Genomic DNA, 72,089 nt, shown 5'->3' on the forward strand with positions numbered 1-72,089 from the left:
TACATTTGTTGTGTACTGTTGACATGCACCAGACATACCATGTAGTACAGGTTTAGAATGCATTGTTATATGTTCACAGTATGTGTCTTGGTAACAACAGTAACAGCATGTTGGTAATTATGCCCTGCTTCCCTCCTTAAGGTCTTATTGCATGTGCCATTACATTACAGTGTTTGCAGTTAGAATGCATTGTTGTATGTTCACAGTATGTGTCCTGGTAACAACAGTAACAGCATGCTGGTAATGATGCCCTGCTTCCCTCCTTAAGGTCTAAATGCATGTGCCAATAAGTAGCAGTGTTTGCAGTTTCCCATGTGTAAATGTGGAGTACACACTAGCATGTATATCAATACCAGCATGCTCTATGTAGCCTCAACCTCACTGTTAGAAAGGCTACCATTCCATAGATGTCCACAAATCCACTGATCCAGAAGCATGTGAGCTGTTTAATAAGCTACAGTGGCTATAGATGTGACATCCATACCGGGTCACATCACATGTACAGTGACATGGTGCGGGGGGTTTACACAGCGGTCTGGCTGATGTCAAGGGTAGAGGCCAGTTGATAGCATGAGGCATCACTGTGTAGCAGTAATACACTGTCACATTACAGGATGAGAACACACACAGACATACACAGAAACCCACAGTAACATGTCCACATTCACGGGGTCAACGATACTATAAAGCACACTCGATAGTGTTGAGGTGAGGACCCCTGCCTATGTAGTAATCACCTTCACAGTACTGTGCACCCACATGACGCAACACAGAGAATGAACATGTACAGGTAGGCAGTAAGGCTTAGACCGACGGCATCAACAGGGTAGTAGATTGCATCACCATGAGGGGTTAGGAATCCTGTCTGTTCTGTATGGTAGCATACACCCTCACTCTATGCACCAGACAGCCATACATACATACAGACACACACACACACACACACACACACACACACACACACACACACACACACACACACACACACACACACACACACACACACACACTGTGGAGTCCACAAATGTCATTCACATACAGATAGCTGACATATGTGCGATACACACACTACCACTGCCTATGACTTGTGTTCTACACTGCAGTATGTACAGATCTCTACAACAGTGTACAGGGGTGTGTAACAATTGGGATGTATTCCCCACCATGCGTGGCATATATGGTCACAAAAGCAAACACACATGGCAGTACTGTGAATCATACACCTGCTATATGATGACAGACATGCAGCAGTATTGGCCGCATTATGTGTACCAACGCTACCTTCGGCAATTGTGCTGCTATATGCACATGGGAGGATGTAAGTGTTACAGGTGTCAAGTGATTTACAGTCAGTGACACCCTGACCACTGTGTAGGTTGTATGTCTTCACCTTCAAGTAACAGTAACATAGCGTACTGTTTGCACATGTTATGGTAGGATGGCTTGTGACATACCTGTGAGCTGTCTTCAGCAAACACCCATATGCAAAGGTGGACCACCACTTTATGTACACACATCCATCCATACCTGATGTACATCCTACCGTACTGTCAGTATTTCACCATATACAGGTGTCAATGATGGGGCTGCATTGCAACTGCATGTTGTAGTTAGACACAGATGAACTGCATACATCAGCTACTGCACATGCATGGTAGCTGAATGCACACCACTACATGTGCATGTGTGTTGGTCCTACATTCCTGTCATGTAGCCATGTTTGTATGCATTCCAATTGGTGGACATGTGTGATGACATACATGACACATGGACTGTTGTATGATATGATAGTTGTCATGGGTAACTAGTACAGAGGGAATGTTACCTCAGTCAACATTGCTACCTTATGTACTGTTAGCATTCAACAGTCATGGACCTACCTTCCATGTGCATGCGTGTGATTGCTGTAGCCACTTGTCTCCATGGAGGACAGCAAAAGCTATGCTATGTACATATGTGTTTTGTGTGTGTGTGTGTGTGTGTGTGTGTGTGTGTGTGTGTGTGTGTGTGTGTGTGTGTGGGCCATGTACATATCAATGGCAATTACATGCATGTCATAGCCAAACATGAGTGTTTTTTGGTGTACAGCAACAGTTATCTGTTACAGCTGTATAAGACCCAGGGCCCCTGTTATGTGTAGAGCCAACCTGGTTATGAACAGTGGTATCATTGCATTCCATAACACATGATGGAACCCTGTCAGTACATGTGTAGTCTGCACAATTGCTGTAGACCTATGTACAGTCCACTGGTCATGAGTAACATGGTGTTGTACTAATGTATGGATGTGTGTTGCTGGTCCAAGGACATGGTGATGTCTGAGGGATACATAGTAGAATGCGGCATTTACCACTGTGATCTGCACCTGAGACATATGTGATGACTCTTGAGTGTGTACTGGTCAGTACATGTGAGTGGCCTTCATGTACATGGGGACACTAACACCTGGAGCAGTCCGTCACGGTCTGATGGCCCACATGTCTGTATCTGAGGTATATGGTGGTAGTGCTACTGTGCACAACTGTGCCATATGCCAGGTGTTCCTCACTGCAGAGATGTCCGTATTCCCCATTGTTGGATCTGGATTGTCAGCTGTGATTACGAACGCTACACATCTAGCACTGACGACCAGTGTCAGATATATGTATTGCAGCGTTCGTGCTAACAATGTTCACTATCAACACACTGTGCCCTTCCGTGTTTAAAATCTGTGTGCATACAAGACAGCCCTTCACTACTTCTAGGTTTGTGAGCATGCCCAGTATGCCGTTGTGTAGATGGACACATAGTACATTCCAAACAGATGTGTGCTACTAAGTGTGTGAGCATGCCCAGTGACACCTTGTGTCGGTTATGTGCCTCTGTGTATGGGCATGACCATTGAAATCCTGTATAGCGATAGTGGTCATCCAGGCAACAGATGTTCATACCCCACATCAGGATGGATTCCTACATGGAACACACTGGTTGACTGTCTTGAAAGGTGTACTGTCTGTGGCGCATCTCGTATCTATGCAGTGTTGTAATAGTGCTCCATAGATAGGTAGTTGTCCCACTCACACCACTGCCATGTGTTTGTCTCCATCTGCCTTGGGACAGTAATATACTTTTAGACTGCTCACACTCCATACAATCCCTATCGGCATTTGTTTCATTCTTGATTATGTCATCCACCTAGTTGTATGCCTGTGGGAGTGCTGTGTTCCAGTAATCTCGGTAGCGCATTCTGTAACTGCATAATGATGTAGTGTGATAATCCCAGCCAAGTGTGTGTGTGTTTCCAGTGGCCTGGGGACAGAGTAATGCTTTTAGACTGCTCACTCTCCATACATTCCCTATCGGCATCTTTGCCTTTGCTGATGATGCCATCCACCTAGAAGTATGCCTCTGGGAGTGCTGTATTCTGGTAATCTTGGTAGCGTGTTCTGTAACTGTATAATGCTGTAGTGTGGTTAGGTGTATGTTCAAATCCCAGCCCTGCAAAGTGTGTGTGTCTGTGTGTTTCCAGCTGCCTGGGGACAGAGTAATGCTTTTACACTGCTCACTCTCTATACATTCCCTATCGGTGTCATTGCCTTTGCTGATGATGTCACCCACCTAAAAGTATGCCTCTGGGAGTGCTGTGCTGCAGTAATCTTGGTAGCGCGTTCTGTAACTTCATAATACTGTAGTGTGATAGAAAAGACAGGTAGGTGTTCAATTCCAAGTCATGACAGGTGTGTGTGTTTGGCAGATGTTTCCTATGTGTTGGTATCTGTGAGTGGCTAGCTCCAGGATGTGTTGAGTGTGTTTTGTTGCATTCCTGTATAGTGTACACAAATGTCATAATTGGTCAAGAGACTGGGCTATCAACACATACACATACATTTGCCAATAGGTCTGGTGGGTAAATGGCAGCAGCCCTACTCTTACCCTTACTACCATCTGACCTGTGTGATGCAACGTAACACACTTGCCTTGATAGTAACACCACTACATAATGCAGGTGGCACATGTGGTTTCCCTTTCATTCTTGTCTAATGCTTTGGTGTCATGTGGTCTGCTGTTGTGATGTAAATTCAATATCTACGTCTGTGTGTGTATATGTATGTGTGTGTGTGTGTGTGTGTGTGTGTGTGTGTGTGTGTGTGTGTGTGTGTGTGTGTGTGTGTATATATATATATATATATATAGATATCTATATCTATCTATATATATATATATATATATATATATATGTGTGGACATTAGCACTATTGAATGTCTGTGCTGGATGATCTGTACGTGATCACCTTAAATGTGCGTATATCTGCCATGGCTTAGGGGTAAAGCGCTTCGTCTGTGGTATACAGGGTCCTGGGTTCTAGTCATGTAGAGACCAATTATTTTGTTGATGGGAAGAACAAGGGACATCGAATACGGTGATAGTAAGTCACCTTTAGCCAGTTGTGTGCGGATCTGAGTGACAGTAAGCAGTGGTTATTAATTTGGAGGATCAGTATGGGTCATATGACTATGCATGAGAAGACAATACTATGCAAATGATTTTGACAATAGTGTATCCCATTTATCCCCAGGGTGTGATGCAGATCCCAAGAGTGTATGTGTGTAGATAGCAGCCATGTACAGGACAGGAGTATAGGTGAAGGCATGGGAGGGGTTTTATTCATACTGTACGTACATTGTAGCCCTATGCCTCGGGATTGCTCCTGCCTTAGCATGCCTAAGCTTGGGGTGTGTCTATACCTGCCTGGTGAAATTGGGAGGGACAACAGCAGTAGTGGAGTAGTCAAGGTGAACAGGCTGCACAGACAGGTGGTAATTAGCACAATCAGCAGATTACATGGCCAGGCCACCCATGAACACTACGGTAAAGTGACCAGGCACCATACACACAGGTTTCTCCCACACTCTACACCACTGGTGTATACATACAGGGACATTTCTCGACACAATCCAACCAAATCAGAAGGGCTACAGCAGGCAGCATGGACCAACATGTGCAAAAGGCTCAGGGTGGTGAGGATGTGAATGCTGCCGAACAATCCTTAGTGAGGTGACAGAACACTTTACAGACCCAGGATAACCTACCAGGGGCTACATGGGCTGGAGATAATGGAGCACTATGGGGTGGACAGACACCTCCTACAGCAGCTTGGTGAACTGCGCTGGCCACACCTGACACATCGAACAGGCTGAGGGAACCCCATCCCAGTAGATACCAAGGTGTGTGTTGGCCTAGGTATACTAGCCACAGGTACCTCCCAATGCACAATTGGGGATATCTTGGGGATTTCACAGGCATCTGTATCCAGAGTATTGCACCAGTTCACAGACGCGATGTCACCATGTGCCATTGAACATGTACATGTCCTCAACACACGTGCTTTGTTGGCCAGCAATATGCGTCTCTCCCACCAAATGGCTGACTACCCTGGGGTACTGGGTGCTATAGCCTGCACACATGTACAAATCAAAGCACCACCCAGTGAGTGGGGTAGGGCCTACAGTCACTGCAGTGGCATACCCTCCAACAGCTAGGCCGTATGCGATGGACAGGGCATTAAACTGAATGTGTGTGCTGTCTGCCCTGGAAGCTATGACAATTCCGATATGTGGCATCTGACACAGCTGTACCACACCTTTGGCAAGATGGACATCCCCTACAGTCACATAGTGGGGAATGCTGGCTAACCCCTGGAGTTGTGGCTGATGACACCCATCAGCAGTGCACACACACCTGAACAACTACACCATTCTGAGGCACACACACAAGCAAAACATATCATTGAGTGTGTGTTTGGGATGCTAAGGTCACAATTCCGATGTCTGGACACATCCGATGGAGCCTTGCAGTATTCACCAGCTACATGCACACAAATTGTTATGGTATGTGCTATGCTACACAATCTGATCCTGCGGTAACAGTTGCAGCAGGAACAGCATGGGGCAGGGCCACACAGCCCCCCACCAATGCCAAGGCCTGTACAGGCACAGTGTGACTTGGAGGAGGAACTACCTGAGCTGGACCCGGTTGGCGAAAGGAGGCATGCACAGTATGACCTGCCCTTGGCAAGGAGGCAACACATGGCATATGCACTGACACAGTAGGTACCCAGGGAATCTCACACTCTCTGACTCGCACAAACAGTACAAGGGATGCCAAACATGACACTACCTGTGCTCAGCCATGTACAGGAAGTGCACTGTGTACATCCGACATAGGCGACCCTCCAGCACCATCCTCAACTCTGGAACACCAGCAAGGTAAATCAATCAACCTACCAATTGGCAGTTGCATTAGAATGTGTATTTACCTGTAGCTATGGTATGGATGCGAGCATACAAGGGAATTTGGTGGCCGACTGTTAGGGCAGCAGACAGTGCACGTCCATAGTGGCACCATGACATCTGTAGCACAAACCAGGGTCATAATAGTAGCCAGTAATACATAGGGTGTCCTAACCCACTGCAGGTTATGGGCTGAACATCATGTCTGTCTATACAGCCCACACAAGTCTCATACAGCTGGACAGGTGTGGACCACTACAGAGAAATGCTATACAATGGCCTCTGGTGATGCACAATGGATGACCCCAACCCCCACAAACACACACACAGACTACAGCAGGCCAGGCAGTTGGATACAGGTTGTGAGGGCTAGGACATTTGAAACCACTATGCTGGTAATTCAAACTAGGATCCAATGTACACTGGTATGCCTCCAACCAGCAATTTAGGTGGGTACACACTGAATGGAGTACCTGGCATATCAGTACAGTAGTGGCAAATGTGTACAACTGTTAGCTGTGCCCCCCTTCCAACGTAAACATGTGAGAGTCAGGTGCACCACCCCCGGTGCTGTGTAGGACTGTGGATGCAGTTGAATGTCCCCCCACACTGTGCAGAAATGTAGCAACAGTCAATGCTACATGACTGTTAGTTACTCTGCAGATACAGCATGCCACCTGTCGGTGTACAACACAGGGATCGGCACCACAGTACTGACTATATGGACATGTGACACATGAGATCCAGTTGACCATAATGGGCATGCTCAAACACATGACGGTATGACGGTAATGTCAGTCGACAACATGCATAACAGTCATACTGGGCATGCTCACACACTGAAACACAGAACGGCCAGGTCTACAAACACCAGTGGTCCGGACATATCTGCCAGTACCTTGCTATACTGTTGGATGACTGTGCTGTATGGTATGTGTGTGGTACTGTCAATTGTCTGTATATATGCCATGGTGTACTGGCAATTCACATGAGCTGTGTGTGCAGAGTATTGCTACCAACACGTGCAAAGGACGGTTCCTTCTTTTCGTCCAGAACGATGCCTTTGGATACAGAGTGGGTAAGGCATATTCCAGTCGGTGGGAGCGTTTGTGCGCAGGTTTGCGCATTGTTAAGCACTGCTGATCTCTGGTTACAGCTCCTTATACTTGTTTAGACTCCACATTTCTTTAACAGTGCAATACTCGCATACTGGTAAACAAACACGCGTACACCCACTTGCTCACTCACTTGCACCGACATTAGTTCTTCCATTTGTCACTCACGCTGGGTGGGCATGATCCCTTGTGATGCCTATTACATCGGACTACATGATTACAGTATCGGGTATGGCTAAATATTAGGTGACGGCAGGCGTTCAACTGTATGGACTCGGCGGCCTGTCCATTGACATCATCATATGATATGCGTCTTCCTCATACAATCTGCTCCCATCTGGCTGATACATGGGAACCGATACTCTGCTATGCTGACATGTGAATGTGTTTTGGGAAACGGATCTCTCGGCCAGGTCATGCTACCGCATACCTATTGTAGGATTTCCACCTTTTAGATTGTACACACTCTAGGCGTGACACCTTCCCACTTTGCATGGGACAGTCCCTCATTAGGCATATGTGTCATGCGACAATACTGTAGCCATAGCTAATGTCCCAATTACAGGACAATATTATATTCTACACGTCTGTAATAGTTGCATGTAACTGTTATTGTTTACATGACACGTCTATATGTTATGTGAAGTAGCATAAGCAACCTGACTGCTGCTTGACTAGGCTTTGATTTGTGCGACTATGTATATGTCTGTACTATGCATGGCTGTAGGTATGTTTTGACCTGGTACATCTGACATTTCTACAAAGCAGCTCCCACTTTGGCCATTTGGAAAGGTGGCAGCCCTATAGGACCTATATGTAGAGCTGTTACATTTGGCAAGGCAACACATACCCACAGTTAGTAGCATACTGACTACTTCACCGGTTTGCATACGTTAAGGTCATTGTTGTTATTAGCATTATATGTAATGTATGTAGCATTATAGTTGCTACTACTGTTTCTTATAACATGTACCTGTTTCCGATACAACAATATCATTTTATGACACCACTGCACACAATATATGAACTCTTTTCCTGATATCACAGGCCATGTGCCGCAACATTCATTTTGCAGGACACAACTGCCCAGAGTAGAGTGTCCCTCACAAAGGCGGTCAACCCATGTGTTATCACACTTGCACAACCTACTGTTCCGTGTACAGCTACATCCTGCTCGCCTCAATGACCATAGGTTGCTTGTATAGTTAATTTTTGTTGTCCTGCAAGGGACCCCGTTATCCATGTTTAAAGTGTAGACCTTGCAGATCTCTCCCACTGGTACTTTCCTGCTGGTGGTTTGGAAAGCAGTGGTGTATTTACCTTTATTGCATGTCTGTATGTCTCACCGGCCTAGCTGAGTGGTGTGGGGGTAAACGTTTGTATATTGGACCTGCCAGTAACATATGCCCAGTTTGAACATATGTTACCCGTAATTGCTTGCTGTACAGTAAACTAGTTATGTACATGTGTATATCTGCAATGACATATATAATTTGTGTATATGTGTATATATCAATAAATGTATGTGTGTGTGTATAAATATATATATATATATATATATATATATATATATATATATATATATATATATATATTTGTATATGTGTGTATGTATGCATGTATGTATATGTGTATATATATATATAATATATATATATATATATATATATATATATTTGTATATATCAATAAATGTTGTATGTGTGTATATATATATATATATATATATATATATATATATATATATATATATATATATATATATTTGTATATGTGTGTGTATGTATGCATGTATGTATATGTGTGTATATATATATATATATATATATATATATATATATATATATATATATATATATATATATATATATATATATATATATATATGTATATACACATCTGTGTGTCCGTTGACCAATACATTTCCCGTAGAAACACACTTACACATGCGTATTGGGTTTTATCTCTTTTTCAACAGCATACTCTTGCCTTAGTCATTATGACACCAACACTTCACTCCGGTTAACTTGTAATCGGTATATAGCAGATTATACAGTGGACAGATGTCGCACTTTGTTCAAGTATGGAGTACCGCTGATAAGTGTGTTGTGATACAGTGTAATTTGACCTATTCCTCGTCTACACAGCCTAGTACACCTACTACTGTATTTGTGTCTGTGCACATTCATATTATTTATGTCAATAAATGGAGTGCATGTGTTACAGAGAATGTACGTCAACATATTGATGTCTGCATATTGTTGTGTCTTTCGGCTTTTCCCGGTTAGGGGTTGCCACTGCGGAACTCCGATCCGCTACTGATTGGCTGATAGACTTTTACATGCATAGTTGCCAGCCCTGAAGCACAACCTTCAACGACGGTACGCCCATTCACGCATGTCTCCACGCAGAAGACGCTCTAGCTGAGAATCGCTTCTACGTACTAGCTGACCTACACAGGCCGCTCCTTTGGAACTGGCGCAACCAACCCTGGCACACCTGTATCCATAATGGCATAGCCATAGTACCTCAAACACACCCGTGTTGAGTTTCCATGCGTAACAGCCATTATCAACATGATATTGCAGCCATGACACACCTTTACACAATGCCCTCTCCAGACCATTAGAGACCCTACACACATTTTGTACCTCCTCATGTATTATTTACACATACGTGCCTTTCCTGGTGTTATGGATTACGGCCATTTGCGTGTTACATGTGTAGGTGGTCACAACATGTAATACATTCCGTCTCTGTGTAATATTGATGTAGCAGTTCAACGATATTAAGCTCACTGTATGACCCTGCCTCTGGTGTGAATAGCGGTGCTCTGCTCACTCTTGGGCAGCTTTATCTGACATACACTGCAAGCACTGTATAATACCTTAGTTGCTCTAGATTCCCTTCACAACCCATGTGTATACTTTCTCCTTTTTTTGTTCATTCTATATATATATATATATATATATATATATATATATATATATATACATATTTAATTGTTATTTCTTTTCATGGATTTCTTTATTTTATATCTGTCGATATATATCTATACACACATCTATATAGCTATATGTACATATATAAGTTACATCTGAGCAAAACAACATACATTTCTTATGCTGGGAGCTGCTTACACATGCGCAGGCGCACTTGCATATCCTTATTTTGAGTTACATATGTTTACTGCCACGTCTTTGTGCTTAGGTGTGCCTTATTCATTATGACAGTTCCACTTTGATTGATGGAATACGGTTAACATCCCCTTGCAAAACACACGTTCACCTTTACGTGTTTAAATGTTGGCTTTACAGCACAGAGGCATTCATTACACAAGAAAGTGATATGTGCTACAGTCGTACTTGAACCAGGAATGCATTTACGTTAGGCGGATGCTCTAACCACTACACTATTGGTGTTCTGCTTCATTTATATTTATACCCATGGTTCATAGCTACCCTAACATACACCTCACCGCTTCACTTACACAGCAGGCATCCATTCTCCTGCTGGGAAAACCGCGGTACTACACATACGACATTCCCTATTCCCTACTGTTCTGGACCTGTGCTGCATGTCTACTCACTCCAAGGATATTCAGAACTCCAACACTTATAGTCCTGGCACATACATGTGTTTGATTGTCAGGGTGTTCATGTGCTGGTCCGGGTTTAGGCTTGTCCGACTGGTGACCAGCACTGCCTGTACCTGTTCAAATGTCAGACATAGCACATGGACAGAGTTGGTACCGATTGTAACATTCTACCTGTGTTTACAGACGCAGGGGTTTGGGCACCTCTGACCACATCATTAGGTTGGTACTACATAATATAGGGTGGAGGGTGGTTCCACTACATTATACAGGGTGGGGGGGGTGTTTCCACTGGTGTTTCCCTTCACATTTGACTATTTCATTCATTCATATATACGAAGAATATTATTCTAGACATCACTTATGAATTCACTACAGGTATGCAATAGTCCTGTCAACAAATAGGTTCATAGGTTCATAGGTTTATACTAGGCTATCTGCCCAAGGGCATTTATAAGCCTAGCCCATAGTTATGTGGCTTTCGCCACCCCTTTAGTTTGAATAAAACTATGCCTATTATTTTGCTGTGCCTCTGCCAAGCAGTGACACTGAAGTAATCCCTGGGGTATATCTGCGATCCCCCATCCATTGGTCAAGATTCCTCTTGAACAAGGCCAGTGAGGTGCTCTGCCTCACATGTACCGGGATTTTGTTCCACAGCATAGGGAGTCTCTGGGTGATGAATCTGTCCCTCCAGCACGTTCTATTAATAACCGTGTCAAGGTTTAAGTCTCCCGCCCTTGTGGTTCTGAGGGATCTAGATTTTTTGAGGTGAAGCATATTCATCAAATCTGGGTTTGACATGGCCTTATATGTCAGGCACAGGTCACCTCTGAGCAAGCGGTATGAGACTGAATAGAGCTGGAGTTCTTTCAGTCGGGCAGCATAAGACATATTTTTGAGACCCTTTATCCTTTTGGTGAGGAACTTTTGGGGCCTTTCCAGCTGCTGCAGGTGTCGGGTCAGATACATTCCGAATGGGGCATTGTACTCAATCATAGGTCTAATGAGTGATGAGTACAGGGGATGATGACCTCCCTTGATCTAGATGTGAATCCCTTCATGATCAGGTGGGCAATGTAGAAGGTTTTCCTAACTACTTTAGCAATATGAGTGTCAAACGAAAGGCTACTGTCAACCTGGGTCCCCAGATCCCTGATGACTTCTTCTGTGCTCAGTGGATTGCCACCTATATGGTAGCTAGGGGTAACCTTGTTTTTCCGAAGGGTATGACTATGCATTTCTTGGCGTTTAACTTTAGGCCATGGCTCTGGCACCAGTTATCCGTTTCTGTGAGGCCCTTCTGAAGGATATCTGTGTCAGATGTGTTTTCGACTATGGCCAGTTTGCAGTCATCTGCAAACTTTGTCAGCCATAACCCTCCTGTGTTTGCTTGTACTTCAGAAAAGTAGATGCCGAACAAGAGTGGACCCAGGACTGAGCCCTGTGGGACACCACTTGTGACAGGCTTTGAGTCTGACATGGCTCCAGCAACTCTGACCCTGTGGGTTCTGTCACTTAGCCAGTTTGCAACCCATCTTGTGATGTATGGGTTTACATTCAAGCTGATGAGTTTTTCGATGATACCTGAGTGGGGTATTGTGTTGAAGGCCTTTGCCAGGTCGAGGTAGGCTGTATGGACTGCCTTTCCCTCATCAATGGCCTTGGTGACTGTCTCGAAAAAGTCAACCAAGTTTAAAAGGCATGATCTGCCTTTGACAAAGCCAAACTGGGTTGGATCCAAAGTCTGCAAGTTCCCTATGTCTTTATTTATGAGTTCCATTATGATCCTCTCCATGGCTTTGGAGATAAGGCTTGTCAGGTTAATGGGATGGTAATTTCCAGGGTCGGTGGAGGCACCACCCTTGTGAAGTGGGACCACAGTCGCCGCGCGCCACTCCTTGGGTACGTATCCTGAGGTGAGGCTAAGATTAAACAGCTGTCCTAACTGCGGGTTTAATTCCTCATTGAGTTCATGGAGCACACAGCCGGGGACACCATCCGGTCCCATGGATGCTTATTTTTTTGGGTTGGAAAGAGCAGTTCTCACCTGGGCGTTGGAGATGTTTGGGGGGCTACAATCCTCTGGTATAGATATCTCTCCTTTTGGGGGGGATGGGGGGGAGAAGTTTGCACTGAACCTGTCAGCCAGTATGTTGGCAATGTGTGTAGGTTCAGTAATCTTCACATCATTTTGAACTAATTCTGAGCATATCTGGGAGTTTCCTCCTAGGTTTCTAACATAGCTAAAGAAGGCCTTATGATTGTCTTTTGAGTCCTTGGCGATTTTTCTCTCAAAATTTGCCTTGGATGATTTTATGAGAGCTCTTAGTTTTTTACTTATAATGATCAAAGGTGTCTTACCTTTCAAGGATTTTGCTCTATCTTGTAGTAGCTTCCTCCTTTTGTTGTAGAGCTTGTTTATGGCTGGGGTCCACCAGACTGGACGCTTACCTTTGGTACAAAGAGTCTTAGTTTTGTTTGGGATTGCCTGATCCATGCAGTCCTGTAGTTGCTGGTAGAAGGCATTTGTAAGTGATTCAGCGGTTTGAGTAATGTTTACCACTGGCTCAGGGGCCTTAAAGGAGACCACACTAGTTTTTAGAAGTGTGAAGTCGGCTTTTGAGAAGTTTTTCACTGTGGTCTTTTTTATTTCAGGTGAGGGTGGGATGAGGACCTCCAGTGAGATTAGTTTATGATCTGATCTCACCAGCGAGGGGTATACTTCCGGTGTTGAACATTGTGATCCCATGTTCGTGATGATGAGATCAAGTATGTTTTCTCCTCTTGTGGGGATGGTGACTAGTTGTTCCATGGCATTTGAGTTTATGATCTCCAGGAACCTTTGGGCTAGAGTGTTTGGGCTTGAGTAGTGTTCCCAGTCTATATTAGGGTAGTTGAAGTCACCTAGTATGATGGTGTTTGGAGATACATTTATCCCCTCCAATGTTTTCAGGAAGGCCATGTGAGGTTCCTGAGTTTGAGAGGGTGGCCTGTAACATGCTACAAATTGCAGAGCAGTCTTGCCTATGGTTAATTGCACCTGGATGGTCTCAGATGCATCGTGCGTTGCCACCAACCTTGAGGTGTGGGTGTCCTTTATGAATATGGACACCCCCCCCCCCTCCTTTCTTGGTGTTGTCCGGATTTTGGGGCCGGAACGCATGATATGAGGTGAAACCTGATAGTGCTGGGGTGCTCTCAGGAGCCTTGAACCAGGTTTCTGTCACAGCACACACATCAATGTTCTCCATACTGAGAAGGGCCTCGAGTGCGTGCATCTTGAGATTGAGACTTCTGGCATTGAGCAGCATTACCCTTAGTTTTTTTCCTTTTTGTGTTCTAGGGTGGTAGGTTTAGAATTTGAGCCTTGCCTAAAAAAGGCACTATGGGGGTGGCAAGAGCCTTAGCCAATATCCGGAAGCCTAGGGGTGACAGGTGCAAGCTGTCCCTTGCGAAGCAGCGTGGCTTGTCCAGCATGTCATCCCAGGCAGACAGACATTGGATCCCCTTTGAATGACACCAGAATTTAAGCCAATTATTAAAGCTGATCATCTTATCACTGTATTGTGGCATCATTCTAGGTGAAGGTAGGATACTGCTCAAGGTCAGGGTCATACCTGCTTGGGCTACATAATCAGAGAGCTCCTCAATGTCTCTTTTCATGTAGTCCAAGGAGGTACATCTCAGGTCATTTGACACCAGCGTGGACAATGACTGAGTCGTACTTGTACCTGCTGTTGAGAGACCTGAGTGCTTGCGTTATGTGGCGGATTCTAGCGCCCGACAGGCAGCTTACTGTGACCTTCTCCTTACTCAGTCTGGTGAGCAGGACGTCAGTGTGTCTGACTATGGAGTCACCTATGACAAGTATGTTTGGTGTTGTATTTGGCTTTAAGGGCAGTGACTGCTTTGCACACTGATTTTGTTGTTTATGTGTTGTTTGTGTGGTGTATTGAGTTTGCAGTTGCTTGGGTGTCTGCTTTGGAGGCCTCTGCTGTTTAGGTAAATTTTACTCAGAGCCTCCGAGTATGTCTTGGTGTGTTTATGTGTTTGATTCAGTGGTGTGGTTGAGTTATGTGAGACTGGTATTGTGGTGTGTGTAGTTGCCTTCTCCTCCTGCCTGGTCTTGCCAGTCCTGAGTTGAGAGAGCTCAGCCTCCAGTCTGGCTAAATAGCTGCATCTCTCACAAGTGTTAGTGTTACATGGGAGGAGGAGAGGGTTGTCCGTGTACATGAGGCAATTGTAACATTGTCTCAGAATTCCCAGATTCACCAACTGGGCAGGAGTGACGCCAGCATCTGACCCTTCGACATGCTAGAAAGAATTATGAGTTGGTATGAGACAGAAAAGTAGTGGGCTTAGCAGGGAAGTGGGCACTCCTGGGGGGTTTTGCTAGTGAGAGATTTGTATAATATAGGAGTGCTTGACCTGCAAAGAGAATGCTTATAAGACAAGGGATATGCTTATAAGACAAGTGCTGAGCTTTTTGAGAAGAAAAAGCTATTTGGAACAAGTGCTGCACTTTTTAGTGAAGGTGTAAACTGTTTAGGTTCCTAACAGAGCAGTTATAAGGGAAAAACTGAAGAACAGACTTTCTGGAGCCAGAAAGAGTTTAACCTTGTTTAACCGGCGCTGCCCGATGCTGCTCTAGTGGCAACTCCGCGCTAAAGCACGTTAAAGCGTGCGTGATAGCAGGGGCTGGAAAGAAGCAGGAATAGACCCAAAACGGACAATAAAACTACAGTTTCAAGTCAGTAACCACCTCTACGGGGGGCAGGGAAGCTGCTCAATGTTATTCACTGCCACTGATCAACAGAGAGACCCTCCTTCAGCCCAAGCAAAAATGGCCTCACAGAAACTTTCAAACAGTTCAGGAACAGCAAGCCTGTAACTGAACTTTTTAACTCTCAGAAAAGTGGGAAAAAGCAAGATTTTTTTTTTTTTGTTTTTACAGAGATAGCAGAGGTTCACAAGTAATATCAAGTTATAACAGTGCAGTAAATGACCCCACACAAGAGTGCTAGGTCAAGGACAGAAAATATGCAAGTTTTAAGAAAAACGATTTAAAATTAAGTGCAAACAGGAAATTCAGCAAACAGCTTTTGGTTGTGCTCTAAATACAGCTACTAATACAGAAATCAAGTTTAACAAGCCAGGAAATGTTCAAGCTAGGCAGCTATGCAGAAAAACTTAGCAAATAAACAGAGAAAAAATACTTAAAATCTCAAAAGTGGCTCCCTTCTTCTCTCAGCGTTTTTTCCTCTTGGAGGGTGCTTCACCAACAGCCAACAAGCCTGAAAAGATGCCCAAACCACGAGGCAACTAGGTTTTAAGAGAGGAAGATGAAGGAGTTTTGGAAATGACCCCTAGTGGCCAATAAAACTACAGTTTCAAGTCAGCTGGTTGGTGTACATATGTGTACCAACCTCTGTGATACTCGGGGACTAATTTCAGCAGTGACAGGGACAAGGCTATGACAAATCAGGGACAATCACGGACACTTCTACAATATTAGTACTATTAACTTGGAACGTGTTGACAGATTCGGAGACATATGTATTACTACTTATTTTCTGCAGTTAAATGCATCTATTACTCTTAATTCTTGTCATTAGTCATCCTCATTCAACACCTTTCCTCCAAAGGTCCCTGGCTTTGTGAGTGATTCAGAGGCTGGCCAGTTATTGTGTGAATGCTCTGACCATTGGTAGGGTTGCCACATTTACATATGTACAGGATGGGATATATTCTGGACACACCAGATTGTTTAGGCCAACACATACCCACGGTCAGTGCAGGGTTTAGAACATTCATTATTTTCCTAGCTGAGAGACTATTCCTTTAGCACTTTCATTGCTTAGTCTGTTTCTTGTACGAATTATGTATTTTATATCCAGACATGACTGCTTTAGGCAACTGTTACATGCAGTATGGTACATAGTTATTTCCTACAATCACAGGACATTTGCCATTGTATCATTGATGGTCAGGACACACCTACCCAAACAGTGACTGTCCCTCACACAGTGGGTCAGGAGGTACCCTGTTTATGTCAGCACCTTAATCACCCTATTTCCAAGTGCCACTATGTGAATGTGTACAATATATTCTCTCGATTATTCATGTGGGGAAACGTGCATCACGGGCAAGTGTTTGATCCTGGGTAGTACTTCTGCATGACCGTCTAGGGCTGGACAGACTTGTGCACCACTACTGCACATTGAACTTGTGTCTGGATGTCTACAGGACTGGACATCATGTCCTGATACCCAGTCTGATGTTTACACAGGTTACTTATCCCATGAGGGATATCCAAAAATTGAACAAGACCAATACCGTCCATTCTTTTGGCTTTACGAAAATGTGATGGGGTTTACATGCAAGGGATACATAGTTTGCAGTCCTGACACTGCCTAGGGTGACATGGCCTACAACATATGAGTAGTGGTCACTATGTGTAGATATGGCTGCACCAAGCTAGTAGGCCGAGTTTGGCTGGATTTGGTGGACGTTCAGGTATGGGGGCGGGTTGTGTGCTGTGGAGGGGATGATGGGTATTCAATTATGCATCCAGGTGTGTTGCATTTGAATGGGCCGGTTCCATCCAGACCATTCTGTTGGTATGTGCCGGTGACATTTCTATACATTTGTATCGCACATTTTAATATTCATATGTTTGTGTGATTGTGTTCTACAGTACGGCCTGTCAGGTTGTACTGCAGATGTGTATACTTGTTCTTTGTGTTTCTTTTGGATTCACCCGCTGCTCCCTCTTACTCCTCCAGTTCACCTATTCTGCATCCAGCACAGTCTCGACTTTGTGGATTATACCATTACCCATTCCCCCACACACATATTCCTGACACTCCATCCATCACTTCTTTGGTTGATGGCCCATGACACGGTCAGGGGAACACATTGCATACACTACATATGTCAGGTACCTGTATGGTTGTGTGGACTACCCTGGCATGTTTCACCTTCCACATGCTGTACATCATGTACATAGGTACACGCCCATACTTAAATTTCATGACATGGTTGGTACACCCGGGTAATACCCGTTCAACTGTGACACATCCTGACAAGTACAGCTTGGACCGCATATGGGCGGATTTTGGCCATCTGCTCTGCCCATTAGTAGGGTGCCACCTTTTCATATGTCCAGGATGGGATATATTCCGGACACATATCTGATTTTACAGGACAACACATACACATGGTCAGCAGTATGGATAATACTTTTCCTTTCTGCCTACATGTTAGCTTATTGTTGTAGCAGTTTATATGCTCCTTCTGTTTTGTTTTCTTGCTTATTCTATTTCTTGTCACATGTGGTATGTTACATATGGACATATCTATTGTATGTGACTATTACATGCATTGTGGGATATAATTCTGTCATACGGTCGCTAGATATTTACATTTATCATGGTTTTGGTATGGACACATCTGCCCAGCTGTGTACTATCACTCACAATGTGGGACAGCTGGTAACCCTGACCATTGAGCTAGACGTAGCTATTGGCGGCGCGCTAACATGTTGCATTTCGCTTCCACTTGGTATAACTATCTACACTGCGTTAGAATAAGGGCACACGGTTTTCAATATCATTTGTTCGAGGGATGGAGACTCGATATTCCGTACCGTGCATTTGTGTTTGCTTCTTAATTTTGTGTTCGCAAGAACTGTCTTGCATGCTTTGTATACTTGTTTGTATCCACGAACACTGACAGGTGTGATTACTATTGCAGGCAAATTGTTATATGCAAGCATTTTAGGCTGCACGTCGACAGCTGACATTTCCACTCCTCCGTGCTGCACTTTGACACACCCTATGCACTTGCGCTCATTTCCTATGCATGTGGCTGTGGTGACAGCACACCTTCATTAATATGCATTTGGCGCTACTGCACCATCTACATGCCACACGGTCGGTGCAAGTCTAACGCCGGCCTTGCGTCGAGCTTCATGAATCCCAGGGACTGTTTTTTTCCTGTTAGGTGGGAGAAGGGACTGAATTAATTTTCAGGTAATTATTTTGTTTGATTCTCAGTAGGGAAACAAGAGGGAGCAACGACTAAGGGGATGGAAAAATATGTTTTTTTGGGGATTTTTTTTGGCTGTGGTGGGTAACATTCTGATTACACAAATTCCCTCTCTTTCAAAGGATTTACCAATTGTCTTATTTTGCAGATGATGAAAGTGCAGAGTTTGCATCAGCAGGTGGCCTGAAGGAAGTGGATTCAACATCAGATGGATGCTGGACAGGTGATGGATGCTGCTTTTGTGGATGTTCAAGCCACTGGATTGGTGCGCAATGAGGTCACAGTTAATGATACTCTGTTAGGTGCTCAGTTAGGCATGTGTGAGTTGGTGCAGTTTGGAAGTTGTATGTGAACAGATGAGGATGAGGAATGCCAGGGACATGGTAAAGCAGGTGGTGCAGTTGAAAAATGACAGAGGTTTGGGGGTTTCCCTTTTTAATGAAGGGGACAGATTCATGAGGAGGCTTTTTGGTGATGAGGAGAGTTTAGGTTTGATTATGGGGAGTTTGGTGTCGTCCACAGGTGTAATGGAGTCGCAACGGTATAAGGTTGGGTCAGACTTTATGATCTGGCTGGGTGATTGGCTAGCTAAGTAGGATCTGGGGCAAAGGAAAGAGGAGTCTTTTGACCACCTCAGATACTGCTTTTAGCGAAGGGAAAGATCTGGAAGGGGGAGTTTGTCGATATTGTGAATTAATTGATGCAGATGGAGTTTAATGTTTGATGGAATTGGAAACTGCAAATAGAGACTTTTGGTGGATTTATCGGTCTCAAGGGCAGAGTAGGATAGATGGACTGTGGCCAAGGGCATCGGGACAACTGGGTGTTAGCCTTCCTTTATTACATGGCAGTTTTGTTGGAGAAGGATACTGCTTTTGGTCTTTCCACACTTGGCTTATTTTCAATTGATCTTTGAGGCACAGCATCTATGGGTGGGGAATGCCTGGTTGTGGTATGATCAGAGGTGTGGTGGATCAGTTGCCATGCTGGAATGTGAGACATCCTGAGATTTGGATATTTACCATAGTTGATAGCCTTGGAACTGTTAGCAGGGGGTATGCTGGGTCTTTAATGTTGGGTCTTTAATGGGTGGTGTGTAGGTTTTTGTACTCATGTTTGAAGTGTGCAGGTATGCATTCAGCTGGGCAGGTGGTAGGTGGGGAGGCATGTTGGTTGATTTGAGTTTGCAGTGGCCTGAATCTGCTGGGTTATTTTTATCATTTCCTGGTTCAAGGTAGCTAAGAGGAATGTTTGGGGTGGAGAAGGGGGTACCATTTCATGGGTCAAAGTGAGAACTGATGGATGCATTTTCACATTAATTTACAGGTATTGTCAACTCCTCATGCAGTTTCTTGATTCAGCAGTTGCAATCAAATTAAAAGATTTTTTTCTGAGGGATTTTCTATTTAATTAGGAGTGGGAGAGTGTGGGTCAATTTGTACCAATCTGCATTCCTTGCAGGGGAAGGAAGATATTTGGAAAAGTTTGATGGAGAAGGAATGGCGGGTGGGTAGGTTATAGGGTCTAATTGGTATTCCTCCACTTAACAGCTTTAAGGTTTCTCTGTTGGGGTTGGTTCCTAAGAAGTTGGCAGAGAATTTCATTTGATATATCATTGGTCTTATCCCGAGAGGAATTCTGTGTGTGATTTTATTTAGGGAGATGACACAAAGTCAGTTATACGTCTCTGGATGATGCAGTGCAGGTCATTCAGGAGCTTATGGACCCATGGTTGGTGGAGGTAGATATTGGATCATTTTTTATTTATTACCAGTTTGAGAGGAAGAATGCCTGTTGTTGGGCAGGGTGGTTTTCTTTCAGTTTTACTTTGATCAGGATATGGTGATGGGTGGACTGTGCTGCTTAGTGAAGATTAGCACTGCTTTCCATTGGATTTGGCAGCAGTGGGGGGGGGGGGCAGAAGGCAGTATATTATCTGGATGATTTCTTAAGAGTAGATGAAGGGTTTGATGGAACACTGGAAGATATGTGTGTGGTTTTGAGGATGGGTGAGGAACTGGAAGTTCCATTAGCTTGGTAGCAGTTTGATTTGGTGGAGTAATCCAAGGACGAGGTGCAGATTAAGGGCTAGTTCACCAGGGTCATTCCATTTATGGGTTTGTGGCCTTTTGTTGAATGGGGGAAAAGCAAACATCATCGGTTGAAGATTAATAAGTCAATGCAGGCTGATTTTACATTGTGGTTGTCTTTTGAAGCAGCTTAATGGTATGGTTTTGTCAGGCAATTTAAGCTGTTAAAGGAGATTAGCAATTGTTTACAGAGGTGGCAGGAAGTATTGGGATGGGGCTTATTTTGGGGGGAATGGTTTGTGGCTGGTTGGCGTGCAGGATGGAAGGATGACTGGAGAAGGGATGTTGATTGGAGTTAGTTCCAATTTGGCTGGTCTTGAAGGTATAGTAGGAGAAGTTGCTGGGAGGGGGATTACTTTTCATTCTGTCAATATGGTAGTGGTATGAACACTGGTGTTGCCTGATGAGGTGTGTCAGTTTAGCTCGGAATGATCAGATGCTTGGCACAGGAATCCAGGGCAACTTTTACAAGGAAGGCATATAGTAGGGCATTGCATGATTTTGTTAAATTTGTGTTGCAGCTGCATGGGAAGTAGTGTTGGTGAAAGAATTAGTTCAGGCTTGGAAACAAGGTAAGGCAGTTCAATCGGTCAAGATGGATTTAGCTGTAATTAGTATAGTAGCACAGGTGGCCGGGTTACGTGACTTTACTAAATCTTGGACTGTGATTAATATGTTGAGGTGTTGGGGTAGAGCTGATAGCGTGAGGACTGATAGACAATGGCCATTGCGGTATTTATATGATAGGGCATTGGGCTTTCAATGACAGGGATTCAGTTTGATTCAGAGAGGACAGGGTACACTTGAATGATTTCGGTGGGACCTCTTTAATGAACACTTAGGTTTCTTTTGGATGGTTTGCTGAAGGGTTTGGAATGAATGAAGGGAGTAGCCTGTGTCAAGCTGGTTGGTGGAGAATAGGGGCATGTTTGTCCCTTTTCTGCTCCCCTTCTGGTGTTTGATTTTTAATTCAATGAGTTGGGGAATGAAAGTGAGTGATGGGACGCTGCTTGATGTAAAAGTAAGCAAGCAGGGGTGAGGATGCTGCTTATTTGGTTAGGGTGCATGAGGTTACACTGCCCTAGTAAAGGGGTTCAACATTTAATTCAGTGAGTTGGGGAATGAAAGTGAGTGATGGGATGCTGCTTGAAAAGGAAAAGTAAGCGAGCGGAGGTGAGGATGCTATTGATTTGGCTAGGGTAAGTGAGGCTATGCTACCGTAGTAATGGTTATATGGATATTCATGCTATGATCAACAAATTATTTTGTTCAATAACATTATGTTTATGGAAGTTTTAATAAAGGCTGTCAAATGTCATTTGGTGTAGTGTATTCACTGAATGGGACCAGGACAAATGAGGTTTAGGAACAAACCAATTTGCCCAGGGATATCATCGAGGTAGGGTCAGGTAGGAATAGTAATGGGAGTTAAGATGCTAGTGGAGGAAGGTTAGTGTGGGGGGATGGGAGGCTTAAATTTGAAAGTAGGAGGGCTGGGAGGAAATGTTGTAAGTGCAAGGAGGGGCTTAACTGGTTTTGTGTGGAAGTAATTGAGTAAGACATCAGATTTTTGCATTAACTTGCTACTCACCCTCTCTCCCTTTTTCAGAAACATTGAGGATTGTGTGGTTATTTTATAGGTTTAGTGTTTAGGAGGAGAAGAGGGCAGGTGCTTTTCTCTTCCATTCTCCCTCTGTTGCTGGAAGTTTTATTCAATGAGATGGGGAATGAAAGTGAGCAATGGGATGCTGCTTGATACGTAAAAGTAAGTGAGCAGAGGTGAGGACGCTGCTTATTTGGCTAAGGTGAGCAAGGCTACAAAGCCCTAGTAAATGGTTATATGGATATCAATGCTGTGATCAATCAATTAAAATATTGTTGAATAAAGTTATGTTTATGGAAGTTTAATAAACATTGTCAAATGTCATTCGGCATGGTGTATTTATTGAAGGGGACAGGGACAAGGTGGGTTTATCTATATTGAGGATGGGGAAAATGTAGCAGACATCTTTCTTCTACAGCTGTCGGATGCTCAAACAAATGATGCTTAGTTGAATGGGCAGGAGGATAGACCAAGGTATCTGCTCGAGCTACTCCTAATTGTCTCACAGCCTGCTAAAGCTTTTTTTTTTTTTCAGCACATAAGATGAAGGCATTAAAGATAAGAAAAATCCTGGTCCCCTTCAGGATAATGGTGCTAATAACCACAAGCTCAAACCACGTCCCCAGAGAAGAGAGAAGTGTAAAGAAAATAATGTTAAACTGAACCCTCTTGCAAGGGGAATGAATAAGCCGACTGAGTATGGCAACACTGAGGCTAGAAGGTGTACTCCCCCTCCATAAAAAACAGAAATATTGTAAACATCATTTCTGAAAAGGAGTTTGTTCTCCATTGCACTTCTCAGTGTGGCGGCTGTATCCTCACAATCCATTCTCTAAATATACTGCCACTAAAGTCTCAATCTTTGTAGAAATTGAAAAGTTTGAAATCTATATAAACAATTCACAACACACCATTTCTTGTATAGCACATGCAGAAATTCCGTTTGTTGTGTGAGTGTGTGTTTGAGATTTTAGTGGGCCATATCATTTGCTTACAATTCTACTGAAAATGGTTTATATTGTTCATATTAGTTATGTGTGGAATGGTTTTCCACTCCTGTTCAGAAGTCATGTTATTTATTTATTTAATAGGATTATAGGTCATAGGAAATATGAGGCAACTCGTTGCAACCATTTATGCCTTCACAGTACTCACCTTACACTGTCCCTCCTTGTTTGAGGAGGGTAAGGGCAGTCAAGCTAGAAGTGCAGTTAGGAATATCCTTCCAATCATCCTATTCCCATTTTGAATGAAGATAATGCATCACTGCTTAATTTCCAGTGGGAGTCTATTCTATAGTTAGGGAATGTGCTGGATAATATACCTGTTCTTCCACTATGCTGCATTTATCTGTCAGTGGAGAGTTAAATTCATGATTCTGGTATACTGGCAAGGCAAAATGGTTGCAACTTGAGCCACTCCTTCCTTCTGCATTATTCTTCTTCCAACTGCTGTACTTCATGACATGTCATATAACAATTGCACAACAATCTTTATCTCTACTATATTGTATAAATGCTACACTCTGATGCTCTAAAATTGTTTGTTAAATGACATGCTGCCCAACTGATGTAATTCTTTCTCTGCTTCTGTGCAACAAACAACTGTCTATGTCACAGTTAATCAATATTTATATATTATACTGTTTTTACTATCACTGTAATTCTCAAACAACTATTTCTGTACTGTTTTTTCACATTGTATTTGTTTTATTATTTGCATATATGTAGTGGAGCTTTTTTTCTCCACTGGGACTTGGCTGAAAATGGACCAATCACTCAGTTGGGCATTCTCAGTAAACAAATGTTAAATAAATACATTTGTGCAACTATTTGATTTATAGAGGTTCAAGAGAACCAAGACCACATGTCCCTAATGGCACAGAAGGCAATGCATAGATATTCTTTCAGGAGTCTACAAGAAACTTGGCAAAAAGACAGTACTTTCTAGTTTGATAGGACTAGTAATGTATATGCCAAAGGGCCATGCTGTGTATAAGAGGAATATGACCTCTTTAGATCTGAATGATGTTTCTTTAGTAATTAGTGGTGCGAAGTTGAAAGACTTTCTGATTGTTTCATTATTTGATGATCAAAGGAAAGGGAATTATCAACCCAGGTTTCACGGTCTCAACAATATTTTCATTTTGGAGTGGAGTATTGTCTATATTGCTTGCTGACGGGTGGGGCAGTTTACCAAATGTGATAATTTTGTACTTTTAGCATCTACATTTATCCCATATCTACTACACATAGTATTTTTGAGTGTAAAGTCTTGCTGAATGGCTTGGTTATCAGAGGGAGACTTGACAATGACTCCCAATTTATAGTCATCTCCAAACGTGATTAGCCAGAGGAATTGATTCATGGTCTGGAGATAAAAAAGCAACTATTGAGCTTTGACTATTTGACTGTTGTCACTCAACCTAATCCAAGGGGGTTCTTGGTCTGGCTCCCAAGCTCTACAACTCTCATAGTTATCTTCCTATGAGCCTATCTAAGCTCTCAACAATTTCTATAGCTTCTCTCTAAGCTCACACCTCCTACAGCTACATGCACACAGCCCAACCTTGTAAATATTGTAAATAGCATTCTACTGCTGATGTGTGTATGTAAAGCTTATTTACATTTACTTAAAAGGTTTGTATGTAAACTGTTTCCACACCTAACCCATATCTGTTTTTCTCAAATGAAACTGTGTGATCCCTACCTTCATGCTAATTAATTTGTTAACTATGCATGATATTGAATGCATTTATGAGTAACTATTCTACATAAGATCTTTAATATTAACTATCATTTGTATCTGAATTGTATAATGCATCTTGGAGCTTTTCTCCCCAGGCGTCCACTGAAAACGGGTCAATTCGGCCCAGTGGACTTCCCCGGTAATCGAATTGCAAATAAATAAATAAAACAATTCCCAGTACTGAGCCCTGTGGGACAAGTCATCTTCATAATGTTTGATGAGTCACATGCTACCAGCACAGTTTGAGTTCCACCTTTTATCCAGTTAGCTATCCATCTTGTCTTTCGGATTTATTTGTAATGCATAGAACTAACTATCTATGTTAGCTTGGAATATGATGCCAAATGGCATTGTCAGATCAATATGTATGAACAGTACGCCTGTTGTAAATAGCCTGTGTTACCTTATAAATGAAGTTAACCTGATTAATTAGACAAAACCTTGACTAAGTCAAACTACTGACAGCATAGCTTAATGACTTTTTTTAGTTTCATAGTTCATCAAGATAGCTGGAATATGTTCCATTGTTTTGCAAATGGGATTCATCAGACTGATGGACTTATTATTCCCAAGGTTAGTCATGAGACCACTCTTCCCTTATGGAGGGACAAATCTGGTGGCTTAACTCAGATTAAATAATTTATTGAGTGGTGTAGCCAGGACATTTTTAGTATTGTCTAGTAAATGGCTAGGTATATTATCAGGGCCCATAGACAAAGCATTTTTCTTCTTGGAGATCACCTCCAGTACTTGTTCTGTAATGAAAAGTTTATAGGTTCAGAGGTAAGCACAAGGCTAGCTGCCTTTACAGGTCATTTTAAGCCTAGCCAATTTACTTTTTTCTGCTTGAAATAACCTATCCCATTTAGTTATAGATTGGCCTTACTCATCCCATGGTCAATAATTATACATTGGCCTTAATAAGAATAATTGAGATTATACCAAAAATAATTTGAGGGAGTCCTTGCATGGGATAAAGCTCTTAGGAGCTGCATCTGTCCATTAGTAATACAGGAGGGAGTACTGGGGTAAATTATCTTTTTCCCATACTTAGATCTAAGTTATACATGAAATGGACAAGGATGAACTTCTTTTTATGTGGGAGGGGAGTATTTCAATAGCAGCAGTATCCTTTGTAAGCTATATCGCTCCCTCCAAACCATTCAGTTGATGTTACAGAAGAGGTTTAGACCCCTAGACTGAGTATTTCTGTTGCCATTTGTCTTGCTGATGTGCAGTAAATCCATCAGTATTGGGTCAGAAGATGCCTTGTATGCCAAACTCAGGTCACCGCTTAACAGTCTGTATGATACTGAGTATAGAGACAGGTCTTTAAGTCAGTCCATGTTAGGACATGTTGTTTAGGCCTTGTATCCTTTCAATAAGGTATCACGGTATGCGATACAGTTGTTGCATGTGGCTGGCATAATAGATAAACTCTCTCAACTAGGCATCAATCCATATGTTACCAGATGGGTGGAAAACTGGCTCACTGATAGAACCCATGTAGTCAAAATAGGGGAAGCCATCTCAAGCAGTAGACCCATAACAAGCAGAGCACCCCAGGGTTTAGTCTTGGGGCCTCTGTTATTTGGGATATACTTTTCTGGGGTGCAGTCCAAAACAAGTGGGCTATGGCTGACCGAGTTTGCAGATGATTGCAAGCTGGGTGCTGTCATCAATTCCTTTAGTGATGCTGACATCCTCCAAGAGGGTCTCACTCAGACAAATGACTGGTGCCAGAAACATGGCCTCAAGCTGAATTCCAAAAAAATACATCATCATCCCCATTAAGGAGAGTGACGTCTCCACAAATTATCACATTAATAACAATGTCCTAAGCACACAATCAATTGTGAGGGATTTGGGCACCCAGGTTGGTAGCAACCTGACTTTTCACCACCATGTTGCTTCCATTGTATGGAAAGCCTTCCACAAACCTCACCTCATAGGTAAAGGTATCTCATCCAGGGACAAGGAGGTCATAACATCCCTGTATTCTTCCCTTATAAGGCCCATTATTTATTACAACACCCCTTTCAGCATATACCTTGAAAAGCACATGCAGCAGCTGGAGAGACCACAGAGGTTTCTCACCATACAGAGATAGGCTAAAAGCTCTATCCCTCTACTCAGTTTCATACAGACTCCTCAGGGGTGACCTCTGTCTGCCATATAAGGTGATCACGGACCACACCTTGATGGGACAGTTGCATATCTGCAAGTCAAGCTCCACTCGAGTAACCCACACACGTGGCCTCAACCTGGTCTGTGATATCAACAAGACTTGTTGGTGGGACAGATTTGTGTCCCAGAGACTCCCCCATGTATGAATAGACTCCCTCTTCACATAAAGCAGCGTACCTCTTTACCCCTTTTTAAGCACAACATGGATAACTGGATGGGAAGCAGAAAATATGCCACTGGGATTCCACCCATGTCCCTGCTGGACAGGGACATCGGGTGCCGATTTTTCTAAACATGGGCTACACTCTTGGCTAGGCTTATAAGGGCCTCAGGAACAATAGCCTAGTAACCTCCTATGATCCGATGAGCCTATGATCCTATGGAAAGATACATACAAAAGGAGCATTGTAGTCAATGATTGGCCTAATGAGGGCTGAGTAAAGGGGGGGCATTGACATCCCCAGATCTAAACACAATCTCTTTGTCTATAATCTGTACAATATAGAAGGAGTATATTATAATATTGGACACATGTTGGTGAAATGTTAGAACACTGTCCACATAAGTTCCGAAATCACGAACAACTGCATCAAGACTTACAGGCATATTGTCAAAGTGGAAGTTCCCTGTGGTAGATAACTCTCCAGAGGATAGAATAATGTTTTTTTTTTTTTTTTTTTTTTGATAATGGGGGGGGGGGGTGAGAGATTTGGGGAAAGTGGCTTTGGATTGACATCTCCTATGTAAAATTCATACTAAATTTCCTTGTTAGTATTTTGGTAATATCTTCTGTGTGCAGAGTAATTGTTATAATTATGAATATGTTTAGAGCAATGTTAGATGCTTTATCATAGTTTTCAATCTGGCAAAGAAGGATTTTCAATTGTCCTTAGCATCAGATGCAAACCTAATTTCATAGGCTGCTATAGATGCCCTAATAGTAATTTTCAAATTTTTAGAAAAAAAAATTGTGATGTTAGTCTTGATATAAGGGTCTTTTGACATACTAGCTAATAGAAAATGCTCTCTTCAAGGTTGAAATGAAACCCAAGGCCTATAAATGTCTTGATTCCCTTTCTACTCACACTAGAATAATAAACAACTTTTAACTAGTTTACAAAATGCCCCATGAAGTTTACAATTAACACAGTAAATACAGTAGAAAACATAAAAACAGTTAGCCCATGTCATGCAGGGCTGATATTTTAGTGAATCTGGCAGAAATAGGTCAAATTAAGCAGAACAGTTCAAAGTTTAGAGCTTAATAGGTTAGCATGCAGCAGCTTGTAGCAAATCAGTACTAGACTGTTTATAGCAACTCTCACAAAAGCTGAAAAAAAATCAGTTGTGGCCACTCACCTATTACAAATGATACTTTTTATTACAATCTGAGTTCTATAAATGACTTATTACTCTCACTAGAGTTAACCAATGCAGTTCTTAGTTTGGTTACTACAAGGAAAAAGTGTACAGTTATCACAGTAAATTCAAAAGAAAAACAGAAAAAAATCTGTACTGCAGCTATTCCATCTATAGTCTGGCTAGTAGAACTGGTCAAATTCAGTTGTGTAAGTGACAATACACAGCTTAATAGCTCAGCATGAAGGAGCTCGCCACAAATGAGCACTAAGCTATTTATAACAACTCTGATAAAAGCTAAAAAAATCATATGAGCAGAGTGGTTAATAACAAATGAGATTTTCAAGGTTCTACGATATCGTAGGCCTAGAAATAGCAGGGCCCATTCTCTAGTCTTACTACAGTAAACCAGAAACAATTCTTAGCTTGATTACTAAAACACAAGTGATGTGCAGTTATTACAGGAAATACTGTAGAAAAGCAAACAAGCACTTATCCCAGATTGTGCAGGACTGGACCATTCTGGAAGAATAGGTCAGATCCAGTTGAAAAGGTTACCATCCATTGCTAAAAAACTCAGTTTATAACAGCTTCTTGCAAATGAGCACTAGTTTATTTATAATAACAGCGAAAAAGTCTTATAAAAAATCAGACAATCATATTTGACAATAGCAAGTGACAATCTTCAAGTTCTATGGCAATCTGAGGCCTAAAAAAGCGTGTCTCCTTCACTACTCTCACTAGAGTAAACCAGATGCAATACATAGCTAAATTTCTAAAAGCACACACAAACACACACACACACGCACACATGCACACACGCACACACACACACACACACACACACACACACACACACACACACACACACACACACACACACACACACACACACACAAAGCATACAGCTATCACATAAAATTCAGCAGAAAAAAACAAAAAAGAACTCTTCTGCCTGAGATTGTAGGACTGGTATTTTACTTAACTGAATAGAAGCAAATCATATCCAGTAGAGCAGGTCACAACTCAGAGCTTGACAGCTCAGCAAGTAGTACTTATTTGTTCTTAGTTTGTTGTTTTTTTCAGTTCTTTTTGATTCATTTTAATAACCTGCTTAGAATAATATTAAAATTCCTAACTTCATAGTCTATTTTTCTTTTTAACTAGCTTGTTTTCACTTACTTTTTCTGTTTGGGTAGTTGTTGAAGATTTATTTTATTTTTACTTTCTTAACTTATTTTATTAATATATGAATACATTTTGTTTCTATTGGCTGGAATTATATGCATAACTTCTTCTTAGGAGTTATATTTTATAAGTGCATTTTTTCTTTGTTGTGAAAGGGAAATGGGGTCTGTGTTTATTTTTTAAGTAAAAGATATTTTGATTTGCCTTTGTATTTATGCTTTGCATGTGCAGTGTGTGAACTTTTTACTTTTTTTCAGTAAGAAGCATAAAAATGTCAGGATTAAGATAAGTTTAATACCTTTGATGGCATATCATAGATGTTGATAAACTATAATGAATGCACACACACACACACACACACACATATATATATATATATATATATATATATATATATATATATATATATATATATATATATATATATATATATATATATATATGTATATATTGTGAATCCCAATATCTCAAATTTGTGGTTATGGCTTTACGGCACATTACGTGCGGTGTTGTGAGTGGATGGTGTCAGGTGCTGTGTGTGGATTTAAGTGTAATTTAAGTTAAGTGAGTGTTTTGTAAGGGTTTTGTGTGGGAGTTTGAGTGTGTGTGAATGTGCTTGTCAGTTGTACATGTGGGTTAGGTTAGGCAGGGGAAAGTATGGGTTTGTAAGTGTTGGATGTGTTGGTGTTTGTATATGTGTGATGTTTGTGTGTGTGCGAGGGACAGTAGTATGTTTGGGTGTGAGTTTCCTTTCTGTGTCTGTTTGTGCGATCTCTGAGTTAGTATATATAAGTAGGGGGAATGGGGTGCCGGGGGGCATGCCCCCCTGTTTATCTGTAGTGTAGGTTTGTTTGTTTGTGTTTTTGTTCATAGGTTCATAGGTTCATAGGTTTATACTAGGCTATCTGCCCTAAGGCATTTATAAGCCTAGCCCAAAGTTTTGTGGCTTACGCCACCCCTTATGTTAAAAAATACTGTGCCCATTAGTTTCTTGTGCCTCTGTCCAGCAGTGACACAGAGATGATTCCCGGGGTAAACCTACGATCTCCCATCCACCAGTCAAGATTTCTCTTGAACAGAGCCAGCGAGGCGCTCTGCCTCACATGGACCGGGATTCTATTCCACAGCATAGGGAGTCTCTGGGTGATAAATCTATCCCTCCAGCATGTCCTATTTATATCCGTGCTAAGGTTTAAGTCACTTGCTCTAGTGGATCTGGTAGATTTGGATTTTTTGAGGTGGAGCATGTCCATTAATTCCGGGTTGGACATGGCCTTGTATGTCAGGCACAGGTCACCTCTGAGCAGGCGGTATGCGACTGAATAGAGCTGGAGTTTCTTCAGTCTGGCAGCATATGACAGATTTTGGAGTCCCTTTATCCTTTTGGTGAGGAACTTTTGGGGTCTCACCAATTGCTGCAGGTGTCGGGTGAGATACATCCCGAATGGGGCATTGTACTCGTTCATTGGTCTGATAAGTGAAGAGTACAGGGGAACAATGACCTCACTTGATCTGGATGTGAATCCCTTCATGATCAGGTGGGAAATGTAGAAGGTCTTTCTAACCACTTTAGCAATGTGAGTGTCAAAAGAAAGGCCACTGTCAACCTGGGTCCCCAGGTCCCTGATAACCTCTTCTGTGCTTAATGGATTGCCACCTATATGGTAGCTTGGGGTTACCTTGTTTTTCCCGAAGGGTATGACTATACATTTTTTGACATTTAACTTCAGGCCATGGCTCTGGCATCAGTTTTCAGTTTCCGTGAGACCCCTCTGAAGGATATCTGTGTCCGATGTACTTTCCACTATGGCGCCCAGTTTGCAGTCATCTGCAAACTTTGTCAGCCATAGTCCTCCTATGTTTGCCTGTACTTCTGAGAAGTAGATGCCGAACAACAGGGGGCCAAGGACTGAGCCCTGTGGGACACCACTTGTGACCGGCTTGGAGTCTGACATGGCGCCAGCAACTCTAACCCTGTGGGTTCTGTCCTTTAGCCAATTTGCAACCCATCTTGTGACATATGGGTTTACATTTAAGCTGGTAAGTTTCTCTATAATACCCGAATGGGGTATTGTGTCGAAAGCTTTTGCAAGGTCAAGGTAGGCTGTATGGACTGCCTTTCCCTCCTCAATGGCCTTGGTGACTGTTTCGAAGAAGTCGACCAAGTTCAAAAGGCATGATCTGCCCTTGACAAAGCCAAACTGGGTCAGGTCCAATGTCTGCAAGTCCCCTATGTCTTTGTTTATGAGTTCCATTATGATCCTCTCCATAGCTTTGCAGACCAGGCTTGTTAAGCTTATGGGGCGGTAATTACCAGGGTCCGTAGAGGCACCGCCTTTGTGGAGTGGGACCACAGTTGCCGTACGCCACTCCTTGGGCACGTATCCTGTGGTAAGGCTAAGATTAAACAGCTGCCTTATATGCGGGTTTAGTTCCTCATTGAGTTTGTGTAGCACACAGCTGGGGACACCATCCGGTCCCATTGATGCTGTGTTTTTAGCTTTAGAGAGAGCAGCTTTCACCTGCACATTTGAGATGTCTGGGAGGCTACACTCCGCTGGGATAGTTATCTCTCCTTTTGGGGTGAAGTTTGCACTGAACCTGTCTGCCAGTATGTTGGCAATGTCTGTGGGTTCAGTGATTTTTGTATCATTTTGGACTAATTCTGCGCATATCTTTGAGTTCCCACCCAGGTTTCTAACATAGCTGAAGAAGGCCTTATGATTGTCTTTTGAATCTATTGCAATTTTTCTCTCAAAGTTGGCCTTGGATGATTTTATGAGTGCTCGTATTTTTTTACTAATAATGATCAAGGGTGTCTTCTCTTTTATGGATTTTGCTCTATCATGTAACAGCTTTCTCCTCTTATTGTAAAGTTTGTTTATGTCCGGGGTCCACCAGACTGGACGCTTGCCCCTGGTGGAAAGAGTCTTGGTTTTATTAGGGATTGCCTGATCCATGCAGTCCTTGAGGTGTTCGTAGAAGGCAATTGTAAGGGCTTCCTCAGCTTGGATTGTGGTTTCCACTGGCTCGGGGGCCTTGAAGGATACCACACCAGTCTTGAGTAGTGTGAAGTTTGCTTTAGAGAAGTTCTTCACTGTGGTCTTTTTTGTTTGGGGTGGGGGCGGGATGTGGATTTCCAGTGAGATAAGTTTGTGATCTGATCTCACCAATGAGGGATATACTTCCGGTGTGGAGCATTTTGTCCCCATGTTTGTGATGATGAGATCTAGTATATTTTCTCCTCTTGTGGGAACGGTGACTAGTTGTTCCATGGCATTTGAATTTATGAACTCCAGGAACCTTTGGACTAGAAAGTTGGGGCTTGAGTAATGTTCCCAGTCTATATTCAGGTAGTTGAAGTTACCCAATATAATGGTGTTTGGAGATACATTTATACCCTCCAGTGTCTTCAGGAAGGCTGTGTGGGGTTCCTGAGTTTGAGAGGGTGGCCTGTAGAATGCTACAAATTGTAGAGCAGTTTTGCCTATGGTTAATTGCACCTGGATGGTTTCCGATGCTTCGTGCGTTGCCACCAACCTGGAGGTGTGGGTATCCTTGATGAATATGGATACACCCCCTCCTTTTGTGCTGTGGTCCGGGTTTTGGGGCCAGAACGCATGATATGAGGTAAAATCTGATAGTGCCGGGGTGCTCTCAGGAGCCTTGAACCAGGTTTCAGTCACAGCACAGACATCAATGTTCTCCATACTGAGAAGGGCCTCGAGTGCATGCATTTTGAGATTTAGACTTCTGGCATTGAGCAGCATTACCCTTAGTTTCTTCGCATTTTTGTTTTCTAGGGTGGTAGGTTTAGAATTTGAGCCTTGCCTAAAAAAGGCACTATGGTTTGTGTGTGTTTTTTGTTTCATGTGGTGTGGGTTGGATGATGTATGTGTTTCATGGTGTATGGTGTGTTTCTGTTCCTGATTTTGTGTTTCGTGATTTTGTAGTTTTGGGATTTGGGATGTTCGACTTTATGGTTTCGAAATACTGTAATTCGGGATTTCAGTATTTCGAGATTATAAAATGAACCCATATATATATATATATATATATATATATATATATATATATATATATATATGTACATGTGTGTGTGTGTGTGTTTGTATGTGTACACACACACACACACACACACACACACACACACACACACACACACACACACACACACACACACATATTTATATTTGTGTGCATAAGGAGTGGAAGATGCACATAACTGTGTATGCAAATAGCATACACAGTGAGTTCTGTACTCCCCACAATTTTAAAGATAAAATAGATAAACAACTCCAATAACACAGAGTTCATATCATAAATTTCTTTAATTAAGTGTACTAGCTGACCACGGCTTTTGCATAAACACTTACTTCATCAAGTGTAAAATCAGTACAGCTAGTTATTTTCACTTGCATACTCTAAATACAAATTACATGGTCAAAGAAAATAATATCAATAAAAAAATTAGAAATTATAATAACACATGCGCTTACATCTCTTAAAAACAATACTGAAACCAAAAGAAGCTACACTCAAATAATACAACCAAAATTAATATTTTATCTCTTTATCATTTTTAAAAATGGTTTAATGCTGACCACCTCATTTACACTAGGATATGCATGCGATCTTAACGTAGTAAACCATGTACACTCAATATTCTCTGTTCTAGATGACAAATCATAAATTCTTCAAGTTTCAACCTCTAAAACTGTAAAGTCGAAACAATATGCATCATCCCTACTATCATATGCTTAAACAAAGCATTTGTCTTAACTTTTCTGTGAATATCAGATAGAGATTCAGAAGTGTGGTCTTTTTGTTTGCAATATGGTTTCCCTATGTAAAGTGCTGGACATTTCTGATGACTGGCCAAATAAATTATGTTATGCAAATCACAGTCTACATAATGTCTTATAAAAATTTGTTCATACTTGTTGAATATATAAACTATCAAGTCTCACAATATACTTACAAAATCTGCATTTAGTACTAGGAAAGGTACCTTTCCTCTGACTATGTCAGAGTAAGTAATATGATGTTGATCTTTATAACAAAATAATTGTTTCAAAATGCTGGACCTTCTATAACCAAAATCCAGTTGTGTAGGTATTATTTTTCTAAAACTGTCAATGCCATATAATATGTGCCATTATCTATTGATTAAACTCACAATAAATGTAGATCTTCTGTTATAAAGTTACTAAGTATCTATTAGAATTCAATGAATATATATAGAATCACAAATGTCTGAATCAAGACTACACTTACTGGTGTTAGAAAATACTCAGCTAGCTTTAGTGTGATGTCCCAATAAAACTTCTCTTTCTGTGTCTTGAGCCTTTGCTTTTCATACCGACTATTGCCAGGATTAAGCATTAGCACTGACATTTGTTTTTCTAAACTGACCCAATCAGCAATATATCTAGAAAATGCGACATCTGACTCCTAGTTATATTGCAAAACACAAAAGGAGGATGCATACTAGTATCGTCTAAACATGCATTCTTCTTCTTTTCCTTATTGTATACCACTGTTTTGACCACACCATATTCTGTTCTCATTATACACACATCAAAAAATAAATGTTTGAGAGCAACAAGGCATCTTAACTTTCAGAAAATCAGTCAAAACGGTCAGAAGTCAATATAGTAATACAATAAATACACTGTTGGTGAGTTTGCTGCAAGAGCTATCTCTTACATAGCTGAGCCATCATATCACTGGTTTCTTTCAGTCTCAATGCCTCTTCCCAAAGTGTCAAGCATGTGGCCAGCTGTTTTACCACTACACATCATTGAGGAAGGCTGATTAGCCCACTGCCAAGGAACTGACCTTGTAAAACAGTGACTGGAGCAAAACCTCCATATAAACTGCTGCATGCATCCAGCAAATGCATTGCTGATGTTAATGAGGGACATTGTAATTATGTTTTGAATTTGGAAATATTCCTTAACAGCATTGCATTGACTATTATGTTTTGAATTTGGAAATATTCCTTAACAGCATTGCATTGACTATTATGTTTTGAATTTGGAAATATTCCTTAACAGCATTGCATTGACTGAGCCTTTTGCCATACTGCTCTGGATATTTCTACATAGACATCCTTCGATGAGATGTATACATTCCAGTGCAAAGTGTTACCTAATTTTCTCTCCTTGCCTTTAACTATGTCGCACTGTACAAAGTTTTCAGTAAATGAATTAACACTTCAATTAAGCTGATGTGGTTGATAATAGTTTTAGAAAGCCTGTTGAGTTACCACAAGTTCTAACTATCATTATATCAATAAGTAGATATAGTGATATCTCAGCAAAGCTGTACAACTGAAAAGTGCAGAAGTGTATAGAATTGTACAGAAAGTATGTGATGTTGTCATTTCTTATCATAGGAGTTATTAGAGAAATGAGTCTAGCACTTTATGTGTGAATTGCAATAGTTAATATCATGTTGTACCCTATTGTTTTCTCTCAAGCACTAATTCACTGTGTGTGGTGTTTTTTTTTCTTTTCTCCATGACTGTGCAGTCATGGATTTAGTTTATGTAACTTAAGGGGTATAGGGGGTGCCCCCATGCAAAAACATTTTTAGGATATATTTTTTGTGGAGAAGGTTTTCAGTGAAATGAGTTTTCACTGATATGATTTTTAAATGAAATGGGTTTGACCATTTGGATTTCATTGAAATGAGTTTTTAGTGTTATGATCGGGGCACAAATATATATAAATATAGTGTGTGTGTGTGTGTGTGTGTGTGTGTGTGTGTGTGTATATATATATATATATATATATTTATATATATTATAAGTTCGATATTACATGATCAAAGCTTTACTTAATCGAATAAGTAAAGCTCAAACTTGTAATATCAAAACTCTAAATTGTCGAAAGGCCAATTTAACCCAGGGAAACTCTTCCCCTTGGCCCTTCTGTGTAGTATGCCCATTTCTCCAATTTGGAGCAATGTCAGAGTTGGTATATTTAGCTGTGGGGGTGAAGCCCCCCACTTGATTTTGGATGTAAAGTTTTTTTTTTTTGATTCAGTCAAGGGAAGTGTTTCCCTTGGTTGAATCGGCCGTTTGACAATTTTAGTTTTCAATATTACAAGACCGAGTTTTAGTTATTTGATTAACTAACGCTTTGATGTTGTAATATACACTCTCTCTCTCTCTCTCTCTCTCTCTCTCTATATATATATATATATATATATATATAAAGTTCAAAAGCTGAATCCATTACCATCGAACACACTTTAACAAAAGCGCTTTCATTGAAAAAGCGCTTTCTTTAAAGTATGTTAAAAAAAAAACACAAAATCTACATAAATGCAGGGGGGCAAGCCCCCCTGCACCCCCCACACACACCTTACTTTAATATTCTCACTCCGAGGTTGCACTACAGTGGGGAAAAGTGAATTTTCCCCTACCACACTGCAGTACGAACAGAACAACAAGCATACTTCTGAGAAAGTGCTGCTTCGGTGAATAGCACTTTCACGCAAGTATGCTCCCCAAATTGGGATTCGGTGAAAGATGCAGTTGAGCATCTGTACGGATCCCATATATATGTGTGTGTGTGTGTGTGTGTGTGTGTGTGTGTGTGTATATATATATATATATATATATATATATATATATATTTATATATTTTAGTAGACTGTCATTACTGTCACTTATGAAAAAGTTAGAAAGTAACAGACACAGTACTGATCATTGCATCACCACACGAGTAAACATCTTTTACTCTGAATGGACTCACTTTATTGTTGCCATCTTGTTAATCTTTTACTCATTTAATATCCAAGGACCTGCTCTAATTCAGAAGCCCCATTGTTTGAACAGTAATGCATTCAATGACACTAATGAAAATGTCTTTGTAATGGCTAAGAAGGCTGAGTCACAGCCTTCACTGTTTTTACCTCTGCTACTAAGATTTCCTGAGCCATGATGGCTTATGTATTTTTCTTTTCTCACACAGAACATAGACATTCACACTGCTACTGAGTTCACGTAGGTTGCACATTTCGGTTACATTTCCATTTCCACAGTATACTACACAATATGTGTATATTCAATATTTGTATGAGCTTAGACCTTGGGTGTAAGCAATGCTGAATTCTAATTCTGAAATTATACAGTATTTATTTTTCTGAATACATTATAAATTGGGCTTGCAAGATAAAAACATTACTGTTTTATAAATATTGCTTAGATAGGTTCATTGATTAGTACTAAGCTAACTGCCGTTGTGAGCCATTTTAAGCCTAGCCAATTATCCCTTGTGAGATTCAAACCCTGCACCTTGTGTTTGTAAGGCAAACATCTTAACCATTAGGCCACCCTCCCAACTGGATTTATTTTTTCATAGGATTGTTTTATGACATGGAATTTTTCAGAATCATTACTCCTTTTCAAGAACATTTTTTCTACTCAGGAATTAAGAGATTAATATGTGCTAGCCTAACACAGGTTTTAGGATGCATGGCTAGCTGTGTTAAAATAGGTGCAGTGTGCTTTCACTTTTTGTTTTAATTTTGAAAATAAGTGGGAGTACTTTAGTTGCTTTTATGTAATCCTCCATATATTTGTCTTTGGAGAAAAGCACTGCTTTCATGCACTTTGTTATTAGATATTGATTGTTTCACATGGATGTGTTTCTATGCTTTTGATTTTTCTTTAGGAGACAGTGTTGAAGAAGAAGATAGCAAATTGAAGAGGACTTGAAGAGAGTTTAACAACAGCAGTAGATCTAGCTTGGCAGGCCTCTGGAGACCTTTTTCACCTTAGTAATGTTGGAAGTGCCGAACATTAACCTGAGTCTCTGCATTTCACTGTCAGCAAAATGCAAAAGGAGGTAAGGTTTGCTCATTGTCTCTAACAATGTACATGATGCAAAAAAACCCTTAATGTCTAACTCAAAATGGGTAAAATAAATTAAGACATGTTTAATTCATTGTGTACTGGACTTGATTTGTAGCTCTAGATGTATTTTTCTGCTGTATTGGTCAGCATGCATTCTAGCTCACAATGAAATGTTGAACTCTGGATTCAAAGCAATACATGCCACCCTTGATCATCTATATGAGCTTTAAGATTATGTCATAAAATTTCCAGAAATAGGAGAATGTCTTCAGTCATTCTGAGTTTGAAACCCTAAAACTACTTTTGCCTGTTTTATACTTCTGTATGCAGTTTAAAGTACCTTAATCATCAGTTTCCGCTGCAATGGGCACTTATGATCAGCATCATCTATTTGCCAAGAAACAAATTGCAGTAAATAAAATATATACCTTTATCCCATATTTTTCTCTTGAAATAATAGCTGTTTATATGCAATAAAGACAAATTAGTTCTGTAAATGCCAATAGATGAAATTTTCCTAGAAATCAATAGCATAACTGTACAGAGTTTTATTTTATATTACCGATTATTTGGCAGCCCTTTAATGTATTTTATTTCTACAGTTACGTAATTCTCTTCCCTGTCACCAACCATACAAACATAAATGTTTTCTTGTATTTTTATTAAATGTGGACACATGATAGTGATTCTGCTTGTATACAGATTTTTTGTTGATGTTTGTCTTTCGGCTTTTCCCGGTTAGGGGTCGCCACAGCGGAACTTCGGACCGCTAATGATTGGCAGTAGGTTTTTACGGTGCCGAGTTGCCAGCTCGACGCCCAACCTTCAACAAAGGCACGTCCATTCAGGCATATCTTTCGGAATGCCACTCGACCGTGGGGAGGACATGCAGACTCCACACAGAAGCACTCCCCACAAACTAGCTGAGAATCGAACGGGGGAACCTCTTGCTGTGAGGCAACAACGCTACCGCTGCACCAATATATAAACTAATATTATTATTATTTTATTATTATTATTATCATCATTATTATTTTGGTATTCTAATTTTTGACATTGTTTGCTGATTTATGTCCTATACTCTTCATACTTTTACATCTCAGAATCAAATTTTCCTTATATTACACAATGAATTGCACTGGTAAAGACCATATTCTTGTCCTAAAAAGCAAACCTTTTCTAATGTTCCACTCTTAGCCATGTATTATGTTCATATGGATAACTCTCTATTGTGTCATTTTAAAATTTAAAGTTTAGACTGAAAGGATGCTGCAGTAGTGTACATGGTACTTTGAGTCTTTGAGGTCTGCCAGCGAAAGCTTTTCTAGGACTGCTTTAGATTTTTTTGGTTTATAATCAGCAGACTTACTTTGTTTGTTGTCTTTTGCTTTTGATTAATTGTCGTTTGTTTTACTTGAATTTGCTGTTGTATGTTTAGTGTGTTTTTGTTTTTCTTGAGCATTAAAAGAAACCCCTTGAGTAGTGCCAGTTGCAAAACCTTTTTATTGTACTTTTGCTTGACCGAGGAAGGATTAACTCTCTCACAATTCTGTGATGAGCAACAGAAATGCCATTTTTATTTAAGATAAGCAGAACAGAACACAATTTAATGCATCAGACCTGCCAGCTAAAGCTATCTAACTATTTCAATTGCTTGTTCACTATTCAATTTTGACTTTAGGATGTCTCTGATTTTGTCTTATTTTTATTTATTTTTTTTTTGGTCTATCCTTCATAAAATCTTTGGTTTCTTAGCAAATCGTTGAGAATTGCACTTAGAAAATAAAGCCAGATATTTGAGTTTCCAAATTCATACCCTTCAGAAAAATGCATGTATATGCAAACCCTGTTATTCCAGCAAATTTTGAAGTATACAAGAGCAGTATTTAAAATCTGCCCCTAATTATGGGGTTGGTTCCCCCATTAATGGCTTTGTCTCCTATTCTTTTGCTAAGTGGTTGAGAATATGCTTGGTGGTGCATAGGAGACTTCCGTCTTTGCTCTGGTGCACAGATCAGTAGGGCATAATCAGGTTAAACATTGGACCAATGTACAACTCAGTGTTCTATTGTGCTATTCTGCTAAACAAGTAACCCAATGTATCTACCAAAACAAGACTAAAACAAACCTAATTACACCTGCAACTTCTGGGGCAAGAGTACTAGTAGGACCCTTTCAGCTACTTCTCAGTAACAATGCTGGATTAAGTGGTGTTGTCTTGTTCCTGGTGAGAGAACATGGATTCTCAGTTACATACAGTTGCAGTAAGAGCATCACTATTAGTAGCCATGTGGTAGTCAAAAGGCAAATCACTGTTCAGTTGTAGGCTTCTTATGACTTTGCAGGTTCATTGCTATGTACTACACAAGCATATCAGAAGACTGCTATGAAGCCCAGGCAACCAAACACAAGAATAATTGGGTAAGTTAAGTTGCCCCATCAAAAAGTACTATGAAACATCACTTACAAATTTATGATTGCCCATCCAGGTATCCATGGATGTTTCAAACTTATCAAACAGGCATAATCAGTAATAACAGGATTCAACAGATTAGGGATCTTTTGTTCAAGCATGTTTTATTTATGTGTTAGTAAAGGTTATATTCATTTGTGTAGGTGGTTGCCATACAATTTGTTTTGAGTAGGTATATAGGATCATGTAGAATGGAGTATTTCATGGTTCTAAAAGTAAAGCAGAGAGCAATTTAAAAGAACTTGTATCAGATAAAATATAGTGATGGAGCATTTAATATTTTATTGAGTTTACATTGTAATATTTTGACAGAGATCCTTTAGTCCTTTCAAGCTGAGTAAGATGCTTAGAGAGGTACATGTCAAATGGCAGTTTGTATTCAGTAATGAGTCAGATGGGTGAGGAGGAGAGAGGGACATGATTTCCTTAATCTTGAAAGATATGTCTTTGGAAGTTAACTGTGCTAGGCAGGAGGATTTTCTAACTCATTTTTATACAGGTACCCAAATCCATGCTGACTGAGATTTTTTATTATGATAAGGGGAAGGGATTTTTTTTTTGCTGAAGAAAATTACACTTTATATTTGACATTTGCCTTCAGCCTGTGATCAGTGCACTGGACATTAGTTATTATGAACCTTACTAAAGGATGTGCAAGCATTTAAGGTGGATCATGATTCCACTTTGTTTACAGCCATTGGCTAATTTAGTGAACACATCAACACATCCTTAAAATCAGAATAGTACATGCTTAAGAGTAGGTGTCCCAGGGCCCAGTCTTGGGGAAGGCCACTGCTGATCTGTTACTTTGCATGTGAGGTACCCAGGACCTTTTGCTATGTGACAGCAGTCAGTGAGGTAGTTGTATATCCAGTAGGCAACATAAGGATTAATGTGTAAGTTTGTTGATAATGTCTGTATGTGGAATTGTATCAATGAACTTAGCTGGTACACATAAGAAATGTGAATGTTCTGGCCCATTTATGTGGCTACTTTGACCTTGTCAAATAAAATGATTAAATTAAGTAGACAGGACCTACCTCTAAAAAAGCCATAGTGTTTTTGAATGTGGGACTAAAGGTTTCACATATCATTGTTTATGAGATCTTCTGTTATGCATGCCAAGACCTTACCAAACATATTGCTGAGACACAGGAGCTTGTAACTTACTGGATCTGTAGTCATAATACCCTTGTGTAGTGGAACTAGAGTAGAAGTTCATCACATATGTGACTATTGGAGAGAAATTAAGGAGAGGACTTAGCAACGGTATATATGACACTTGCTAGGAGGCAAATAAGTACATTGTCCTGACTCATGGATACCTGTTTTTGGTGTTTGGTAGATATTATAGCACTTGAGTGAGAGAGGTAGTAGATGGGGTGAGTTTGAAGGGTAATGGAGAGAGCTGAAAATTGGATCACTGGAGAAATGTTGGAGCTGAATTTGTTTGCAAGGATGTTGAGGATGCTCTCATAATTAGAGTAAGTAGAGCAATTAGATATTAGTTCTAAGTGTGTGTATACTATCTCTGGGACTCTATAATCTCAAGAATCTTTGGGCTGATATCTTAAAATTTAATACGACACAAGGGTGTCATGGATAAATATGGAGATGCGCTCAAGTTCCTGATGGGTCTGAATTAATGAAAAGCACGTGTTTTACAAAGGAGTCGGATCAGTACATTGGAACCAAGTTTCAATAGTGATACTGATAAAATGCACACAAGTGTAAGGAAGGGTTTAAATTAAGGTGTTTTCTTATTTAGATTGCTAACATTAAGCATTGCTGTTTTGATATAAACTGAACTTGAATTTGGTAAGTTGGCAAATTCAGGAGAATGGCCTTAGGCTAACAAAAACCACACAGGTTTTAGCCACTATGTAGAAACCATGGAATGAGACGTGATATGTAGTCCATCTCAGGCAAAGCAGGTTGACCTGTCTAACATCTCCTCCAATGCAAAAACATACTGACTGCCTAGGCAATAACACCATTTGCACAGAGAATCACGAAAGTCAATTATTTTATCTTTGTATTGTGGCATCATCCTTGGTGATGAAAGAATACCTCTTAAGACCACATCACACAACATCCCACTACAACCCTCCCAAAGTTGCAAACTGCATAACAAATCATTTCTTTGAGCACTTTGCACTGAAAAGAACAATGCCCCCACAATTGCTAATCAACCTTTCAAATCAGTGCTTAACATAAGAGAATGGCTCCTTTATTTTACACTTGTACTCAACCTTTGTCTTTCTTTTTCTCTTGCCTCCAATTGACACCTTATACTATTAGGCTGTTGTTGTTGTTGTGTCTTTTGGCTTTTCCCGGTTAGGGGTCGCCACAGCAGAACTCCGGTCCGCTAATGATTGGCAGTAGATTTTTACGTGCCGAGTTGCTGGCCCTGAAGCACAACCTTCAACGAAGGTACACCCATTCATGCATGTCTCCACACAGAAGACACTCTAGCTGAGAATCGAACAGGACAACGTCATACTGTGAGGCGACAATGCCAACGCAGCACCACCACCGCAGTATGTATTCCTTACAAATAATCATCTTTATGTAAAATTAAGTAATCACTGTCTAGTATGTCATTCGTAAGACTAAAATATCCAAATGCATGTGTAAAATACTCATAATGTTATTTCTATGTTAATGAACTCGGTAATTGTGTTCTTCTACCCTGATCCTGGTTGGAAATGGTCCAAGGATCAGTCCATTTGCCCGACTGACAAAAAAATAAACAACAAGCACAACAGCATTCCTACCTCCTCCAACTTAAGGACATTTTTTTCTTTTTCTTTTTTGCATATGTATAAAACCATCTATGGTGCAAAAAAATATTTTTATACTGAGTTGTAGACCATTTAAAATTCATATAAGTGACTAATACTGCACATGGAACATATCTTTCAACATATGTTCTGTAAAAAAATAAGTGCTATTTGTTGCTGGTTCAGCCACATGGTTTTTGTTGGTGTAGTGTATAAATCTGTGCAGCTGGTTACGGGCCTATCAATTTTGTGCATTTTGATGGCCTAAGTTTGACATTCGTACTCTGTTTTGTCTTTTATTGTTTGTGCATTGTTTGGCAGAATAGGGTCATTTGTGATTGAGAAATTCAACAGATTAATACATAAGTAAATATTAATACATAAGTAAATAAAAAAACAGCACAACATGTCAGTCAACCTTTGATCTTTAGGTGAACTGTGTTCTGCATCTGATTACATAACAGTAGGGTTATCAGCTGATTCACGTGATGCACGGTCTGTATTTGGTCAGTCGAATCCAGTGAAAAACATGAAAAAATAATATATAACCTGAGATTTTTGTACAGAATATATTTACTACATTTCCCCGATAGCTGCATGGAACAATTATTTTGTATCTGAAACATCTTAATATGATATCAAACAGCAGAAACTATGCAAATTCTATAAATCTTCATGCTATGATCAAATATGATCTTCAAGCTTGGCAATAATGTTAATTCCATTCCTTTGCATTGCTTGTATGCATGGTTTGTCCTGCAAAATTGCACGTTTTCATAAAAAATGTCCCATATTATATCAACTCTTCCTCATAGATGCATTGTATATTTACAGTTCTTTTATGTAAACATTGTTTTAATTGGTAAGGCAGACAAGGTACACTTTTGACATATGCATTTACAAAAAAAATTGAATATGTCATTTGTAATATGCAAATATATTATCAGAATGGATTGATATCACTTACCCGAATTGCAGGACGTCAAAAGGCTGATGTGCGAACTTACGCTTCCTAAGGGGCAGGAAATCGAATGACGAGTGGTCGAACAAGGTTAGTCGAGAAAGTGACGTATATAGACTGTGGACAGAGGTCATGCTTTAGTGAGGAACAGGGAAGTAGCCCATTTCTTCACTGTAGTGGGATCTTAAAGTTGGTATATTTAAGTAGGGGTGTGTGGGGACCCCCACATGAGGGTGCAGTAGAGGTGAGCTAACTGCCGTGTCTGGAAGAGGGGAGTGTCGACATTATGGAATGCACTTTATCTTGCAAACTAATTTCGACATTCCTCTCTTTTGATATGTTAGGTTTAGATGTCATTTTTGGGTCTAATGAACATTTGATGTTAATGCATTCGACCTTATCATGGTAAACCTATTAAAGTACATAATAACAGTTTACAGTGTTAGTAATGTAGCTTTGAGAAGAATTGTTTCAATCTACATCAGAGAACATTTCAAGTAAAAAACTATTCTTGTTTTTAATCTGCAGATGACTTTTAAAAATAGGATAGTCAATTGTTTTAAATTCTGCAGTGCTAACATGCAGGTTTAATATTGGTATAGGAATATTTTCATCTATTTAAGATTCAGGAATGTAAAATTCTACAACTACTGAAATGTTAATCAGGAAAACATACTATATAAAATATCTGCATACATTAAGAGCAACCACAATACTTCTATTTAAATGCATAATTTCAGTACTGTGAATATCTCTATAGCTTCTGGAAAACTAATGGGATAAATCCCAATGGAGGGACTGGCCTAAATGTTCATAGATTTAGCACTCCAAGTAAATCACTTTCAATTCAAAGAATCAGATGATAAGATTTCACTCCTAAGAGGCAGCTTGCAACTTATACATGCTAGTGGCATAAAACACATTTGCAAAATCCCTATCTCTGTTTGAAGTTGAATGTGGGCTCAAGCAGACTATCTCAGATAAAGAGCTCAGTGGAAAATGTGAAGCACCGAGGGAGTTGGCATGGAATGAGCCCTCTAACAAACAACTACTGCCCATTAGCAGTTTATCTACGATTCATTCCAGATGGCATGTTTACTGAATTTCCCAAAGAGAAATAAGCTAAGACGCTGAAAACAAAATTCCCTGAACAGCAAGCAGAGGCAAGCCAAATGTATCGTGTATCCTCTTACAAAATGTGTTTATCAAAGAAGTAAAAAGCTGAGAAAATGCACAATTCATGCATAATTATTTTAAAATATTTTTCACGATTTCAGTACGAAACAGAAGACATCATGTTTTTCAACTGCAATGTCAGCCACATTATGTTTCCATCTGATGGTTTCACATTATTAATTGAGTCAGAACTTTTGTAATTATAAAAGGTTTTCTGCTTTCCACATACCACACGGAATTCTAAAGTATCATATTCTGCATGTGGTTTTCTTAAAGTTGCCTTTTACTCAGTGGCGTGTGTGTGTGTGTGTGTGTGTGTGTGTGTGTGTGTGTGTGTGTGTGTGTGTGTGTGTGTGTTTGTGCGTGCAGCATGAGTGTGCGTGTGTGTGCGTGTGCGTGTGTGTGTGTGTGTGTGTGTGTGTGTGTGTGTGTGTGTGTGTGTGTGTGTGTGTGCAGCATGTGTGTGTGTGTATTTTTGGGTGGACTGCCATTTATTAGCTCAGAAAATAATATCAATTGCAACTAGGCAGCAATATTATTAGCAAAAACAGAAAACATGCCCTTTTATTCACTTTCAGGAGTTCATCTGTGGAAAAGATCTCCAGCAGAAATGTTACTGTCTCTGATGCATTTAATGAATGATGGACTGGTGCACCAAATCAATGAATAATTAATCATATTCATTTATTACATTGTGATTTCAAATATATTGTTCAATTACTCCAAATAAGTGCTATTTAAAAATGATGAAGTAAAACATCCAGTCATGCTGTTGGGTGACAGCTGGATATGTGGCACATTTTTTTAAACATAAACCCACATTCAGTAATGCTAACAAAAAATTAACATTGCATAATGAGGACTGTTTCCAGTGTTTTATGGCTGAAAATAAACATTTACACTGCATTATGAAGCATCTGCATCATGGTATTGAACTGTGCATTGAAGAGAAGTACATATCCAGGCATATGTGCATAAATATCATCAACTTTAATCAAAGAAATAATATATCTGTGTTGATACACATATAGTGGTGAATTAGAAAACACTTTAATAGCTAGCTTCTCTGACTGATTGTGATAAAACATGTATATATTTTTATTTATCTTTTGTTGACCAGGCTGGTCCCTCTAGACTACTAGCCCATTTTCAAGGGAAACCCAAGGTAGCATTTAAGCTACTGGGGTAAATTTGGCTAGGACACCAGGGAACTTCCAATGCTCTTCTTGATAGGTGCTCTGGGATCTCTTATATCCATGAAAGTTGTCAACAACTGAAGCAGATGAAACCTCCATTTAACATTTCATCTGAAGGATGGCACACTTAGGAATGCAGCACCCCCTTATACTGCACTGCAGTGTCAGCAATCAATTTACCTGGTGTAGAATAGAACCCACAGCCTTCTGCATTAAAGGGGCATGCCCTACCTGTTGTGCCACTGACTAGAAAGCTCAAGAAATATGGTAGGTATGTTCTTGCAAACAGGTCACGTACACTTAATGTACATTTAGTGAAGGCATTAATGAATCTGGCCATTGACATAGTAGCAGAAAAATTGAAATGTCATCAGAATAAGTTAGAAAATGTGGCAAAATGTTAAGACTGTTTTAATTAATTTATTTACTTATTAATTTGCTATTCTATGTGATATTTAGTTCAAAAATGTAGTGCATGGCAATGTAGGAGCTTGTTGAAACCATCAGCTGAAAGAGACACAAGATTTTCTTCCAAACACAAGAACACATTTTAACAATAAACTGCACAATGGGAAGAGAGGAGAGTATTCATGTAGAAGTTATTAGGTAATGACAGTAAGAATTAATAACAATATAAATGCACAGAGAAAGAAAGAAAGAGAAGGAAAGAAAGAAAGGAAAAGAAAACATGTCCATACAGATTTCTGAGATTCTCACTCCGTCATGGGCAGCCAGTCCCAATACCCGATAACTAATCATATTTCTGTCACTGTATTCACAATTTCATCACTTTGATCTGAAGCCAGTACTTATAGCATTTAAATGAAATGGGAACATAAACATACTGCTAAATTGAGAGCTTCATTCTATGACTTGTCCATTACTCCATAGACACTAGACTTGGTGAGACCTACATCCATTACTTCATAGACAAAGTCGCGAACAATGTTAAAATGCTGCCGCTCTAGAATTGGTCAGACCTACATCTAATCAGTCTTACTTGTCCTTCTCCTCTCACTTATAAAAATGACCCAAACAGTCTGCAACTCATCCGTGTTAGGTAGATCTCACACCCCCACCTGCAGAGAACAATGGTGCATTTTCTTGGAGCGACCCATAGCATCAGATTTGAATATACTGACTTGTATCACCTATGGTCTAAACTACAGTTCTTACCACTCCAATGTGCACTGGAACTCAGAGTCTGTTGAAACCAAGAGGAAAACATGATCTGCAAACAAAATAAATACAACCATGATATCCCTGGCTCTGACGTTCTGTAAAGTGGAGCTGTAGTATGGCACACTGCTGTTGAAAATCACAAACAGGAGGATATAAACATTAATGGTAGACAATCCCTCCTCACATATTACCAGAACAGTTTGCTACATTAGCCATAAATCCTTCTGAATAAAAGATGTGAGAGTATGAATTCATATGCATTTCCTATTACCAAAAAATATCAACACCTAACTCATAGCCACAGAAGGACAAATTCTTCCATAATCAGGATGGAATAAGTATTCATATATCAGAAGCTCCACAATTATGCAAATCACATGCTTTATTCAGCAAACATATATCTTCTAAAGTGTGCATAAAATTTCACCTTGGTTAGGTGCCACTCAGGCTACAGTGAAAATAGCATGCACTAGGTCTAAAATTATATGTCAGTGCAACTGAAAATACCATTCTGTAAAGATCTCTGAACTGTGACACAGGCAATGGTGTGCCACTTTAAATCAATGTTGTTTTCAGATTGAAGTACGTATGCATTGCAGTTCACATGTCACACAACTGAATGCTTTGCAGGGTGAAAGACAGAAGAAACTGGCATATCTTCAGACTTCTACAATCCTGCACACCTTTTTCACTTATCAATGGATGTTGCTGTTACACCTGCATTCACTCACAACATTTAACTGTAGAATAGTGGTCACTGACTTCCATTTGACAATACAACATACAGTGCTCAGCAATGGACTTGTGGGTGTTACAGATGAAAACAGTGGCAATTACGATGGACAGTAGCTGTTCTAGCCTGAATGGACACCACATGTGCATACTCTGCAGGGTCTCGAATAATAGGAAAAGTGAACAACAATAAAACATAGCCTAAATCTGTGCAAAATTGCAGGACATGGACAAAGCAATGCCAAACCTCAAGTGCACTTGTGAGTATAAAGTGTATGATGAATCCTTTTGTAGGTTGCATATTACTTTATGAGATCTTTGCAAATTAACCTTTCCAGAATATGATATCTGTCACTCGTCTGGTCAGGATAAAACAGGTGTGGGTTCGGTTCAAGCAGCTTTATTATATGCAAACACATCAGGGTTGAGGCTTAGTCACTTAAACTTAAATAAACTTATAAACAGAATGACTACTGCACTCATACATGTTAATGCTCTGGCTGTTCTCTCAAAATGGCACTGATGTCCACACATGCTCTCTATTTATATGCACGTTCCCTCACTTTGAAATGCTTCTTAAATTTACAACACAAGCTCTATTTTACAATACCTGAAGTGTTGCTGTCTGCCAAAATCATGTGAGTCTTAATCCATTCATTAGTGTGCATTTTCAGAAAGTCCTCAGAATACTGTCTGTTTTTGGCTGTTTTTGCTTTTTTTGCTCCACAGTGGTTCATCATTTATTCAAAAAGTTTGCATGAATTATTTCTGACATTATTATTTATAAAATTAATTGAAGGGGCCTCCTATACTCAAACATAAAGAAGCAACTGCTTTGCGAGTTTTAATGGAAAAACTAAACTTTTAATGGCATTGTTATGCCTCAACATATATAAAGAAGGAAAGGATCACTTTTGTTACAGAAACACAGACTGTTTCATGTCTGCAATCACACTTTCGTTATGCCCTGTTTTCAAAGAATTTCCCTCCACTTGCAAAAATTGCCCAGCATGGATTGGTCAGTTAGTGCAATGGAGAGAGATTCTGATTAATGACAATTTGCTTACCAGTTTGGTAGACGTCAAAGGCATAATGTAGAAATACATAAGTAAGAAACGCATAAAGGAAAACGAAGTGAATGAAAGCAGTCGACTCAGATGAAGTCATGGTAGATGTAACTAGGATGCTGGGTGGCTTATGAGAGAAAGGAACAAAAAGTGAGGCAGTTAAAACTAGAATCCGAGGTAGTGCAGTCAGTTTACACAAAGTGCCATCTATTGTATGTGAAAGAAAAATGCTAAAGTTGCAGAATAGTAAAGAACAAAAAATGCTTGTGTAACTGGTGATTCTTTATGGCACAGAGTGGCTGAGGATGATGGTTGTGGTACAGATGAAGTTCCTGAGATGAGTAGTAAGATGAACATTTTTGGACATATGCAGAAATGAGGTAATCAGATCAGAAGCCAAAGTCATTCCAATTGCAGGAAAAGTCAGCAACAACAAATTATGGTAGTTTGGTCACATGCAGGGAAGCATTTGTTAAAGAAGGTTTAGAAAAACATGAATATGTCAAGAGTAGACAAGGACATCCAACCTTGAGGTGAATAGATTGTGTGAGAAAAGACGTCTTACAGTCAGGCATGGCTATCAAAGAAGGTGTGAGAATTGCCTTGAATCAAGAGACGTAGCAAAAGTAGACATGACACTCAAGAAAATCTTGAATCTGAACAGTGTACTGGCTTCAACCAAAATAAGAACTAAAAAAACTAAATAGGCAGATGTACAAATTGCTACTTATTATTCTGGCCTATTACTTTTCTTCTATTGTCAAATTTAACACAGTCTTATCAGTCAAGTATGGGCAGCCTCAGTTCCTCCCTGGTCTGTCTTGTGCTGCCCTACTTGAGACAAGAGGGAACTTTTGAATATGGCTAAATGTCTAGGCATATAATGGTGGTAGACTGATTGCCTTGTACTTACCCATGAATACGTGAACAAATCTTTAAATATATGAAAAATAACACATCTTGTCTGAGAACCAACCATCCCTGGCTGCTTGACAAAATGCCAATTAGACAAGAGCTCAGTTCATTGATATTTGTTGCCTTCTTTCTCTGTAAAGTGAATTTAATGCCACATGTTCATGTCATTGGAGATATAGATTCTGAGGAACATATTTTGTATTGCCAGTGCAGATGGCAATGACTTGTGTTAAGCAGGTTTATATATTTTATTTTACACTCACTAACCTGGCATTTGTATGGTATTCTTTATTTCAGACAATAATCAAGGAACCATTAACTATTATAACTCTGCTGAGTTATTATATTGTATCAACTATGTAGGTTCTTGACATATTTACATATGTTTTGGTGTTGTGCAAATTAATGCCCTCTAAGTGGGCTATATTTATTTAAATGTATCTCTCTAACCTATCTCTTTTATATTGCATCTGTATTATGAAAAAGTAAAGAATTATGTTTACATACTTATAATAAATATTGTATCATGTATACGTTCTAAAGTAAAATTCCTGTGGATGCTAGCTTTTCTCCATTACACTTTCTTCTCTGTTCAACATCACACTTAAATTTCTAGGCATCACCACATAACCTATTTTCCATGACATATTGCATTCAATCAGTAACTCTCACCAACTTAATAAATCTCAGATTTGTTACTCCCTCGCCAGCAAAATTCAACTTGTCCGATTGGTACTGCTTTATTTTCTATCCTACATCACTCTATCCAAGAGTCACTTTACCAATCTGACTCTTACAACAAAAATAAACAATTTATCTTGTACAGTCCCAGGTTAATTATTAATATCTGTTGCTACTTTCCATATATATAACTGAATACTTTTCTGTCTCTCTCCTTTATATTTCCTGCTCATAGTAATTGTTCTTCTTTGTACTTTTATTTGTATAAAACACTTATTTCATTCTAGTTTCTTGTATTTCTTGCAAATTTAGTATTATTATATTATGCTTTTTTCTAATGTTATTTTATATTTTGTATCTCACTAAGATATTTAATCTAATCCAATCATTTATTGCATTTATTCTGTAACTTTTCCTTTTTTTTTTGATTTGGAGATTTTTTATCCCTGGGTCTTTGCTGAAGATGGGCTATTACCTGGTTAACAAAATTAATAAACTAATAAATAAATACTCATCTCAGCATTTAGAATAGCAACTAAAAATAATTTAACACATAATGATTGAAACACCATTTATCAATGCTGACATTACTTCCTGGTAGAAAAGTATTCCCGACGACAACAAAAATTCTAACCCAAAAGCTCATCTCTCCCTCTCAAGTTCATTTTCAGATTGAACAGTTAAATCCTTTAAATATCAAAATTAGCTTTATAATTCCATTTACTTTTTCTCCTCCACACAGTAAGCAAAAAAAAAAAAAAAATCCTGTTCATGCTCTCACCTCTGGGCACATGAACATACCTATCAACTGTCCAGACTTTGGAGTAACACCATCGATTTGTTCTCATGCTTTGGCCTCATCTCTCCAAAAATTGGAAATACTTTTACGATTTTAAGTGAATAGTACCAGCATTTCTAAAGTGCCCCTAATTTTGGATAGTTTCCCTAATTATGTTCTGCTTTGGCCATAACTCTAGAGGTAAAATGCAGAGGTGTGGCAATAAACAAGGGTACAGAATTCAGCAGTGCATGACCACAATCATATCCTGTAAATAAAGCATACTTGAACCCTTGATAAATGTTAATCATTACAATATAATAGCAATAGCACAATTCGTCCCCACTGGTGAGCAAAAATTTTTCCAAAGAATTCACACAGGAGATAGACCGGCACGTAATGAAATTTCCTTATATTAAAAATTAATAAATATATAAATAAAACTATCCATGCAGATCTAAAACTCATTGCTGAAACTTCCTAATTCTGATGCAGATTAGCTCAAAAACATTTATGCAACTGACAGCCATGTAAAACTAGATATAGCTATTATTTATAATCCTTTCAAAAATGATAAAGCAGTTGAGTTCCTTGTCATTATCAATCCTGTTCATTAAATAGTAATTGTCACCTCATATTAGGAGACTTCAACCAACATTGGCACCTTTCTGCTACTCATGACAACTACCCTTCCTTTACAAACTATAGTGTTAACCATACAGATTGACAATGTTCTGAATGAATAGCTCAATTATCTGGTAACCATACAAAGTGCTGTTCAGATATAAAATACATACTAGACAAGCAGAATGCTATCAATGCTGCTTACTCTGAAACTGATATAAGAAAATAAAACAACATCTGATGAATTAAGTCAGAAATAATTATACCAAAAGTACGCCTCTTCCTCATTGAGCAAAAAAACATGTAAAGAACCAAAAATCTTGAGGGAAGGGACAACAACAGTTGTCATTAAACATCACTGTTAATATAGAACCCTTCACAGAGTAACATCTCTTCTGCTATAGCTAATTTTTTCTCCAGCATAAACCACTTCCACTTTGAACATCACTGATTGTAGGTACCTATCTGGTGGATAGCCAACTGGCTCACAAACAGGACCAAGGAAGTTAGAATTGGGGAATCCACCTCTATAAAGAAGCCAGTCACAAGTGGAGTCTCTCAGGGATCAGTCCTTGGACCACTCCTTTTTGGTATTTACTTCTCAGAAGGCAAAGCTAATGTCAGTGGTCTCTGGCTGACTAAATTTGCAGATGATTGCAAATTAGGAGCTGTCATTGAATCTCAAACAGACACAAATGTTCTCCAGGAGGGGCTAATACAGACAAACAACTGGTGTCAGAGCCATGGACTAAATCTAAATGCCAAGAAATGCATAACAATATGCTTTGGGGAATTATCCATCCCTGGTAACTGTCATATTGACAACACAACCCTTAGAGATAACCATGACGTCAGGGACTTAGGGACACACATAGACAGTAATCTAGCCTTTGACCATCACGTATCTACAGTGGTGAGGAAATCATTCAATGTTGCACAATGTATAAACAAAGGTATGACATCTAAGGCCAAAGAAGTCATTGTTCCACTGTATTTGGCATTAATCAGACCTATCATTGAGTACAATGCCCCCTTTGGTATGTACCTAACCTGGCATATCCGACAACTGGGATGTCAACAGAGGTTCCTCACTAAAAGAATACAGGGTGTGAGTAAAATGTCCTATGCAGACTGCCTCAAGAGCCCATCCTTATATTCTGTCTCGTCCAGACTTTTGAGGGGAGATCTATGCCTGGCATACAGGGCATTGTCAGACCACACTCTGATGCATTTCCTGAATATCCATAAAACAAACAGCACCAGAATTACCTGTTCTAAAGATGTAAACCTTGCCTGTGATATAAATAGGACCTGCTGGAAAGATAAGTATGTATCCTAGAGACTACGCTGTCTATGGAACAGGTTCACCATCCATGTGAAGCAGAGTTCCTACTTAACCCAATTCAAGTGCAACTTGGACAACTGGATGGAAAACCAGAAATTCATCCCTGGTTTGGCACCTATGTTTCTAATGGGCACAGTTAACCTGTAAATGGTTCATCTCCCAGGCCCATGCTTACACTTATAAAGGGTATCAGAACTTTTCAGAGATTTGGGATGCATGGTTAGGCTTAAAAAGGCCCTTGTGGTCATTACCCTAATAAACACCTATGAACCTATGAAACCACTGCTAACTCATATTACTCCAGAATTATGCTCTATCTTTCAAGATTGCACCCATGCAAATCACTTCACTAAATAACTAGCTAAATAGCATACTTACAGTTCCATTGGCACCTGTTAGACTTCAGCCTAGATTTATGCATGTATGAAATACATTTTTATCTATACACTTTAAACATGTAACAAATACATCCCTACCTTAGGGGCTTTTGCATACATGTGGAACATAGCCTTAAGTATTGCATTTACATAAATTCCTGTCCCATCTTGTTCTGATCAGTGCAGATGAATTGTTAACTTGTTACTGTTTTCCAACTTCCAGAAAATGGTCATGTCCACTTATCTGATACGTCTCCTAGAATTAAACACCCCTCTATGCCATGCTCATAGTGTTCCTGAAAAGGGCAGGGAAGCATTGCTGGTCTTCTACCTTCATAAACAATATACAACATAATCATGACTAGCTGACAGAAACTCTATTTAATAACCTCTGCAAAGCCTTTGATTCCATGTCACTCTAAAAGCTATGACAACTACTGTATACCTTTGTAATTTCCAATAATACTCTCCACTGGTTTGACAAACATCTGAGAGCTACAACATTTCCCAACCTATCCTTGGTTAGATCATTTTCCATGATGAGCTATACCAGGACTTCTTTTATTCTTATCCTTTATAAATTTAATGTGAAATGTGCTAACTTCTATTTACATTTTTAAGTCTTAAAGCTAGCATCAACAAAACAAAAGATGCTATTATGTACTCATTAATATGCATTCGTGTTCCCATCTTAGCAATAAAATATTACCATTTTCACAAACAAGTCTGAGATTGTAAACATGTGCAAAAGTGTAGATCAGGAACTGTTTGAAGCTTTAGTTATACTCAATAAAAGTATTTACCATAATACAACCATTTATAAAAAAACCCTCTATGACCCTCTTTAGAGCATGAAGAATGAAATGGAATACGTTAACTAGTTTGAAAAGTTAAGCAGCACTCCAAATAATTTTCTTATGGCTGTCTTCAATTAACCACGCAATAAGTTAGAAAATATATGTTGCCAACAATAAAGATGTCCATAGCTTTTTAGACTTCATAAATGATAACACACTTGACTAAATTGTCTTCCTGCAGAGGTGTTATTCTTCTCAATCTTTTCCTCATAAATGTGCACCTATTTATATCACACCACTATTTACCCCCTCCCTTGACAAATCTGCCATGTTGGCTGTAACCTTCTTCTTAAAAACCAACTTTGCAGACCCTGTTAAGTCCACTAAATTCAGGTTTGCTGATATTTTGTGATATATATAGGTTGATATTTTGTTGAATTCACCATATGGGTTTAGTTTTATTCTTGTTGTGATGCTTGCTTCTGACTGGCACAGACTACGCAATACATCTATCCAAAAAGGCTTAAAATTCAGAAGAGAAGGAGGCATCCTCAGTTGCAAGGTTTACTGGGGAGCTATAGCATTTGCATTTATCCATAAGATCAGTAAATAGTGAATAATTGTTTTGAGCCTGGAGTTTCAGGATAATAACTGGGACAGAGTCTGACCCCAATGCATGGGGCACAGTGATGGAATGGAAACAGACCTCAACTTAGCCAGGTATCCCCAAGCCAACTGAACCACCTTAGATTTATGCAGCCTCACCAGTATGGAAATGATAAAAATATACACATATTCCCACCTAAGGGTAGGCAACAATTCTCCAACTCTAAAAAAAACCCCCAGTACATCCAAGTAGCCAGAGTAATATAGGTGGCACAATGTAAGGCATAGGTAATGAGGGTATTAATACCTTTAGTAATGATCTGCAATAGGCTTAGATCAATAGGTCTATGACCATTGCAAACATTGCCTAAGAGCTTACCCCAAACACTGATCAATCTAACCACTTACCAATCTTTGGTGAAATCCAGGAGACCCAATATCTTAGCCTAAAAACTGAGGGCTGTCAGGTGAATTTGAATGGTCTTAACAGCCTCATTCCAACAGCACCTGGAAATCAAAAACTGGCAAATAACAGAAGTGATCCAAATGCTGCTACCTGCAGATAATTCCTTAACAAATTGTGAAAAGGCCACAATAGAGGAACCATAAGACTTTTTGGTGCTTGTCACCCATGAATGAAATCATGTAGGTTGCTACTCATTGCCAATCAACCCAATGGAGTCCGGAAGAGAACTTGGATCTTTGCTTACCTTTGGAGTCAGCTCCCCGAACATCTTGATCTGTAGATCAGACAGAAAGTCTACTAATACAATAAATTGCCTCACAACATGAAGAAACCTAAATGACAAAATAATTCTCATACTCTGTCACATGAATTGCCTGTGCAAAGACTGAACTCTGGGAGCCCTAAGACATCCTCTTGTTCATCACATGTACTACAGTAAGGTTGTCACAATAAAAAAATAAAACAATGTGCTGCCCCCAAAAACATTATCCAAGAAAACCTGCACCACCCTAATGGCATAAGCTTGAGAAAAGTAATATCCAGTCTAACCTGACCAGCCCATAAAGAAGGTTGAGGGCAGTAAAACCATTTGCCTTGACATTGGACACCCATTCCCAGTGCCAATGCTGCATCTTTTAACAATTGAACCTCCACTGAGGGCATCCAATCCTTCTGCCAAAAAATATTACCATTTTGGTGGATCAGAGAGTACTCCCAAATAGCCTAATCCTTCATGATCCCCCTAGTCTTTTTAACCAGATGATAATTCCATTGTTCCCCTAATAAAAATTGGCCAAACCCCTGACAAAAGGCCTACCTGAAACAATAGCCAGACATGCAAAACTGAAGAGGCACAGAAGCTCCATGACACAAAATACTCTAACCTTTTCAAAGCACAAAATTTGACAAATTGCCTCCTTAAGCTTTTGGTCCTCATCCAGGAGAAGTCTGAACAAATTGGCAGAAACATCAATTTCTAGCTCAAAGAGACACAATGTTCTGAGAGGGTCCTCCATTTTGCCTTTTACTAGTGAGACACCTAGTTCCTCACACAGTTCAACAAATGCTCTAAGGACCATATCTACCCCTGCCCTACCCTCTCCAATTAATAAAAAATCATCCAAATAGTAGACTGCTGCCTGTTTCAGTGCCCTTTGCTGCCACATTCAATGGAATGCAGAATATATATGCCCACTATTTTAAAGTATGTGTATTTATATTAACTCTTCAGATACCATCACAGCTTTTCACAGGCAACAGTGGAAAATTATGGTTTCAGAACTAGTGTTAAATTACATTTTGTCTGTTGAAATTACATGTGTAATATTTTGCAGTGGAGTGTATTACCAAAAGACAGCCCTCCTTTAGTAATCTTATCTTGTTGGATACCATTCCCTCAAACAGTCCATGCAATGAATCACTACCTAGCACATTTTCTGTGCCACATCTATATACAAATTTTTAAAGAAAAAAAAAATCTGCAGAGCAAATAACGTTTATACAGTTTGCTTTCTTCAGTGTTCAGACTTCCTTTGCACTGTCTTCTTACTCAGCGTTTATGTGGAAGACTTGTTATGAACAAAATTTAAGCAGTTGATTTTACAATTTTTTTTTTATTCTTTGCCTTTAAGAAGGGGTGGTTGAGTTCAGAATTAGTCTCAGAAGAGAACAAAAACAAACCAAAAGCTCAATATTTGTACAATAGAAAAGACTGAAGAATGGAGGTCATTGTTGCTCAAATGTTTTAGAAGAACAAAGAACCATTCAAAAGCTACATGTTTTATCCATAATAAAATCAGAAGAGGTAATATTAGTGTTGCTAGATTGTCTCAAGCATTTAGCTGAAAAAGTAGTGGAGACAACTATTCCTTTTTTATATGACAATCTACTTCTGCTTTTGACTTTATTACTTTTAGTTGCAGTTGTGGATGAATTAGATTACCTGTCATTTGTTAATCTAGGCATCTTGGAAATAAGAGATGATTTGTACTGTACTGTACTTATTAACTGTATTGTAGCCGGTCATTAGGAATGAAAAAGAGGTACTTGGGTAGGGATCATAATAAAGCTGTTCTTTAAAATATTTTTTTTATGTTATTAAAATACAAAAGTAGTTTATCTGTTTGAGATTTGTTGGGATAAGAAGGTCACTAGTAAAATATATTTTTTTCATAGTTTCTGTAGTAGGGGATTTGATTTGTAGCATGGAATAGACAGTAAAAGTTAAACGGTTTCTGTGGTTGGAAATGTGAGATATGGCATGGAATATACAGTGGAATCTGGCTATTATGTATTTCCTCTGTATGGGATTTTGGAGAGTTTTTATTTTGTTATTTATTTATTTTTTTGTTATAAACCAGCAGAAGAAGTATGTATTGTGAGGACTAACAAAGTTTAAAGAAGATGCTCAAAGGGTAGTTTGTGAATTTGTTTCTGGCAAGTTTTTAAGTTTGTGGTTTGCAGATGAATATTATAAAAAGATGGGTCTAGTTACGGAACTATTGCAAACTGGAGAAAGAAATTCAACATTGTGAGAATGTATTATGTATTTTTTAAAGAAAAGAGGATATACTGGTTGGAGGAAGAACTCTTAGTTTATGTATTTACTTGTATAAAGTATTGTATTTTATTGTAAATAACAGTTAAGAACTCAATTCCCACAAAACACAAACTTCATAAGAACAGATTTATGAAGTCTTCAGTTCTGCTTGTTGAAAGACCCTATTTGTTACTTACAATAAAATATTGCTCTGTTTTTGAGTCATTTAAATAAATTCATATTATTAGTCACTAATTTTTAGCTATATGATGGTATGTTGTCATTATTTATGTATTTACTTACTACAACAGTACAGAAATCCAACTTTGTGCAACCCATCATTTTAATCAGTGTAGCAGTGTAGACTGGTGCACCCCTTAGCATGTGATGTGAGGTGAGGCGTTAATGAGCTTTCCACTGCCTCCCAAATAAATATGCATAAGAGCAGTACCTCTCTGTCTTTCACACGCACACACACACACACACACGCACACACGCACACACGCACACACGCACACAAGCACACACACACACACACACACACACACACACACACACACACACACACACACACATACATGCGTGTGTGAGTGCGCGTGCATGTGCACACGCAGGATTTTCTGACACTATTCTATAGGCCTTGTGCTTATTAATTTTTGCCATTGTTTGATTCCATTTTATATCTCTGTCTTCCAATCTTTTGCAGTGAAGCATTTGATCTATCTGCCAAGGTTTTGTTCATTTAAAATTGATTGCAGATGTTTTAGTGTGGTCATGACTATGGTTATTGTTGTTTTCCCAGTTACAATTAAGTGAAAAGGACTAAATGCAAGTTTATTATAAATACTTTACTAAAATGAAGACACTTTTTGATAAAGATTGATGTTCTGAAATTTCAGGATAGTTTCTTTCCTTGAATCAGCACAGGAAACATGCTAATGCTGAGTACACTATCTTTTGACAATTAATGTGGGATATTGATATTGATTGTATTTTGATTTAAATATGTAATATGATACACTGGTACAGTATGAGTTAATATCTTTCTAGGAGTAGTGTTTTTCTGGAAAAAAATTTTACAGTTTTCCTTTTTTCTTATTGTTGTATAACTATTAGTCACATGGAATGACGCGTAGGCATTGCCTGAGCATAGTTTTGTTACTGAAAATAAGAAATAGTGCATGATAGTGAAGCACAGTGGTAAAAGGTAAAGTTAAGGACTAGACTGAGTAATGTGTCGTGTTTCACTGTTTGATTTGTTGTAATGAGACCCGAGAGTTGAAAGGACAGTAACTTAGATTTTAGAAATACCTGTATTGTGTTTTTACACAATATCAGTCAAACAAAATAATATCATGATATTTATACTATTCATGAACTTGAGAGGAAATGTTGATTTAAATCGGGATACTATATCTGGGTTATGCTAAACATTGCTCAGTGTTCAAGGGTGGATAAGCATTTTTGGGGATTACTTTTTGTACACATGATGTATTAAGGAAAAATGGTGTGGCACATAATTTGAGTATGTTGGATGAAGTACTGAGAGTTTAGGCATGGAAATAGTTTCGAAAAATTTACCTTTAATGAGAAAGGCATGCGTGTCATTTTTAAATACCTTCATTATTATATGTAGATATACTTTATTGATGCTATTTGGTGATGGCCATTTAACTTCCTTCAAATATCTGATATATGTTTTGGAGATGCCATGTATTCTGCTTGCTTTCATTTTTGAATAAAATACTCAAATGTGTTTTATACTTTAGAGTGATAGCATTGTCTAGCCATTGACCGACGACTCTCTTTCAGCAACGGAACTACTTTGTAAGCACTTTACAGTGATCCCCCAGTTTTTCTGGTCGGTATACCGTGTCCAAAGGCTAGAAAAGTCTGTTGTCTGTAGCTACCGCCTACAAATATCAGCGTTAACTCGCTTTCAGCAACTGAACTTGTTTGTAGGTATTTTTCAGTGATTACCTAGCTTTCTGGTCGGTAATCCATTTTTAGATGCTAGAATCAGTTTTGTTGTTTGTAGCGATCGGCTGTAGATACAGCGCTTTTTAAAGGTATGGCTATAACACTAATAGGGGTGGTTATTATTCTGCTCATAGGGTATTTTTTTGTCTATTGTTAATTAGGATCGCCTAATTAAGAGGTCGTCTTGGTGCTTGCACACTTATTTCTGTATTTACTGTGTGTAGCCAATTTATGTCTTCATATCTTGGAAAATGGGATATTGTATGACCGGTGCTCTGCTGGTACCTTCCTAAAACGAGAACAGTTAATACCCACCCTTCTGAAAAGTAAAAAGCCTAATAACTGAAACAATAAAACCTACTAATTGTACCAAATGCAACTGAAGTGTAAAGAAGCCTATTATTGAACCTTGACTGTTCAGGCTTTCTGTGGGAATTGATTAAGTCAAATATTGGGCTAAACGGAATACTACTAGTCCCATTTGTAAAGTGAGCAAGCGGTTTGGGCTTAGAGCAGACGGCAAACCTGTTAGTGGGAGACAAATTCTAGTGGCCGTTACTTGCACCTTGTCTTATTGAATATCTGCCCAAATCATGTTAATTACTTTCAACATGACCTCTTAGATTTTGTGTAAATCTGGGAAGGTTGCATTTCACTATTTGTCTTTTTACCTCACCGTTCCACTATACTGACTATTTTTTTGTTACCTGCTTTGTTTTTCCCACTAATGCTCATAGCAGTGGAAATTAAAACTCTCATTGTTCTCATGTCTCTGCATATAACTGCATGCTATTAGTTGTCACCACAGCTCTCTAACTATAATTTTGTGTTTTTTGGGACAGAGTTATATTTCAGGTACTAGCTCAGAATGTCATATGTTAGTAGTCTTACCATGTGTATGCATTCAATGTGCTCTTTATCACTGTAATAATTTGTGTCTACAAACTTGACATTATTGCTGCCTAATCACTTAATTGTACTTTATATGTTAGTCTTACAAGGTGCATGCATTCAAGGTGCTCTTTATCACTGTAATAATCTGTGCCTACAAACTTGACATTATTGCTGCCTAATCACTTAATTGAACTTTTTTCTCTCTCTAACCTTCCTAGTTTATCTACCTTCTCTCCTGCACTAAGAATTGCGAACCTATCTGCTTGGTCTTTAAGGACCCCTTCCATTATATTTTCAGTCACTCCTGCGTCAACCCAAAGAAACCTGCTGCCCTAGCACATTTTTTCCAGAGTCCAAAGTGAATAAGAAAGCACATTCTTCCCTAGACCTAAATAATAAGCTGAACCTTTTTGTAATTATCTAGTGTTGTATATATGTTTTAGTGACCGAGCCAGGAATCCAGCAGCCATACCTCTTCCTACCCCTTAAATACTGACCTTCTCCTCACTGACTACTATCTAAGCTATCGCTATCTGCTATCTCTGCTACAGCTACCTATTGCTGTACCCTACTCATTGTCCATTAGGTGGCAGCCTAACCTTAGGCTTGTGCTGCATCCTTACCCCACTTTTCCCCTACTTTATCTCTGACTACTTTCCAATCTTCCTGCTGTACTACACTATTCTTCAGGGCTTTTCTTCCCCCCCTCTATCCAGCTATACGTCCATCATTTTTTTCGCTCTATCCCTCAACTACCAAATAGTTGCATTATCACACCCTACTCACCTGTAAATACCAAGAGTGCCTCAGGAAATCTGCTATACACAGATTGTCTCTGCAGAATCTTCCTTCTTCTGCTCTACCCACTCCGTTCACCCTGCGGGCTCAATCCGCTCCCATACCCTACCCCCAAATTCCACCCACCCCCAGTGCATCTACACTTATACTCACCTAACCACTCCTACTTCCTCTCTACCTATTACACCCCTCCCATTTCCCTAACCACTCCTACTTCCTCTCTACCTATTACACCCCTCCCCTTTCACCACCATCTTCTACCCCCCCTATAATCCATCTCCTCACACCTCCCTTCATATTTAACAGCACAATAACTAGTTCTAACCCTTTTCCCTACATTACATATTCTACTTTATCAAAGCCTCAACATGCTTACAGAACATATATCATTCTCAATCCAACTACTCCTACTTCTGAGCCTTACTTATATCCACTACCTTACCCAGCCAAACTCCACAAATCATACACCATTACTACACACAACCAGCTCACTCCGTTCAACTCACTTACACTCATTTATCTCAATCTCCCATGGACTGTATCCCATTAACACCCATCTATTATTTCACTACAAACTAAGCTCTACTTATAAACTCTCTAACCCCTCTCTAACCTCCAATATCCACACAAACCTGACAATATACAACATACAAACAAGGCAGTCCAAACACCTCATCAGCATAATCCAACACCTAATAACCATACTTCTATCTGGAGATATACACCCTAACCCAGGCCCAAACACCACTTCCCCTACATCTAAATCCATCCTATTAGCTTCTCTAAATGCCCAAAGCATAGCTAACAAAATCCCCAATCTCCATGCCGGACTTCTCCACAACAAACCTGACATCTTAGTTATTTCTGAAACCTGGTTAAAACCTAATATAAAGGATACTGAAATAGTACCACCAAACTACTCTGTCATCAGAAAAGACAGGGCCCACAAAAAAGGTGGTGGAGTAGCTCTACTCTACTCATCCACCCTATCCATTACTCCCTATAACAAACCCATTCCTCACTTCTCCAATGCAGAATTAGTACTAGCTCTATTTCAATTAAATAAACACAAACACATTTGCATAGCCTCACTTTACATCCCCCCTGGAGACAATACCTCAGTACTTGAGGATATCCTATCCTGGCTTTCTACCAATATCAGTAATGAAACTATTATCATGGGAGACACAAATATTAATTGGTCTTCCATTTATTCCCCTACCCACCCCCTAAACATCAACCTATATAAGTACTCTCAGCTCATCAACCTCACCACCAGGCCCTCTAAAGACTTCTCCAGTGGCAGTACCCTAGACTGGATCTTAGTCTCTCACCCCCACTACTACACTGATAGTGGAACTCTTCCTGATTCCCTCAGTGACCACCTTCCCATTTTCATCAGACGTCTTCCATCTCCATTACAAGTAACTCATAATTACATCAGCACTCGCTACCTAAAAAACTTCAACCCAATAACCTTCTCAGACTCCCTAAAATCAATAAATTGGAACCCTCTAAAAACCCTACCCCTGGATAATGCTGTTGCACACTTCAATACAACTTTCCTAAAACTGCTGTATAGCTTTGCCCCCATAAAAACCAAAAGAATAAGAAACAACACCGCTCCCTGGCTAACAAAAAAACACACTAACTGCCATGCAACTTAGAGACAAAACCTAGGCACATTACCAAAGAAACAAAACTCCCACCACCCTTAATGAATTCAAAACACTTCGCAATACCGTTAAAAAGCTTATCACAGCAGATCGACAGAATTACTTCTCCTTACTCCAAAACAACCACAAAACCAATCCTCAAAAATTCTGGAAAGGCATCACTACCCTCCTAAAACCTGGCTCAGCAGAAAACCCAAGCCCAGACCCAAATGCACTAGATATAAACCTGGCTACCCAATTCAACTCTTTTTTAATAGACTCTATTTCCAAACTAACCTCATCCTTCTCTAATAAAACCTCACCCCCTACTTCTGCACCCCCCTCTTGTCACCCCCTTCATCTCCACTCTCTCAACTCCCACCATTTTCCCTAACACCCATTCCTACTTCTACCATGAGAAAACTCCTGCAAAAGCTAAAACCATGCACCAATGCCCACAATAATATTCCCCCATCCTTCCTCAGCATAGCTGCTGAAGCCATTGCCTTCCCCATCTGCATCCTAATCAATCACTCTATCCAAGAAGGGCTTGTACCCAAACTCTGGAAAAGGGCTTTCATCATTCCCCTGCACAAAGGAGGCTATAATAACAATATTACTAACTTTTGTCCCATCGCCATCCTCTCTCCTATATCAAAACTTCTAGAGAAATGTATCCATCTTCAACTCCTTCCCTATCTCTTAGATAATAACTTACTAACTTCCGCACAACACGGATTCAGACCCAGCCACAGCACCATGACTGCCCTCCTTTCCTTCCTGGAAACTTTAAATAAAGCCAGAGATTCTGGCTCTACTGTATCTACCCTCCTTTTTGACCTCTCTAAGGCCTTTGATACTATCTCTCACAACCTTCTCCTAACTAAACGATCTAACCTAAACCTATCCCCTTCCTCTCTCAATTGGTTCACCAGCTATCTCTCCAACAGGCAACAAGCTGTCAAGTGGAAAAAAGCCATCTCTTCTTTCCTTAACACACCCACTGGTGTCCCCCAAAGTTCCATTGTGGGTCCTCTCCTCTTCAATATATTCATAAATGATTTTTTCCACTCAATTCCTCATGCTAAACTTATTCAATATGCAGATGGTTCTACAATTATCTGTGCAGCCACATCCATCCCTGCTCTCTTAAAACTGACTCAAGACACCTTCTCTACCACAGAACAATGGGTGAAGGACAATCATCTAGCACTCAATGCATCAAAAACCAAACTTATGGTATTTGCCCCCTCAAAGACCAACACCAATGATAGAAAACTATTCTCCATCACTAGCCAGAATAACACACCTCTTGAACTGGTATCTGAAACCAAACTACTAGGAGTCCAGATTGATGACCAGCTTAAATTCAATAGCCACCTACAACTAAACAAAAAAACCCACCAAAAACTTGGCATGCTCTACCAACACAATCGATTCCTCACTACATCTACTAAGCTCACTCTCACTACTACATTTCTTATCCATTCCCTCCTTTATGGTGCCCCTCTCCTAACAAACCTACAATCATCTCTCAAAACAAAACTGTCCTCTTGTTATAATAAAATTGCCAAATTTGCCACTAGCCACAAATCATCTACCCGTCACTGTGCATCTCTCCACAAACTTAACTGGCTAGAGCTTCCCAACTATCTCTCCTATACTCAGCTCACTTATGCTCACAAACTAATTTTTCATCCCTCCCTCTGTCCCTCTCTCAGCTTTACCTTTAAAATGCACCTGCCACAAAGACTCCTAAGATCTAATAACCAAAACCTAATAGAACTGTACACACCCCTTCACTCTCCAGGACAAAACCTCCTGTCCTTTGCCCTGGCACACCTATGGAACTCCCTTCCTCCCTCCATCCGTATCACCACCAACCTCCCTGCTTTTAAAAAATCACTACACTCACATCTAACATCCTCATGGGAATGCTCCTGCTCCCACCCCTCATAGCCTCTTCTCCACTTCCTACAGGCTACTTTATCATATATTACCAGACACCAAATAATAAGCCAACTGTAATGACATCTTATAATTCTCTTATCCCACTATTCCACTCAAGAAACTATATATTTACTGCAGCAATGCTTTATTTTTCTACAAAATTATAACTTTTTAACCTAAATTTTTTTATTGCACCTGCTTAAATCTTAGTTTTCTACAAAATGAAACCTAAAAATTGCATTGTAAATGCTTAATCTTAGTTTTGTCTTTAACCTACAAATGACTGAAATTGTAAACTGCTGTAATCTTTTTTGTAACCTTTGTTTTGGAGCTTTTCTCCCCAGGACTCCATTGAAAATGGGTTCTTATTGGCCCAATGGACTATCCTGGTAAACCAACTGCAAATAAATAAAAAAATAAAATATTATTTATGAAGCTAAGACATATAGAGGTACTTTGCTGTATACATTTGCAGTAACCACAGGCAGTATATAAAGTAGGATAGGGGAGACAGCTTTTTGCACCTGAGTGGAATATTTTACAGAGCTGAAACACAGTAGATTGCTTTTCTGTGGAATGGGTAGAAGTTTGAGATAAGCCTTATATGGGAAATTATCCCAGCACTTTTTGAACTCCTTCACCTAAACAGAACATGTGGTAAAGCAAACACCCATTTTAGAGACCTAAAGCGACACTATCACATGCACAAGACCAGATGGCATGACAGACACCTTTGCAATATATACCACATTTCTGAAAAAGGCTGGCCATACCCTCTTTAACAACTTTTAAAACCAGTCTGGATGACTAGATGTGTGCTCTCACATTTTCATCAGGAATATGAAGAGAAAGTGTAAGCAATGGGAGGACATTGCTAGCTTCTCACTAAAACGGGGTGATATGGCTGAGCTTTTTGATGTTCTCTTTTGGCTATATGAAGCTTTGAACTTATAATATCTTATTTTTTGATCTGTGACTCTAAAAGTAATATTTTCAAAAGCTTGATGTTTGATGTTTTTTATAACTGAGATGAAGAAAGTTGTACCGCTTTACTTGTAGGATGTAAATTATTTATTTTCTATGCAGAATGATAAAGAAAATGGCAATTTTAATTCAAGCAGGAATAAAAAATGCTGTGGGTGACCACCTTTTATTTATGGCTTTAACTGATGTCTGATCTCTTATTTGGTAATTTCATCATTAATCAGTTTAGGATTCTTCTAAGTATTTTGAGGAAGGCAGCCATTGCTATGAGATATAGATTATCTTTTGGTGTAGTTGCAGAAATTATTGCATGATAGTAAATTAGAGTGTAGGTGGTGTCATTTTGTAATAAATGGGATGCATTGTAGGTTAGGTGCAATTCTGTTATATGAAAGTAGCATACTGTTTGAAATTATTTATAGATATAAATTGTTAGTATTCATCTGAAAACAAAATAAAAATAAATAAATAAATATATATATATATATATATACACACACATACATATGTACAATTAAGGGTGCAATTTATTACATTTGACATAGTACTTGTTGGATGCAAAATTATTGCACTTTTTTTTTTGATGAATGCCGTGGGATTTTAAGGATTTATATGAACAACCACCAACTCTGGCAGATGGGAACATTAAATCTCATCAAAAGTGCAACCACTCAATACTGTAGCATCCTCATCATCAGCAGGACTTGCAAGCTAATACTGGAACATGCATTTCGAGTGCAAATTACAAATTTTTAACCCTCTCAGCTTCAGAAATGAGTATACTAGCTGCTCACTAACAAACATTGATGCCTTATGCTTCAGGAAGAGTCAAAGTTCAGTGCCATAAACCATAAGTCTGAATCTGTTTGATGATAAATAAGAAGACATTACAACCAAATGAATATTAATCATGAGCATATGTATTTACACAAACTATTGCAACAATTTATTTTAATAGAATACAATGAGAAGTCACTGTACGAGACTCTGAGTATATGTTAACACCTCTAATAATGGGACATAAGTGGTATTCAGGAAACCTTACTGAAGCCTTATACTATCTGAACTTTATACTAACTGAAATATATCACTTTTTGAAGTAAAGGAACCAGGTCCTAGCAGGTTGCAGTCCTGGAAATGTCTTTGACTGGCTTTTGCAATGAAGATGCCTACCAGTAAATGTTGTATGCAGATACTACAGATGATATCTCCTGTGATGCATCTAAGTGTCTCATAAAATGCTGAGAAGAGACAAAGGCAGACAGGACTTCGGTAATTTATTAGAACATAGTCAGTGGTATTATGACTGCCTTCTGCACTATTCATTTAAGTGGTGGAATTAGGGGTCATTGCAGCCAGTGTACAATGTTCATATTTGGCAGCAAGCACTATGCTGCCACCACTGCAGATATCTGAAAGCTAGTATTTATTCATATGCTGCATGTTACTTCACACTATAGTAATTGCTGAGATTGGCCTTTATGTTGCATGTTACCTGTGGGTCACTGTACAGACTATTCAATAAACCGCATAAGGAGATGTTTTTGTGAACTGCTCATCTCTGCTGAGTTGCAGTGTATACCTCTGTGGAAGTAGGCTAGTGTATATTCTTGGCAGGGTTTCCTGCAGTATCATTCCAATTAACTAGAATACTGGACAATTTGTGTGCACGTGGTAGTATTGGAGAGTTTGCTGGTATTTTTCACTAACATCATACCTTTTTGTTATGTGGATGTGCCACTATTAAAATTCATGCCATGCTGTTAGTGTTGTCACTATAGGGTACAGTATTAGTCGAAGCCTATTTTTTATAGTAACTCTCAAGCAACCAGAAAATAAAGTTATCCAGCATCTACCAATCCCCATGGGTGCCGGTTAACTGAGATTTTGCTGTACTGATGCACATAAACATAATTCATGAGCCCATTGCAGAATTGTTCAATGCAACTGGGCACCACACAAAAACTGCAACTTTCTTAGAAAATCCATGTTCCTAAATATATGCCATTTTGGAATTCAGAAAAATGAAACTTAATTTTTGAATCATGACACCTAATTTAATGTTTATTATCCTGAGTAATTCATAATATTAGAGTACAATAACATGTCTGTACTTTAAAATAAGTGACATTTCAGAAAGCAATGTTTGCAGCCTGGCTCAGTTTACATTGCTTATATGAAATATTCTCTAGGGCAGCAGGTTAGCTAAAACACAATTGTGCTCTGGGTAGTCTGTCAGCCGTAGGAGGAAATCTGACTATCAAGGCTAAAATTTCAAAGTTGGATGATTAATTTTTAAAATGCTAACTCAGCAGGTCTTCTCCGTAATTTAAACCATAAGCATCTCAGAATGCTCTGTAATTAATCTGTCAAGTCTTTTTGCACTCAGAGCAGGGCAAACACAACATGAAAATCATACAGTACTCACATTTACTGAACAGAATTACCTAGCATATAGAAGTCTTGAAGTATAATGCCGTTCCAGCCTACAGAGTCTAATAAAATAACAGATATCACAGAGCAGTACATTAGTTCAAAACACAGTTCCATAACAATTAACGTAATAAGTGCTATGATATTTTGACAGATCAAAGATGTCACTGGGGTTATATTTCACTGTAAATGCCTGTCTATGTTATACCTGTATTATCTGTGTCATTATACATCAGTCAGACTGCCATAGTGATAAATTATCTTGCTTCTTTAAAGTTAAATGTTTGCTGATAAAATTGGCACTGATAAGTAGGTGTATGTTTCTCATGCAGAAGTGTTAAGACTATGCTTTGATATAAGCACAACAGTATTCTGTTTTCCATTTGAGCTATATTTTGCAGGTCATCATATTTAAACATAATAAAAATGTAAACCCTGTGCATTTACTATTTAATTTTATCTGCTGTTTACCAGTAATAGTTACATCTGCACCGATAGGCATAATTCCTTCTGATGATCATGAGAGGACTTGTCAGACCTAAGCTGTAGCCCCACCAAAGCTTTGCATCCAGCCAGGCTCTCTTTCATCATTTATGCAGATAACGTCAAAAAAAGCATTAAGAAAATCCCCTGATTTACAACAGTTTGCCCTTTATGATAGAATTTTTGAGTCAAGAGTATACATGTGAAATTTGTGTTTATTTATTTGCATTTGGTTAATTGATAAGTTAGATTGGACCAAGTAGGACCCCTTTTTCTATACAGGACTGGGAAGAAAATCTCTTATATAGTACAATTAAAACTTTCCTTCGCATGGATAATATAGTGAATAGAAGTTGCAGACAAATGTATAAAATGACATTTAGTAATATTTACAATGGATTAAACAATAATGCAGTGGATGATATAGCAAATCGACATTTAAAATATTTACCATATGTAAGCAGAGCAATAAAATAATTACTGTGAGAGATGCTAACAGACATTGAAATTGGAAAAAAGAAAAGGAAAAAGTATGTATTAATGAAGTATCACTGATCACTGAAGTGATATACTGTAGGTATACATTATGTAGGAAAATAGTGTATGATAGTGAAGTAGAGTGGAAAACGGTAAAGGTAAAGAATAGTCTGAGTGATGATGTACAGTGTTTCCTTGTTTGAGTCATTGTAGTGAGCCCCAAGAATAGTTGAAAGGATAGTGATTTAGATTTAGAAGAAACACTATGGGTTTGAATAGGAAAAGGTGAAAGACACTGGAAAGGGATATTGAGCAGGACAAATGAGAAAGCAGAATATATATAGAGGATATGAATATATGAGGTACGTGTATGCAACAGTAAAGGTGAATGAGGGAGAAGTTTATGTCTCATATGGTAAAAGTAGATAGGCAGCTTAAAAGAATGATTAAATCCATGGATATTTATTTTGGTATATATATATATATATATATATATATATATATACACATATATATATGTATATATATATATATATATATATATATATATATATACACATATATATGGTTAACATCTACCTGTAGGCTGTCTGCTAAGTAGAGGTGTGGCTAAGCATTAAGTTTGGGATTATCCCAGAGGTAACATGAGTGGTGGAGTCAA

The sequence above is a fragment of the Protopterus annectens genome, chromosome 2.part2 (assembly GCF_019279795.1).
Source record: "Protopterus annectens isolate FY-2018-M chromosome 2.part2, PAN1.0, whole genome shotgun sequence".
Lineage (NCBI taxonomy): Eukaryota > Metazoa > Chordata > Ceratodontiformes > Protopteridae > Protopterus > Protopterus annectens.